Source organism: Astatotilapia calliptera, chromosome 20 (genome assembly GCF_900246225.1).
Source record: "Astatotilapia calliptera chromosome 20, fAstCal1.2, whole genome shotgun sequence".
Classification (NCBI taxonomy): domain Eukaryota; kingdom Metazoa; phylum Chordata; class Actinopteri; order Cichliformes; family Cichlidae; genus Astatotilapia; species Astatotilapia calliptera.
In genome coordinates, this window is record NC_039321.1 from 3,191,621 (window position 1) to 3,263,709 (window position 72,089).

The 72,089-nt window shown below is 41.7% G+C and overlaps 2 protein-coding genes across 6 annotated transcripts in view; one reads left to right on the forward strand and one right to left on the reverse strand.

The window, feature by feature from the left end:
• Positions 1-9,864: 9,864 nt before the first annotated feature.
• On the reverse strand, positions 9,865-51,766 carry gripap1 (GRIP1 associated protein 1). Of its 3 annotated transcripts, none has more exons than XM_026155329.1 (29): positions 51,500-51,766; positions 49,996-50,062; positions 49,538-49,599; positions 49,336-49,362; positions 48,516-48,623; positions 48,261-48,426; positions 46,898-47,064; positions 46,531-46,570; positions 44,611-44,777; positions 41,785-41,832; positions 41,618-41,649; positions 41,236-41,283; positions 40,986-41,085; positions 39,806-39,883; positions 38,959-39,051; positions 33,971-34,105; positions 33,752-33,847; positions 33,540-33,650; positions 33,177-33,278; positions 32,925-33,038; positions 32,608-32,685; positions 26,708-26,803; positions 24,330-24,386; positions 24,014-24,113; positions 20,403-20,533; positions 17,435-17,551; positions 16,912-17,005; positions 13,867-14,039; positions 9,865-10,669 (listed from the first exon to the last, which is right to left on the reverse strand). In XM_026155329.1, exons 1-29 carry the CDS (start codon positions 51,545-51,547, stop codon positions 10,589-10,591), a joined length of 2,736 nt encoding a protein of 911 aa, XP_026011114.1. In that variant the 5' UTR covers positions 51,548-51,766; the 3' UTR covers positions 9,865-10,588. The 3 variants fall into 3 exon arrangements, with proteins under 3 accessions (XP_026011114.1, XP_026011116.1, XP_026011115.1); XM_026155331.1 differs by having other exon boundaries at positions 44,611-44,681; positions 51,500-51,765; XM_026155330.1 differs by lacking the exon at positions 38,959-39,051.
• Positions 51,767-52,738: 972 nt separating this feature from the next.
• Positions 52,739-72,089, forward strand: part of ptpn18 (protein tyrosine phosphatase non-receptor type 18) — a 35,538-nt gene continuing 16,187 nt past the window's right edge. The window contains exons 1-11 of one of the 3 annotated variants that reach the window (XM_026155333.1): positions 52,739-53,246; positions 64,055-64,163; positions 64,666-64,742; positions 65,000-65,095; positions 66,424-66,462; positions 66,811-66,879; positions 67,050-67,109; positions 67,805-67,947; positions 68,340-68,406; positions 68,828-68,905; positions 70,793-70,882. In XM_026155333.1, the coding sequence (XP_026011118.1) occupies positions 53,175-53,246; positions 64,055-64,163; positions 64,666-64,742; positions 65,000-65,095; positions 66,424-66,462; positions 66,811-66,879; positions 67,050-67,109; positions 67,805-67,947; positions 68,340-68,406; positions 68,828-68,905; positions 70,793-70,882 (900 nt within the window). In that variant the 5' untranslated portion in view covers positions 52,739-53,174. Of the gene's footprint in view, positions 53,247-64,054; positions 64,164-64,665; positions 64,743-64,999; positions 65,096-66,423; positions 66,463-66,810; positions 66,880-67,046; positions 67,110-67,804; positions 67,948-68,339; positions 68,407-68,827; positions 68,906-70,792; positions 70,883-72,089 lie in introns of all 3 variants that reach the window. The other 2 variants (XM_026155334.1, XM_026155332.1) reach the window with 2 other exon arrangements.

A 72,089-nucleotide genomic window follows, 5' to 3' on the forward strand; every position in this document is an offset into this window, starting at 1 on the left:
ATGTGACCTGGTAGTTAGGTCAGTCTGGTTTGATGTCTGAACTACACACACACAACACACACCTGCACCAACAACAAATACTGAGTGAGCACGCAGCAGGCTTCACTCGTTAATCTTTCAAATGAACCAGCTGATACATAATAATTATAGAAACAGAATAATTATTTAACCTGCAGCCAAGTCACTGGGAAAATACAGAGTATGACAGTCCCGAAGGCTCGGGGGTTAAAACAGTCAGAGGTTTAAAATACTGTAACTAAGCATGCAGAGAATAAATGAATGAAATCAGATTTCGATCTATAGCAGGACATACATTCTATGTGTGTGACCCAGAGATGAACCTCAGATTTTATTATTCATCACGTCTGATTCATACATGCAGCTGGGTTCATGATCCTGTGCTCAGATCTGATGTATGGAATTATTCACTGATGTTTAAGACTTCATGAATTATGTGCAGCTCGGGTCACTTTCGGGGTCGATGCAGCTCTCTGGGTTATCATTTATTTACATATCTGTCTCTGCACACTTATATTGTTCTTACTTTAAATGAGGATCATAATGAGGTGAAAATAGTAGCTTGATCATCATCCTTTCTGAATTTAATAAATGAAGTTTTTTCACTACAGCCCTACAACAGATTGCCAACCTGTGCACAGTGTACCCCTCATTTTACATGTCCGCTGTGCGTGGGAAGAAAACTTCTTTTTACAGCGAAAAAAACCCCTAAACTTCCAAGCAAGCACCGAGTAGCTACGACGTAATGGGAAACTCACAGAGAAACTCGCGGATTCTTCAACTGACCGCGGCACACCTGCACCAGGGTAAACCTCCGCCTGCCCCACTCCTGCTTTACAGGTGAAAACAGAGCAACAGGACCGCTGAGTCTTTGACTTTATTTATTTTCTGCTGTGTTTTACTTGCATCTATTTGAAAGACTGAGTGTAAACACAAAAAATATTTTATTTTATGTGCTGGAATTTGCAGAAAATAGGTTTAAATGTTAAACAAATTTCTTCCAGTCAGAGAATGTTGCATATAATTACATTTTTGCTTGATGCATAAAGTTAAAAGATTAAAACTAATAAAACAAGTTTTAAAAAGAGACTTTTCCATTTGATTACATTTTGTATGATGGATTATGCAGAAAAAGTAGAATTGGGCTGAAAGATCTATCACTTTATCACCTCTTCAGGTTGTAAATCGGGTTTTTAAAAAGTAACTAAGTAACTAGGTAATTAATTACTTTTAAAAATAAGTAATCAGTAAAGTAACGGGATTACTTTTTGGGGGAAGTAATCAGTAATTAGTTACTGATTACTTTTTTCAAGTAACTTGACCAACACTGGTGGTCATTGTCACAGCAATGCTTCTAAGCAACTGTGCCGAGTCAGTCTGGGTACTAATGGAAATGGGGCTTTTCTGTTACGTAACGATCTCCAGTGAGGATGAGAAGTGACCAGGGTGCACCATCTGTGTAGTCATTCAAAAATAGCTACTGTATTGACAAATGCAACTTGAGACACAGCAGCTGTGATATTACACAGGAGGCTAATTTTGGCTAGTAAAGATCAAACAGCTAACTCCTTAGAAAGACTTTCAGTAAAACCAAGCACACCTGCCTGTCACTCAATGAGGCCACACCCTTAATGAAGCATAGCTTTGATATTGTTAAGCAATGCATGTGTCGTTAAAACTGTAAAGTGAAACCAAAACTGCAGTTTTGAGCACGTCTGAGGTTGCTTCCTATTCAGCCCTCTGAAGGTGCCGCTTGGCAGAGACCAAAACCTGAGCTAAAAGTTACTACAAAGAATTTTACAACACATTCAACTTTTCCCTTTGAAGGTAACCAAACACACTCACAAAGGTTCATCTCGGTTAAAAAGTCAAAATAAAGGAAATGTCAGAGAATCCCAAACGTATCTGAACTTCATGCTCAGGGGTAGAATGGATGAAATTTCATGGAAATCCACTTAGAGTTTATCCAGGTATTGGTTTGGAGGCTTAAAGGAGACCGGACAACAAATCAAAGAGAAACAAAGTGAATAGAAGATAAATTACATGAAGAAAGAAAGAAGTGAGGAAAGTGGAGAGCGGTGGTGTAATCAGACCTCAGGCTGTTTCCTCTCAATTACAGCCTCCCACACAGCTCACAGTGAGTCTATATAAAGACATGTACATCTCTGATACTGCATGTGTGTGTGTGTGTGTGTGTGTGTGTGTGTGTGTGTGTGTGTGTGTGTGTGTGTGTGTGTGTGTGTGTGTGTGTCTTGCCGCAGTGCCACATCTCTCTCCTCCCACTCTGAAGCTAAAAACAAACGCAGCGGCTTTCATTACACACGCTAAGAGTCCAATCAATACTCAGAGGCCTCTGAGGCCACAGTGCACTCTGAGTGTGTGTGTGTGTGTGTGTGTGTGTGTGTGTGTGTGTGTGTGTGTGTGTGTAGTTAAGTCCGTTTAACACAGCAAGTCTGAAGCTGATGTGAGTTCAGGTTGTTGTTGTTTGTCCTGCACTGCTTATTAAAGATGGATGTGGCCATGGCAGTGAGGCCTCAGACGTGATGACTGAGGGGTGCACGCCGATGTCTTAGCAACTTGCCAATCACAAGGTAGCCCCGCCTTAAAGCTGTGTTTGTCATCCTTCCGGAGACTAATGTGGACGTTTATTCACAAAACAAACATCGTGTTGCTTTCAGCAGAATGTAAAGCTTGTTACAGAGACCATGAACTCATCAGAAAAGTCTTTAGTGAAATCAAACATCAAGCGAGCAGTAAGGTCGTTTTCCTGTTGAGTTCAATCGGATTTCTATACAACCACAGAAATCGCCCCCTGCTGGCCATAAGAAAGAATGAAGAAGAATCATGTGTTAAACAAGACGTCATAGTTTGGTCCCGCCCACTAACAGGTGCCATGATGAAGAAATAATACGCGTCATTCACTGTCGGTGGTCTTTATTTACGCCTGATCGGTGTATTTGTGTTGCTCCGCGTCTGAGTTTTCCCGTCAGGGTGGTGTAGTGGAAGACCACAGTGCCTTCAGACTTCACAACTATGGACTCTCCCACTGTCCACTTTTTCAGTAACTCTGCACACCTCTGAGGTGAATCACAGAACACACAGGTGTAAAGATGCAGCTGGAAGCTGAACATCTCTGAGAAGATGACTGAATCTGAAATCAGCAGATTAGCAGATTATGGTTCAGTTCATTCATGGTTTATTTGTTTGAATTTGCCAATGATGCCTTCAATGTCCTCCACTGTGATGCAGCTAGCGTCTACTGTGGAGGACTACTGCATGTGTGTGCAGCTGATGCATTTACTTCTTTCCTCCTTATCTCTGATGATGACCTTAGTTTCATTTTCTTTTCCTTTCTCTCATATTTGACTTTATTGCTCTCCCTCGTGATGCCGATTTTCTGCTGATGCATTCATCAGCACGCAGTTCCTTCTTACGTCATGTTTGCAGTCTGTTGGTTGTGTCTGTGTTTCCTCTCATGATCATATGGTGATGTGTTCACAGACTTGTTGGTCTCTTGGCTGTGTGCTGTGGTGATGCGTTTACTGTTCATCCTCATGATGTCCACTGACTATTTATGGTGCATCATTTACCAACATCCTGTGATGCATTTAAGACCTCTCTGTTGTGGAGACGGATTCTGTATCGCACACACACACACACACACACACACAGTCTATATTTAGCAGTCTGCTGCAGGAGAAAACTCGTGAATTTTTTAAACTCTGTAAACCAACTTCCTCCTCCCTCTCCGTGTAACTGTCGCACCCTCATTCAGATATGAGGGGATCTCCACGGCAAGCCCCTGGTTTCCCGGGGCAAAAAGAGAGTCCAGTTACATAATCACCCCGACCTCACACACGTCTCTGCATCTGGATTTGTGAGGACGTTCCCCGACACCCTCAAACCAAAAGGAAACACGACAGCTTGTCTTTTCACCTGAGGAGCTTCAGCCTGTCCGCTTCCATCTCATCAAGTCTTCAGTCTGACTACTTATCAAACATCCACTAATAAGTTGATCCCACAGTCTGCAAATCTTTGTTCTGTGGCATTGTTATGAATGAAAGTCTGACTTTGGAAATGCCGGTGTGGACGACGTTTTACTCAGGAAACAGCAGTGATCTGAAAAAATGAAGCCAGTGCTCGAAAAACTGAAGTTCCCCAAATGGCCACTTGAGGCTGGCATCACTAGTTGAAATGTTCAACTTTAGAGCAGAATTAAAAGGTTTGCAGTCTGCTACAAGAATAGCTTTTGGTCTTCATAATTAATATTACTTTTCATAATAAAAGTGCAGTCATAACTCACCCGTGTGTCTGGAAAGAAAAAGGTCTTTGTGTCACAGCTGGGAGTAAAGACAAGCAGCCTGGATAAACGGGAAGCTTGAGTAAGGAGGCCGGTTTGTTGTGAAATCTCCACCAAATCCAGAATTAAAGTAAATCCATCTCCTGGTGACCCGTTGGGGAAAATGGTTTGAATTAAGTAAGCATCTAAGTAAGACGTCTGTGTGAGTAATAATTAAGTGCATTATTAGAGGCGTGGCCACTTTCCATTAGGTCTCATCTCTGCTATTCAGCTTTGTGTGTGGTCAGTTCGACAAATGTCTCTTCCACACTTGGTGAATGAAGTTCTAGTGTTTTAGTACTAAAATATTACCACTAATCAGCAGGTATCTGTATCTGAGTCTGTGAGACTTCCACCTTGCTAACCAAGATGAAACCCTCCATATTACACTCTTAAATATGGTCTCTTCTGTCTCCAACTCCAAACACTCAAATTGAGGCTTCAAACTTTATGATGTCACAGTGGCTACATCCAACTTTTGTGTAACGCATGAGCATGTCGAGGTTAAACGGTAGATTAACCCTGGCAGTGCACCTGGTTCATGTCTGTGAAGCAGTCTGCATGACTCCCACTCGCACTTTTACTCTGCATGGGGTCTTTTATTTTGAAATCTGAGCACATTCTTTATTCTGTTCCTCTGTCGGACTTCATGCCCTTGTCATCCGCTCTGTGCAGCCCTTCAATAAAAAATAAACCCAGCACTATATTATTTTTTCAGTGAGTAGCTGGGCACCGTTGGCGCTTGGTGCTGTGACGCATCTGATGAGATTGAGACCATAACGTTGACGTGTATTTCTAAAGTGAACCTCAAAGAAAGAAAATAAGAAGAGTGAGTTTGCACTTTTTACCCACATACTCAAGTCCTCAAATCTCTACAATGGAGACGGAGAGTGTAAAGTTCATGTAACCCATAGCAACAAAACAGACAGTTTATAGGACCCTTTTAAGGTTCTTTGAGCATCTTTATGAACAGAAATGAGTGAATTTGAGATTTTAATGCAAACGATCACCAGAAGATAACCTTCCTCTCCTCATCTCTCTGCTACTGTTTCACCTCCTCATCTTATCTCCTCCCCTCATCACTGTCATCTTCATCTCATCTCTTCTTTCACTTCCTGCCCTTTCATCCTTTTTCTCTCCTCCACTCATCTCCTCCTGTCATTTCTATTTTTTATTCCATCCTCTCTTCTTTCATTTCCCAGTGTCTCCTGCCTTTTTTGCAGTTTGTCCTTCTTTTGAAAAACATTTAGTTACAGTGATAATTACTACAAGGAAGAGTTTAGGAAACGTTACTAATAATGAGGCAGTGATTCACAAGATTAGGGAGCAAAGCATCAATAACACTGTTGGATCCAAATATAGGCCTAAATTTGACAACTGAACAAAATCAGAATATGATTAATATGTGAGAAAAGAAGGAAGCCAGAGTATCGGAGAGAACCCGTGAAAACTCAGAACCTTCTTGCTGTGAGGCAACAAAACCACAGCGTCACCGTGCTGCCTCTATAAAGTTAGAAATTCATGAAAATTTGAAGATTAAAGTCACAAAGTTAGTAGAAAACAAGTGTTTCTTATTGAAAAACTGCAGGTTCAGATCAGTGTCATCAAAAAACGAATAGTTAAAAAGTTTGAGAGTAAAGCTGGTGACGAATCAGAGAAATACAGCTCTCGGGCTGTCGGCCTCCCTCTGAGGTTTCCTTTTAATTAAAACTCATCACTTTCTCCCCTTCAATTAACCCACAGCCTGGCCAATCAGGCGCTATCTCGTTAAGGTGGACCCCGTCTGCGGTGAGCGGTCACCTCTTTAATCCGCCTCTCTCTGTGGGACAGGAAGCGCCCGAGAGCTAATTAGTGCTGAGCCAGGCGGCATCTCCCTGCAGAGAGCCGCGAAGCTCGACCTCCATCTCCAAACTTTACTGGGAACACAAAGAGTTGGATTCTGAAAAAAAGGAAACAGCGAGGATTGTGGGATGGCAGAGAGGGCGGAGTCTGCCCTCCTGTACGTTTGTCTGAAGAGTGAAACTTCAGAAGAAACCGAACTTCATTCAACTTTTAGAAGATTTTTAGGAGCTGATCCTCAAACACGTGGTGCCAGAACTCAGACTCCTTCCTAATCCAGGACTTAGACAGAGCCCTAAATCATTTCAAAATAATAATTCTTCAGTTATTTTGATCAGGACTGTCCAGCTAAAGAAAAAAAACTAACACTTCAACTTCATGCCGTGCCACTGATAGCAGAAATGTTTAAGAACTAAAACTCTGAAAAACACCTGTGTGTGATTTCCTACAGCGTCCTTCAAAGCCCGACTGCTCCCTTTCTCCTCTTCACTCCTCTGTTTCTTATTTTTCTGTCCATTTATCTTAATTTCAGGGCCTCCCAAACTGGTCAGACACTGCTGCTAAATTATGGGAGACTCCAAAATTAGGATTTTATTCAACATGATTCATATTATTCATAACAAGCGTCGGGCACTTTAAACTTTAAAAATATATGGATTTCATTGAATTTAAAAATTATTTCAAAAGGCAAACAGATAAAATATAAAGTCTGGGGTAACAGGGGAGACAGGGTTGTACTGGGGGTGATGATCATGGTAAACGAACCAGTCTTTCGTCACACACACACACACACACACACACACACACACACACACACACACACACACACACACACACTCCGATGTATATCAGGGGCAAATTGAGATTCAGCATCTTGCACAAGGATACTTTGACACATGCACAGGAGGACGGGATCCGTCCACTCACTTCTGATTGAAGTTTGGTAAACGACCTGGTCGACCACCTGAGCCGCCCGATGTCTGTGAGACAGATACCAATCCAGCACAGCGAGCTGCAGCCAACAACCAACCTTTGTCTCGCAGACGGGCAAAAACAACTGAGAAACAGACGGCTGCAGGCAACCAGATCATCCTCCACAGATTAACCTACAATATTTTACAATGTTTACTGTTTGCAACATCTCACTTTTAGATGGTAACAGCTGGTGACCCCTTGATGACCCCACAGAGAGTTTTTGTGCTGTTGTACAGTCTTTAAACTTCAGTCTGGTAGGACTTCTCAACACTGGATGAATTTAATAATATTAGAAAGGTTTAGTCTGGACTGACACAAAGAGCTGAAACTAAAGAGAAATAAGCCTTTGGTTTCTTTTTGAGCTGCTTTATCAAATGCCACCACTGAGCCCTGTTAGAAATGGGGCGCGCCTGATAAGATCCGCTTTCATATTCATTGGCAGGCAAAGTCGTAACTGAAACTAAAATCTGATAAAATGTCCAGGCCTAATCAGCACCACCATTCGTCCTGCATATTTGACGGCATGAAGGAGAATTCTGCGTTCAGATCCCCAAAATCAGGCTTTGATTTAAAGGCAGTAAAATGTTGGAAAAATTGAGCCGAAAAAACCCGAACACGTGATCATCATGTTCAGACAGTATTTTTTTTTTTAAATCACATTTCGTCATAGTTACAATAATTAGCGTCATGATCATTATCAGCTTCATAAATAGATCAGTTGATTTTTCATACAGTTAGAAGTCATATCGCAGCGTTTATGTACAGATTTAAACATTGCAAACAAAAAGCTCCAGCCGAGTCCCTGTCCAGCACATAGACCAATCCCAGTGGATCAGGTTAGTGCCATCTTTGAAGCAAAAGTGGAAAAAAAAAAAAAAGATCTGATTGTGGTGCAGCTCAACTGCTAAGTGATCATTTTGGGGGAATTTTCAGTTGCTTAACGTTTGGTTTAAACACCCTTGAGCTTAAGATTTGAAAATCCTTAAAGCTGCACCAGAAACAGCTCGAGTTTTCCTCCCACATGTTGACATTTTAAACTCCTAACATCAGACGGTGCTGGATATGTGCTGCAGTGTACCCAAAAAAAACAAAAAAAAGCAGTGATATACAGGCAGTTATAACATAAAACACAAAATCTGTTACAAGCATAATGTCCAGGATATAATCACAGCCCAGTTAGATGGAGCTAGCCTGGGGCAGAGTATAATCCAGGGCATAGTCAGGGCCCAGGGCCAGAGTCCAGAAGAAACAAAGGCAAAGCAAAAGGGAAGTGTCTGTCACTTCCTGTCAGATTTCACGAAACAGAAATAAATGCAACGATACAGTCAAAGTCAGTGAACATTATAGAGCAGGAAATAGACCCACCCTGCAGAAAAGCAAAAAAAACCCCTGAAAACTGTCTTTGTTGTGTGCCATTTGGTGACTCCGGTAAAGAGGGAAGTATTCACAAACTGATAATAGTGCAAGAAATGTTAGAGCTCTTTTCATCCAGGATATAGACACAGACCACACCAAGGCAGTCATTGAGCTTTTGTTGAACCATTGTGGATCCCAGGCTGCGTCACGCTAATTAAAGCTGTGCAGATTTTTCCTTGTCCAGCTATTACTGATTGCTGTTTGTCATCAATGATGTTTTTAAACCAGGTTTTATCCAGAGTAACCCGACTAAAACAAAGGGAAACATAATCACCAAATCTGCTGTTTTAATATTTTAGCGTTTCAGTTTTTATTTCTCGGAGATGTTATTTTGAATAAAAGCCATCGAAACACAGAAACACGGTCACACTAGGTTCGACAAAAGAAACTGTCTGAAAATCCAGCTAATAGTCTAAGCCTGGATCCCTTTGCCATCCCTGATGAATTTTAATGACTGTTCTGGTGGCAGGCGCTGAAACACACGGGAGACCATTTTGCATCCTAAAGTGTATAAAAAGCAATAAATAAAGGCCGGGACGCAAAATAGCTGCACAGAGAACCTGTGACGCCTAAGACATTTCACACTGTGAACTCCTGGACGTAGCCACAGCCCAACACAGACAGATAAAGCAACTCTTAATTAATCTAAGGACACAATCAGTTAACGTGTGACACCAGCTGACAGATTAACAGGAAGTTTAACGTGAACATTTGTAGGTAGTCTTTAAGGTACAGGCATTTATTTTTTCTGGTGGCTATGTTAAATCTGTTAAAGCAAACAAGCTTTCCTATGGAATGAAGTTCTTTTAGAAAAACACTTAATAAGAAGTGGGGTTTTTTTTTTTTAGTGTCATCACAGTTTCACTATAACGTGTAAAACTTGAGTTTCACCAAAGAAAAGGTGATTAAAGCTGCAACAGCTGGTGGATTATCGCTCATTCTCTGGTTGAAACTGCTTAAAAAGTCCAAAGTAAGTATTTTATTTTGAAAGCTCAGTTGCTGACAAACAGCTAGCCTCGTACTACTTTCCTGGCCTAGTTTCTGTGGTGTCTTTGACGTCATTCACCTCAGAGTCTACGGTCTGCTCTGGGGGTCTGTTGGTGGTTAGATGGTCGTAGCCACTGATATAAAAGTCAGAAGTGAACACATCTGGACGAGAGTTTGAACGACATAGAGGACACCACAACAGAGACCTGACCACCATGCAGGCAGGAAAGACAAGGCAGTGGCGAACTGAACTTTCAGAATAAAATATGCAAATACTGCATCTTTTAATTTGGGGGGGGGGGGGGGGGGGGTACTCAGGTGTCATGATGACCTCATAAAAATCTTACATTTGGTTCCCTAAGAAGATCAAAAAGGTCAGCTGACAGCATAGACATAGCCCACATACTCAGTAATGTGCGATTCGTTAGCAGACGGGACATAATCAGATCACAACAGAGTTACTGCATACAGGAACCAATGTCAGTCATTTAGGATAAGCGTCCTTCAGGATATAGCCAGGCCCTGACAGACAGACAGAGTGTTAAGACATAAAGTAGAAACCAGTGAAAGCAAAGATTTACAGACAACAGAAAGCACGAGTCTGTTATAATGTGACCACTGCAGGTCGTAGCCAGGACTCAGAGCAAACTGAGCAGTGCGCTCTAATGACAGTACATTCAACATAGACGTACATGAGTTGAGGCCAGCTTTTAATATCCTCAGTGTTTCCATTCAGTGTCTTCTTCTACGCCTTTAAAAAGTACTGCTTCCTCCAGGCTGAAAAGCATGACATGGACATTATTTCAGCATTTAGTCACAACCCAGGCTGAAATGGTGAAAACATAACAGCTTCAGGCAGTAGTCAGAGCCTACAGCAGGTCTTAGCGCAGAGATGGGGGTAAGGAAGAAAACTTGGTTCCAGGTGTTAGCCTGAGTCTGGCTGACACCTTCCAGCTGAGGTGAATGGTAGTGGTGAGATGGAAGTGACTGCATGGATTAATCCAGGTGATAGCCTCATCCTGACCCAGCAGCACTGCTACCGGGACTGCTCTCTTTACTGAGACGAACTAATTCCTGGGACAACAGCTCCAGGTCCTGCAGAAAACAGAAAGAAAATGTTTATATATCAACAGCTTTACAGCCCATCTCTGAAACAGCAGCACCCGTTTTTGGATAAAACCTTACTCTGAACATGAAGACCAGGAGATACGATGTAATCTTTTATCATTTAATTCATCTGCAGCTAAAAGAAAATAACAGCAGAGCCCAGACTATAGTCTGTATCACAAAAGTGAATTATTACAAACCTATAAGCTATAAATTTGTGAACTCAGTAATTGAAATGATTTCAAGCAAGTGCCTCAAGTAAAACATCATTTTGTAATTTACAACATCTGTTACTAACAGCTGCAGTACGCTCAGTGTGAAAAACACAAGTACTTAATAAGACACATTTCATGGAAAAAGGTTGTTCCATGATTAAAGCCACTGATCTGTGCTTGAAGGCTCTGAAAACTGAATTTTCTCTCAGCTGATTGATCAGATATGTAGCCATTTTATTTTGAATGGGATGTGGCTGCACTGGTCAGCAGAAAACGATTTTTCAAAATAAAATGTTGACAAATGGGACATTTAAAGTCAATTCTTTGAATTTCTCCCCCTAAACCAGTGGTTCCCAAACTTTTCTTTCGCTAGGCCCCTCTTTGTTTTACAAGAAAAATGCCCCTGTGGGATCCTGTTTGTCTGTGATTTGAACCGGGGGAACAAATTACGGCAGGATCAGCCTGATGTTATTTGTATCCCGCTGTAACTTTACTGTATAAAGAGCAAACATCTCTAAACTGTCAGGAGTAGGGATGGGTACCGGTGCCCGAAGAGTAGAGTCCTGGCCCCTAGCCCTGCCAGTATAGCAGAAATGATGAGGATGATGATGCAGCAGCAGCCGTTCTTCTCTGTGTGAGTAGCTTAATGTTGTTCGTGTGTAATTTACGTTGAGTAGGCTAACCACGTTATTACATTAATGCATGTAAGGTGAACTAGCAAACATCATCATAGTTACATGCGGCTGTCTTCTTGTTTGATGGCAGATGCTCCCTTCACCCTGGCCAAAAAGGCTAAAATGACCAAAGAAAAAGTGGAAAACAGCTAAACATGAGAGGTTTTTGGACAAAGTTTGTGTTTTTTCCATTGTTTAAGCACTGCTTCCAGCCAAGAGTGATACCATATATGCCCCATAGCTGCAGAAAAGGCTAACATTGTTATCTTTTTACAAAAAACAGCTGAACATGAGAGGTTTTTGGACCAATTTTGTGCTCCATTCTTTAAGCACCGGCACCGTTTCAAAAGTACCGGTTTGGCACCGGTATCGGATAAAACCTAAACGATACCCATCCCTAGTCCGGAGCAGTTAGTCATTACAACAAGTGTTTGTGAACTAAAAGCCAAGAATGTGGGATCCTGTTTGTCCGTGATTTGAAGAGCCCAGCGCTGCTCCCGATGAAGGGAAAACCAATTCTGCAGGGAGACCTACTTTGGCACTTGTGCAGGTGAAACCAAAGGGAAGATGCTTCACCATATTTTCTAGTCTTTGTCTTGGAAGGAAGCTGGTTTGGAAACATATTCAGCGATGCTTCATCTCCTGCTTTGCGTTCGTGTGGAGCCCCGTCAAAAACCTGTCCATTACGCTAGCAGTGTCCAAGCGTTTTTGTTTTTTTTCCCCTTTTCATGCCACGCCCCCCTTGCAATGGCTCTGCGCCCCCCCTAGGGGGCGGGCCCCACACTTTGGGAAGCTCTGCCCTAAACCAACTCGCTCTCTAAAAACTGATCTTAGATGCAGCAGACTTATGGGGGGTTGGGCTTCACCTGGCCGAATTTTTCGATTACTTTTTGAAGTCGTCCTTGGCTGTGCATCTTTCTCCTGTTTGTGCTCTCGTTTCTAATCCAACACACAACATCTGCTTCCTCCGTTTTTGTCGGAACTGTAAGCTGGCAAACAGCTGGCAGATAGATTACAGCCACCTTGTGGTGGTAGTGGTACACTACATGCACAAGACAGATCGGACAGATGTCCGTAAAAACGTAAATTTTTTTTATATTTTATGACAAACTTGTTTTTGCGTAAGGTTAAGCTTTGTAAGCTATTTTATTTTTATTCAAAAACCATGAACATCCCCATTTATGGCTGATTTAGACTTCTGAGCGAATCTTTGTACAACTTCACCTTCGCCGTGTGTGTGTGTGTGTGTGTGTGTGTGTGTGTGTGCGTGTTCCAGCCACGATAGAAAAAAATAATATGTCAGGACTTTTCCCCCCATTTTTTCTTGTAGTGTGTTTTTTGTTTCTTTTTCAAAGTCAAACGTGTTTGTCCCTGAAGTGTTTCCACATCTTTGGACTTTACCTCACGCCTGATGCTTTCAACGATCTCCCTCTAGGAAGATCTGACACTTGAAAGAGCGATGATTATTCCTTATGCTGAGACAATGATTGATATTCTCTCAGTGATTCATTCAAACCTGCGGTGAAATGCTATATGAGGAAAAAGCATAGGAGGAATCAATGTTACGGAACAGGCCAATCACAGCAGTTGCGTTGACGTGGCGTGCTGTTAGATTTTCATCAAAGCGCCCGTATGCACAGCACAGATTGCTACACTTGCTGTTACTGCGTGTGTGTAATTGTTTGTGTGAGATAAAAGCGAGTGGTAGACCATGGACATTCGCTGTTTTGGCGATGACCTCGCACTGGGGCAAAGTGGTTTGGATGAGAACCATCAACTCCAAGTCTGAGCTGATGGTTCTTAGCTGGAAAAGGGTGGAGTGACCACATAAAGAAACCCACAAGGCTGATGGTCTCCGTGTGTGTACATTACCTTAATGAAACTGTACATACATTGTTTACGTGTTTCATCTTCAGTCTTTTATTAAGTGTTTATTGATGTTTCTATCAGATTTCTTTCAGCTGTATTAATTAATCATTCTCAGTAATGAGATCAATGAAGATTTCCTGGACAAAGATGAATGCAGCAAACTGATGGATTAGCAGATTAAAAATTAATAATAAGACCTGTGGAAACACTTCAATCAGTCTCAGCCAATCTGAAAAAACATTGTTTAGCCACCTGTGAAACTTCCAGGCTGTTCTTTCTGCTGTTATTGGTCTAAACAGTCAAGTTGGTGAAGATGAAAATCATCCACCCTGTGTGTGTTTGAATCGGTAATTTAAAGGATATTTTATAGAACTAAACCCTCACCCCGTGGAAACTGTCCATGTAGCATGTTGGTGTGGACCGTTACCTTCTGCAGGTGCATGTTCTTGGTGAGCTGCTCCTCCAACATGTGCTGCAGCTTCTTGTTCATCTCCCTCAGATTCTCGTCTCCTGGTTTCACCAGCTCTCTTAGGACCGAACCCAGACCTCCCCGGTCTCCCTGAGAGCCTCCGTGACCTCCGACTGTGCTCCCCGACACATCTGAGCAGAAAAGCAAAGACGCGAGATTCAACAGAGATTCGTTTTAAAAGAAACATGCTGGTCAAACGGCCCGAAGAAAACACCAGAAGCAGTCACAACAGGGAAATAAGGAGATAAGAACAAGGAGATGAAGAGGAGGGTGAGGAGTGGAAACAGGAGGTTTGTTTGTTTTGGTGTTTTCCTTTATTTCTAACCAAACGTTGCACACAAAAACACAGAGGTGAAGCTCGCCACCAATCATGGAAACAGACATTAAAAACTGACTCTAACGGTAAGAAAACACAGCGTGGCTAACATTAGCAGTGCTAATAGTACCAGCAGGCTCACCTGCTTGGTTACACACCGCTTGAATAGTTACGTCTGTATTTACTCGAGCACAGCAGACACACAGCCATTTATGTTCTACATCAAAAATCTTCCCACGCTGCTAGTTTGCAACACAGATCATGGACATTATCTATGAGGTCTGTGGTGCAGGACACTCTGGGTAGTTACAGGTGGCTTTGAACATTTCGTTTTTGGTAGCCGAGTCAGCTAACCCCGTCATCAATCATCGGCAGCTCATCTATTCGATGTGTTTCCTATCATCACAATAAATCGTTTATACGGTTTACTGGGGTGACTCTGTCATCCCTCCAAAACTGTTTCACCCAGATTCTGGTGATCACAATATCAGTGAGTCATCATCTCGCCAGGAGCTGCCGAGAAGCCCTCAAGCAAGGCACCGCCCACTCAACTGCTCCTCGTATCATGCTGGAAACTCTGCAGCTGGTTAAACGGACTGCAGCGCGCTCAGTCAGCTTTTCAAGACAAGTTTTAAACAAATGTAAATGAACACTGAATGTAAAGCATATAACTGTGTGTGCGAGTGCTTTTCTAACGAGTGCAGTTTGAAATATTCACACACACACAGACAGTCCAGCCTTTAGAGAAGCAGCTCCGCTCTCAGTTTTACTGCCCATTAGATTTACCATCATTACTGCGTTAATGGGAGTGGAATGGAGAGACAGAGGAGGGCTGAAGCAGTCAAACATGAAATTGAAAACAGCAGGAGAGAAAGGACAGCGTGAGGCAGCGGGACGAGGGGGGGAGGGATGGAGGAAAGGTAACTATTTATACAGCACATTTCCCACAGAGTCGTTCAAAGAGTTTTACACTGAGGGGAGCGAGAGGATTAACATGAGAAGCTGCTTTTTGTTTACTTCTGTTTAAAATCCAAACCTGCCACGTTTCAGTCCATCTGCAGTTCACACTCAGACTGCACGATTGTTCAGATTGTTCTATTTTACGGCTTTAATTTGATTTTTTTACCACAGAAATCAAAGCCACAAAAATAAGGCACACAATATCTATCATATCCTTCTGCAGCAGCGACCAACTTTCTAATTCATTCTAAAGAGCCACATTTATTACAACACAAGCTGAAATCAGTCGCTTGAAGTGGACCTCTGCACCTCTCACACCTGTGCGGTGAACACTGGTGCTCCTCAGGTGAGTCAAAATCTGGCAAATGGTCCAGGTGTGACCAAACAAAGTGTATGTGAGGCCAGGAATGATGACCTTGAACATAACTTCAGCCAGACGAGGAGGACGATACTTAATTGAAAAATAAGTCTGCTGATAGCTGAACAAGTTATTAAAAACACTTCACACACGGCAGCGTCACCTTTTGAAGACGGACGAGCGGATAAATATAGCAGCGGTGAAACATCAGAGACGTACAAATGTATTTACAGAGACGTGGGAAAGTGAAAATCACTCAGACCAACGAGTTTCTCCGTCCTGACATCCGTCCAGCACGAACTTCTCTCCATCGTGTTGCAGTGGAAACGGCTCGGCACGAGCGGCACATGAAAGTGTTAAGCACGCCTGTTTTTTCCACCGCTTGTTCCTGTTTTCTCCAAACACAAAGAGTCCATGTAAACCTGAGCGCAGGTAAGTGAAGCGGCAGATTAAAGTGGTTCTAATTAAGTGTCACTGTCAGATAAACGACGTGCTGAGCTGGCTAGCTTTCTGCTGACTGACGCACTTTAAGTACCTCAGAGTTTGGATTAGCACTTTGCACCAGCGACTCTTCTCTCAGTTTTACCACTGAGACGAGGATTATTTCAAAGACATATTAAATAACCGTTTTGTACCTCGGTCTGTTAAATGTTCCAAAACACTAAAAATGAAGATAATCAGCATTTTAAAGAAAATCTTTTTCTTTTTTTCTTTGAACTACATCACACTCCTACCTGGTGCTTACTTTACAGATCATAAAGCAGAAAAAGAGCCCGGAGTCGTTTAGCAATGGTGATGTCATAAAGTTTGTGAGGACAGCATTTCCAGCTCCGGTGTTTACAAAACTGTAGCAGCAAACAGAGTATCGATAGATATCATATCCATTTCCAGCTCCATGTTTTTAGTCTTAGGCTCAACTAAAGTAGCTTTTCGTGACTCACAGTTAAAGATGAGATGACCATGTTAACGCTCAGCTCTCAGTGACAATATACAGACCCAAAATCACCACACCTCACACCTGTGAGCATCGAGCACGGCTCCACAGAAGAAAAAAGCTGAACTGTAGCTAGCTAGGTCAGGAGCTAACTATTATTAATAATGCTGAGTCACAGAGTGGATGTCCACAGCAGTCCTGACATGACATTCATGGCTGTTTCCCATGAATTGGGACTCGACACCACATCTCCACTTTCTGACCACTCCTGCCTGCACACACGTTCATGACGCCAACTTTGACATGTCTTTGCCTTTTTTGCTAAAAGAAATGTTCCTGGTCTGTGGTTGAAACAAAAACTGAATCACAGATGCTCCATAACTAACTACAGTTAAGTTCCAGATGTTTCTGTGAGGAGATGAAACGATTTCTCACCTCTGCGGCTGTCCATCACGTACGTCTCTATGATGGCGCTCTTTCTGCAGATGTCTTCAGCCATCGATGAACAGCTCACCTCCAGATGTTTCACCTGAAACAGGCAAAAAACACAATTAGTATTCACTGATGTCACAATGTGTTTATGTAACAACAAACTAAGTCCTTTCTTTAGCATCATTAAACCTGAAACAACTTATTAATATTTAAGTGATTAATAAAGTTCTGCTGAATTATCCACTGGCCTCACAGTGCTACTATACAAACTACCTAAATATTAAACAGACATTAATAATGCATCTAAAAATACAAACTTGCATCTAAAAACAGGACAGACGTTTTACTGTTGACTCGAATAACAAAGAGAAGCATTAAAGCCTCTAAAAGGCACAAGTGAGGCGTTAAATCAGGACGTGGAGAATGTTCTGCTTTCTCTGTTAGTTTTCCACTCCTGTGTCATGTGCTTAGGACTTCAGGAACAGGACATATAGTTTGCTTTCTGGTTTAGCCAAAGACTCCTCACCTTCTCCTCCAGCATCCATTTCTCCTGCTGAACCTCAGCGAGCCGCTGGAACAGCTCTCCGACCTCATCATCGGATAATTCGGCAGGGCGCTGAGACTGAGGGCTGCCTCCTCCGGACTGACAGACACACACAGAGGCTTCAGTTAATGTGAAAGCTCTGCTGCCTTGCTTTATAGCACTTCAGAGCTCATTCAAACCCAGAAGCTCATTATGCAACCAAGAGGGAATTCGTCACATTATTGGACACGTCACAGGGAAGAGTCCTAAAGAATCGGATGAGGTTGAGGCTGCCTTATCGTTAACAGTTTATTTGTAAAGAAAAAGTACTGAAGCTGTGTCTGATGTACTGCACATGTGTGGAACGCCAGGACTGAAATAACAACACTTTTATAACCACTCTTTTAAGTTGGGTTAAACACACTGGCCAGAATCATCAGGAAAACAGACACAATAATGTTTGGTAATAGACTCGTCGCTGTAACTGCTTTTTCTGTGTTTAATCAAACTCAAAAGCTGATCATTCGCTGTATCTCAGAGGTTACAGTGTCTGATGTGCAGCTTCCTGCTGGTACAGTCAGGTGCTAATGGCAGGACAGTGAAGCCAAACTACAGACGTCTTAAAAAAAAAAAAAACTTATGGTGCCACATGAGGAGACGCTCAAATGCAACTGTGAGAGTGTCGTATTTCCACCTGAGAAAAGGTTTCTAAGACAGAACTTCTCCTCTTCCATTATGGAGGCATGTGAGCTATTTGATAAGAGAGCTTATTAGCAGATTTACACGTTGGTCAATCAATAAAGTTGTTCCTCTTCTCTTAAGTGTTCCTGGAGTTCCTGCATTGTGAATCGTTTCATCCTCTCTATGCATCTTGGAAGCAGGTGAAGTTGTGCCAGAAGCTTTTGCTGCCTTTCACAGGCTTGCTAACATGAACATTACCTCAGTTGTGTGCGAGAGGATCAAACTGCTGCCACAGTCTGTTCTGCTTTTACACTTCGGTACAGCAGCTGCTATCACAGTTTGGGTTCAAGATAATAAGCAGACTTTGTAGTCTCGCGTGTTAAACTCTGCTGAGCCGAACTTTAAAGTCGGATGGAAACAAGCGAAAAAAGTCATCATCATCAGCCCACTGAGATCTATATGTCTGAATGCACACAAAAGCATTCAGTTTGTAGTTTCTCATTAAAATTTAAAGTGTGGACCAAAACGGGACCTTTGAAGCACGCTGAGGCTTTAATCATCACAGAGGTGTCTGATGGGAAACGTTGCAGCAGCAGGACATCATCAAACCCTCTTTTCTCTCATGTGATGCTGTTGCTAATAACAACCGCATCACCACAGTAAACTGAAGTGATGGAGGACTCTGCAGTGTCATGTTTTGACAGAAACACTCATCGACATACAGAGAGTCTGTCAGCTCTATTTACAGTGTTTCTATCAATAGAAACACACACACACACACACACACACACACACACACACACACACACCACTGACAGAGATAAATATGGCACCAGGAACTTTAAAGATAAATCAGTTGTAAAACGTAATAAAAGAACAAAAGAGAGGATGACGGGATGTTACAGTTAAATCTGTCTTTCAATACAACCTGGAGGTCAGAGGTCGTGATTTGACCTGACACAGAGCTAAGAGGTCAGGAGCAGAAGCTTGTTTAGCTTTCACTGAATACACTAAAAACACTAATTAATCCACTTTTAACATGACAGTTTTTATCTGTCGAGGTTTCAAACTGTGACTTTTTCTTACATTTAGTTTTAACACAGCTTTAATAAATACCACTGTTTACATTTTAATGTGATGAAAGCGCACAGCCGGTCAGAGCTATTCTCCATTATTCTGCCAAATTAATTTTCTGCTTCACTTTCCTAAAGCCTGAAGTATTCAAACAAAAAGGCAAAAGTTATCAGAAGGTTCTGAGAGCAGCTCCATAAAAACCTGTTTAAAATCCTACTCTTGGGCATATTCACACAGCTTCCAGCATGGCTGAAATTTTACATCACATTAACTGAACTTTGAGTTGAACCTGGGTCTTTGCAGGAAATGGTCCAGAGGTGAACAAGAAGATGGCCTTGAATGTGAACATATTTTAATCACACATTTTACTCAGTTTATTATTGTAGAAGGTTAAAAAAAACCCTCAGATGTTAACCTTTTATAGCTGTTGCTATGAAAACAATGTGTCCTTCCAACAGCATTAGTTTGTAGCTGCAGACACAAAGTAGCACTTCAATTAAACCTTCATCTGAAATTGAGATTTCTTCAACTTGCCTGAGGTTTTGTGTAAGCACTCAATGTGTGCTCCAGTAGCTGAACAGCAGAGAAGTCGTATCCAGTAAAGCCTTTAATGATGCGTAAATCTGTCACAAAGTAACATCAGCAAACTGCAGCTGGAGCATTAAAAGGCCCATCAGAAAATTTTCCTTTCACTGTTTCCTCAATCAGTCGATCTGTGATCTCGCTCACGGCTGAATCCAGAGCCGGCCGGAATCTCCACATCCTGAAGACGATCCAGCTGCTGTTGCTGGTCATGTATGAAGTACTGATGGAACGTTTTCAGCATTTTCAGGCGTTCAGCCAGAACGCCATTCTGGCTTAAGCAGCTGCTGACTCCAGGCTGACAGGACATATTCTCAGATGTTCATGTTTGTGTTTGGATTTTGAGATTCATGATGTTGATCACATTTCAGCCATAAACCACCATCAGTACAATGAAAAATAAATAAATAATAACGTGAGATATTGAACCAGACGAGGTCCAAACACCAGTCAACAGAGAGAACAGATGAGTGCATGGCAGCCATTCAAACGCACCATGATCAGGCAAACTGAAAAACACTGCCTGCTCTGTAAGTTGGAGCTGAGTGTGCTGGCTGGGATAATGTCCACACCAAAGCCTGAAGTGTCACAGACATCAAGCTCTGTGTTTAAGGTGGCGAGGAGCTCCACCCACCTTATTCTGATTGGTCGACTGAGACTCCTTCATCATGTCTTTGTAGGAGAAGGAGGACACGGAGGACGAGTCTCCGGTCTGCTGAGTTCGACTGGGACTGTTGATCTCTGACAGAACTAGCTCCTCCAAACCTGAAAGAACAACAATTTCACTCTATGCATCAGGACATATTCACCTCTTTAAAGCTGCAGTCCACCCCAGACAAACTCTAAATCCCCCAGCTGTTTGACAAAGACTTTTACTTCAACTGCCTTTAATACGTAGCCTTTTACTTTGAGTCTGTTCAGTCCTGTGAGAAATTAAGAACACTCCATGTTTCAGTAGCTCGTAGAAACACTTTTAGCAGCATCTATATGACTTCATCAGTCTCTCACATCACTGGGGAAGAATTTTGGCCCACTCAACCTTGCTTCAGTTCATTGAGGTTTGTGGGCGTTCATGTTCCCACAACTGTCTTAAGGTCCTGACAGAGCATTATAATCCGGCTGAGGTCTGGACATGGACTGGAGCATTGCAACATCTTGATTCTTTTCTTCTTCAGTGTGCTTAAAGCAGGACACTGTTCAAAGCACAGCAGTAACATAAGGTCTATTTATGGCAATAAATGATCCCTTTAAGCAGTGGATTGGTGAATATACCTTTTAAGAGAGCATACGTTCTTTGAAAGCAGAAAGCCGTCTCTTTAGAATTGCAAACATCCCTTAAAGGCAGTAAGTTGTCTATTAAAACGTACACTGCCCCTTTAAGACTGTTGTTTGAAAGTGGCAAGTTGCCGTTTATGGCAGAAAACTGTCTTTAAAAACACCACAGTGTTCCTGTAAGATACTGGACCACCATGTTAAGCATGTGGACAGTCCATTTAAAGACCAAGACTATTCCTTTTAGTATATGAACATCATTTTAAAGCCTCCTGTTCATATAAGACCTATTTATGGCAATAAAGGCTGTTATTGCTTTCAGAAAGCAAACTGCTCTGTTAAGCTGCTGGACTGTCAAACAATCTTTTTAAAAAAATGTGGACATCCTTTTAAAGCAGCAAGCCGTTTCTGTAGGAATGCAAACAGCCCTTTAAGGCAGTAAGCTGCCCATTTAAATGTGGGCTGTTCCTGTAAGAGTGTGATTGTTGCTTTGAGGTAGTAAGCTGTCTGTTTACGGCAGTGAAACTGTGTTTTTAAAGCAGCAAGTTGTCCAAGTAAGACAGCAGTGAGAGAACTGTCCCTTTAAAGGACAAAGTCACTCCTTTAAGGATGTCCTTTTAAGGCAACTGGCCGACCCTTCAGGCTGTCCCTTTATTGTCCAAGGCAATGAACTGTCTCTATAAGACATCCCACTTTACCATTAAGACCGTGGACTGTCACTTTTAAAGCAGCACGCTGTCCTGTTAAAACGACAAACTGCCCCTTTAAGGCACTGGGACGTCCCTATAAGGCAGGTACTGGGAGAGATGGATAAGTAGCTACTTTAAAATGTCTGATTCTCAGGTTTGTGCAGAAGAGGCTTTTAAACATTCAGCACTGCTCATAGATTATACATGAAGCTCAGAACTACCCTGCACCGCTCCAACTGAGAGTGTGTGTGTGTTTGTGTGTGACAACAGAGAGTCTGCTAAATAAGCACCAGAGAATAAGAAAATATGCAATAAAAGAATAACATTTAAATAATATTAAGTGGAAAAAGTTAAAACTTTCAAAATTCCATTTGATGCAGGTGTGGGCAAGAAGTGTTTTGGTTGTGTGTGTATTTGCTTGTGTTTTGCCAGCAGACGCCAGTGTGTCCAGCTCAGCTCTGGGAACCAGAGCGCTCCATTAAATATTAAGCAGGAGGTTCCGGACTGAGCCAGAACCTCCTGACGCAGGGCTAGCATGCCGCTTATTATCGGACTGGTCACGTTACAATCACATCTTGGCCTCACACACACACACACACACACACACACACACACACACACACACACACACACACACACCCAAAACTGCTGTCTCTCCTTCCTGGAGTATTTAAATGGGAGCACCATCCTGTTCGGGGATTTACGTCCTCTACCTCTAAGTTTCAGAGTCCCGTCAGGTTCAGCTTTATGGAGCTCTAAGTGTGCAGCAATCGATAACCTGCAGAAACATGCAGTGCTAATGTCTACAGATTACTCGAGAGAGGAACAGAGTTTCCCATCCAGAGCACATCACACCAGGTGTTTTACAGGACATGAAACTGGTTTTAAAATGCCCAGCTCTTCCAGGATAAGTGGGTCGCCTGCTTTAGACACCGACTGATTGCCATCCAGGGCTCCAGCCTCCAGCACAGATGCTGATGATCATGGATGAACTTGTGCTGCATGAGCACAAAGCTCTTGGCTCATTGGTTGGAGGCATGATTGTGACAAGTGTATCATCGAGCAAAAGCTTGGACCACTGTTACTGAAACGACACCTAATAACTGTGACATGACTTCAGGTATGGTGTCAACATGTTTCATGCTTCTCATATACCCTGTGTTTGTGAATGTTTCGTCAGCAGCAGACGTCAGCATAATCTTGTACATTGTGTCCTGAGGCATCTCTGTGATGACTTTTAGTTTTTTTACTGGAACGTTTTTAACAATTACAGGCATAAATCAGGACAAACCTACGTAGACTCATTTTTAAAAAGCTATTATTAGAATTTATCAAATCGTCATCAAAAACCTTATTTACACCAAGGGGGCAGTTTTTTCCTTTCAAAACATCCTGAGCCTGGAGGCATACAATAATGTTGAAGTCTCCATGTAATGTACATGTGTTACTCCACAGAAGACTCACCTTTTAAAACTACGGGCTGCTTACTTAACATCTGTTCTGTGAAAAAGGGCGATTCTGAGCATAATGTGCACATGAAAGAGAATCGGTAACGATAGACAGCAGTGCTATGAACAAAAAAAAATGTACGCACATATCAAGCTCCATAGTTTCCTTTTAAAGTGTACTACAAGGCAGCACAGGAGCACAGTGGTTAGCACGGTCACCTCCCTGTCAGCGAGATGCTCCTGGACTCAAATCCACAGCCACCTTCGGTCTTTCTGTGTGGAGCTTGCACTCTCTCCCTTGCGTGGTTGCAAGTGGACTGGCTCTTGTACAGCACATTTATACTAGGCACAAAGCTTTATACAACATGTCTCATTCACCCATTCACACATTCACATATCATTTTTCTATATCCAAGGCCTTTCTATTTAACTTCCACACTCCAACAAATGCATCAGGAGCAACTCAGCAACTACAGTATCTTTGGCACGCAGATCAGAGCAGCCATGGAGAGAACCACCAACCTTACGATTAACAGATGACCTGTTCTACTTCCTGAGCCACAGCCTCCCCGTCACACTGTTTAAGCCTCTAATTGGTTGCCCTGCTAACAGCAACTACCAGAGCAAATAGGTGGGGCTTCTTTCTGGTTTTGTAAATCCTGATGGGAAAATTGACCATTTCACCGAATGAGAGGAAACAGATTAAAGGTTTTCAGACTCTGAAGCTGATGTTGCGTCAGTGGGACTGAAGAATGAACAGACAATACCAGCATTTAACTAAACGTAGGGGCATGCAGACGTGAGGACAGCATCACAGTTCGGGGTGCGTACAGTACCTGTCCTGGTTTTGCTGTTGGTCAGAATCTCCTGGAGCCTCTCCTGCAGTTTGTCTGCTCGCTTCCTCTCCAGCTGCAGCTGCCGCTTCAAATCCTTCAGCTACACACACACACACACACACACACAGGTTTATTTTCTAATTATTATTTTCCATGCACCACTGCTCTCAAATTACTCTGCTAAATATTTTTCCTTTCTCATTGCTATTCAGATTCTCGTCTTGCAGTATCGGTTCATCAGTCTGCGTCTGTCACTCACACAGTCCATCCGTCTCTTTGTCTCTGGCAGCATCAGTCAGATAAACAGTAAACTTACCGCTGCGCTTCCCTTCTTCTCAAGAATCCTCTGACCGTCCACAGTGTCCTTTATCTCCTAAACAAAGAAAGCAGGTCAGAGACATCACTGTCAGTTACTCTGATCGTTCTAGTTCATTTCCAAAGTAAAAACGCCAGAAACATTTCCTGAACTGAGAATTTACTGCTTCTGTTTGTCAGACATTATATTTTCTGACTTTTTCAGGGCATTTTATACTATTAAAAAAAATGCACAATACCAAACATGAACACCTGGGTCCATACTGTAAACGTGCCAGATCTAGCTTAAAATGGACATTTTCATCTGCAGTCACGATTGATGAAATTATTAAACACGAAAAAAAACCCAAACCAGCAAAAACACAGACACCAGCCAGAACCATGTCAAAGTGAAAGCAAGCCTGTAGCTGATTTTAAATCTGCTCAGCAAATTATTTTGGTTCCTTAACATTTTGGCCCACAAATTCTGTGCTGTGATCTGCAGAGCATCGTGCAAACACCAAGCTAAACAGACGCTCGCACCTCCACACAGCATAAAGGGAGGGTGACGCTAAAGGCAGACACTAAAACACATAAGCTGGGTGAATAAACAAAGAGAAGAGTAAACAGATTTTGGTGCTTTTTAAACAGGTCCACAGTTCCTGGGTTCAAAGTGACACATTTGTAAAGGTTAAAAACCTCGGCCTCAAAGGGACCGTTTCCTTTTATCTCTAGCGTGGGCCGCTGCATCAACCATGTAAAGACCTTTCAGAGGACCTGCTCAAAGCTTTGCTGCAGTGCTGCAGACCACTTCAGCTCTGCTGGGAGAAATCCTAGTAAAGGTGATCGGCTTTTTCCATTAGGACTCCTAAACTGTGGAACCGTCTGCCCCTTCACACCAAAATACTCTTTTAAAATCTCGTCTTTAAATTTTCTCTTTTAAAAGGCTTTTGTGAATCTTTGGTGTGGCCATGTTTTCGATCCCGTTGTGTCTCCTCATTATTGTTTCTTTTTATCATGTTCTTTGCTTTGTTCTTGTAGAAGTGTTTCACCCTTTATCATCCAAGTATCATACAGTGATAGACTTGTTTTAGAATTCTGAATTTTCTCTCTAGCTCAAAAAAGATGAGCAGCAGCGCTAACGTTAAGCGTACCTACTCAAGTCTCGGCAGAACGGATTTTCCTGCCCGTGTTCAGACAGCAGTGCGTTGTGAATGCTTTGTGATCCCTGAAAAGCTCACCTTGGAATTTTGTCTGTAGCACAAAGGTTACCGGAGTTACAATGATTTAAAGAGCATTCGAAAGGCTAGAAATAAATAAGTAAATGTATTTGTGTATTATTAATTTCTTATTGTAAAATTCTTTGTCATTTATTAAGAAGTGTATGTAAGAAGGGGGAGGGGCGGGGCAGAGACTCATGATTGACAGCTCCTGTGTAGGGGTGGGTGTTGATAATCAATTTATTGATTAAAATCGATTCTAGCTTGGATAACGTGATATCGATTCATTAAAATCCTGACTCGATTTTTAAATATACCTCTGTAACTTTGCTCTGCTTCACTTCAGCAGCATCAGGTCACGTTCATATGTTGATTAATGGTTTTGCTCCGTTTTTGATCGACTGCAGAATATTTGTATAAAATCTCAGGCCAGGAAAATCTCCTTCATGTTTTTCTGTTTCATCCTCAGCTACTTTGACACAAAGGCCTCTGCTGTGATGCTCACACCTTTGATAAAGTCTCACAAGTCTCAGCTTTCTTTTTATAAATATAAAAATATGGAAATGTACTGATGCATGATCAGAATTATAATATTTCTGACTGTCTGAGGCAAAATTTCCCCGATTCAAATCTAATTGAATGGGCCGTTTAGAACCACCACTTCATCTAACCCCACTAACTGCATGTCTTTGGACTGTGAGAGGAAGCTGGAGAACCCAAAGGGACCAGTGCTAATCACCATCCCACCGTGCTACCTGCTTCTGACAAATTAAAAAACAAATTAATCAATTTAAATTTACGAGTATTAATTTCTGTTATGTTTGTTTCTCATAGCATTTTACTTGCATATGAAACAGCAGGTATTTGTGTCTGTTTATGTCCATCTTGTACATACAGTGTATGGTCTCAGCCCGCTGGTTCATACTGTAAACATCAACCTTTATTTACAAAAAAAACGAAAAATCACAAATGTAGTTCCATTTTTATAAAGCTCCTAAAAGCTGCTCTCTGTTCTATCATTATAAACAGTAGGAAAAGGACTATAAGGGACTATTTACAGCGGCGTATTAAACCACATTTGGTCTCGTAGACAGAACCGTGTGAGTGGGTCTGAATTAAAGTTTGCAGTCTTTGGACACTGGAGGAACGAGATATATCAGCTCTGATACAAAGCTATTACCTGTTTGAGTTTCCCGATGGTGTCCCCGTGCTCCTCCCTCTGCTTCTCCACCTCCACCAGCTGCTGCTTCAGTTTCTCCATCTCTGACTGCTTCTCCTGCAGGACACAAAGCGACACATCAGGATTTCGTTCAGCAGCTCAAACATCTGGAGGAGAAATGCGGCGAAAAACATTTAAACAAGCTACATTTGCACCTCCAGCGATGCCCCCATGCTCTTAATCCATCTGACACAGATTAATTTGAAAAAGGAAACTGCTTTTAATTCCCTTCTAATCTTCTGCCGCTAATTAATTAGACTAAAATCTACATTAAAAACATCTGCAGGCTGTAGCCGCTCACCTGACAGAGGGAGGGGGAAATGTCATTCTGGAGGAAAACAAGAGTCTGTTAATTCCCTGTAACGTCTTACACCTCTATCAACAGCTCACCACGTGGTGGGAGAGAAGCTCTGAGACTTTACTGAGATGTATGACATTATTTATTTAAAAAAAAAATCACAAATAATAATAAAAACTCTAAACTGCAGGTTTTAAACTCATTTTGTAAGAAAACTTGTTTATTCTTTGCTTTCTTACAGGATGCTACTGTAAATAAAAATATGCCATTGATGACCTGCCAGCTGTTCCCTCTTCATTGCAGCACACAGATGTTTTAGACATAAGGGCACTGACACAGTTTTTCATACTCGATTTAATTGCATTAGTTATTTTGGAAGATTGGAAATACAGAAATTTACAAGAAGTACAGCATGTGGACAAAAACCCTGAGCCACCTACACATTACACCTGCAGGAGCTGCTCGACCACAGAGACCCTTGGCATGAAGCTCCCGGTGCAAAGCTTTTGTGCTGATGTTAAAGCCAGAGGAGGCTTGGAGCTCTGCAGCTACTGAGTCAGCAGAGCGCTGGAGACTCTTCATCATTTTGGTTGATGGCTCCCCTTGGTAGCTTTCTGTGGTCGGCCACTTTTGAAATAACACCACTGACAGCTGATCGTGGAACATCTGGGACTGAAGAAACTTCACAAACTGTTTTGCAACAGTGGCATCCTGTTACGGTACCACTCCTAACTTCAGCAGGATCTTAAGAGTGACCCATTCTTTTACAAAAGAAAGCAGACTTCATGGCTAAGTGTTTGATTTTACACATCTGTAGCAATGGGAATTAAAACACCTGAATTCCAGGATTAAGCCTTGTGGAATAAGAGATAAGACTTGCATTTAAATACCTGCTTCTCCAGCCTCTATAATTTTGACTTAATTTCTTCCAAACTATCATTTTTTTTATTATAACTGTGTGCATCAGGTGAACATATTACAAGATATAATTTATAACATCGGAAAAAAAGTATTTTCATGCAGATGATTAGATATGGTGAACAGCGTTTACAAACAGAATGCTTCGAGCAGTTTGAGTGATTTAAATTTGTAAAATCAGGCTGCAGGACTCGTGTGCTTTAAGGTTTATGAACAATCAGCTATTTTTTTCAGCATGTTCTGATGTAACTGGAGAGAACAGGGTGAACTGATTATTTTTAATTTGCTATTTAACGTTCGGTTTAACAAACCTTAGCATTGATGTTCAGGAACGAAGACAGGAAACGACATGTGACGGCTGAAACTCAAACCCCCGACACGTGGAGCACCTGCCCGGGACCTGACCTGCCCTCTAATTAGACTTCTTCCATCATTAATTAACTTTTCCTATTAAGTTTCCTCACTCTGGTTTCAGTACCAGGCTGTTATCCAGCAGATAAAACACACACGCACACGCAGACAAACTAATCAGTGCAGCAGGTCTCTGAGGAGAGACTTTCTCACAGACGTATACACGATCACCGTGGTCATCTAATCTGCTGAAAGGGCTCGTTACTGATAACCAATAATTACGCTCATCAGTAATGAGAATTATTATTGGTTATGAGACTCGAATGGTAACCACATATGGAGCTTGTCGCGAAATCAATCAATGTAGAGCAGTGAGACAAACCACGGAAGCCCCAGAAGAGTGCAATCAAACGATGAGTTTATTAACAGCCCGGAGAAAACATCAGCCTATGTCTTCTGACCAAAATACATGTTGTGGACACTTATAAAGCAGTGGGGTACACGCCCCCCCATGGCGTCAATGACAGATTAAAATAGGTTCCAGACATTAGTCACAGTTAATCATACATCTTTAATGCCTATAAACAGACATAGAACTTCTCTTTTCTATAACACCTTCCATACAAGGTAATAAACTTCAAGCCCTCAGGGTCTCTGAGGCTGATTATTGACTCTGATCGTCTGTTACCAAGTAGAATAAAATATATTAAGACACCAAATGAGTTAAGGCCTCAGGCTGGACATATTCCTAGATTATATGTGTTATATGTACTGTGAGCATGCATTGCAGTTATCCTTCTATGTTCTGGTTTCCCTCAGCATGTATCACCTGGAGAGTCACGCCAGTGAAGCTTAAGACCCTTAATGAACCGAACATCAACTCGAAATAAGCACAAATATGCAATGTGTATAAAATACTTCTGACCGTACTTGTAATAAAAGTTAACATAATGGAAGGATCCTCAAATGAACATCTTCAATAAACAACTGTAATGCAGTATCAATACTGTGAGAAATATTATTAGATGAAATAATGCTGTAAAGAATGTTATTAATGAAATTATAATGATGCAGGTTATATGGCAGCATTTCTGTATCTCCACAAGCTGTAGCCACAATCAGACTGTGTTAATATTTGGGTCTTTACTCCTTTCAGTTAGTCTTTGTGGAGTTCTGTACACTAAGTGTGTTTATATCCACTGCAGGAATCAGAGCAGGTGGCAAGCGCTCTCCTTTCAGTCTTTGTTTTAGCTGCAAATTACATTTAGTGTTTATGTTTGGATTATTTGAACTTGTACGCAGCCTGGCGGCCCATCACATCACCTTACATCAATAACAACAAACATCTGCAACGTTTAAAAATCTCAGCATCTTTTGTCTGTTTAGTGGAGCCATTTCATTTACAAAACTCTTCTAGAAACAGTGTTGACAGAGCTAATCCAGTGCTTCTTAATACTGACAGTGTGTCACAGTGACCAATTACAGCAGCGCGATCCAAAAAGCGCCCTCCATCCATCCTCGTTTCACAACAGAGATGTCTGTAAACACTGCAAACAAAATCAATCAGCTTCAAGACTGGAAACAAACACCACCGCGTCGAGCGGTATCCACTCGTCGCACGCTGTAAACAAAGCCTCGTCTTTGTGCTGTGAGTGCACCACGACGACGGGTCAGTGTGGAAACGAGAATCACGGCGCTGAACAACAAGCTGAACTCCGTCCTGCTGACAGATGGCGTGAAGCGTTCAGGGTGTCTGCAGCAGACTGTCAGCGTTCACATGAGCCGCCTCCACTCTGATCGGCTGTTAACACAGCTTAACCTCTCCAAGTTACCATGGAGACAACTACGCTTTAATTAGAAACGTTTTCAATTAGAGCGCACACACAAACGTACATGCCTACACGCACTGTGTGCCTGTCTACACACACGCACACAAGTGTTGATATTTATAGAGGCGCCTTCTGAAACGTCTTGTTCTGGACGCGGATGCTCCGTCTTCACCTGAGCTGCAGTTTAACATTCAGAAATGATTTCAAGCCTCCGTAGAAGCTTCAAAAGTGCAACTGTTAAGAGGTCACAATTACTGAAAAAATTGTCTATGCATTTGATTTTTCTAGGCTGAAATACTACAATTCTTATCAGCAGGCCGTTCTAAAGCTCCCTGAAAGATTTCAGTTGATCAGAAAGGCCACAGTCTGAGTACTGACAGGAACCAGAAAGAGAGATCATATTTCTCCTGCATTAGCTCATCTTTATTGGCTTCCTGTTAGATCCAGAATTTAATTTACAACACTTCTTCTCACATACAAAGGCATGAATGATCAAGCGCCACCATCTCACATCACATCGCTCTCAGACTGCAGCCTTGCCTGTGCTCTGTGGATGGAGGCAGAGCCTTCAGTTGTTCCTGTACATTTGGGAGACGAGATTCTCTCAACTTTTCAGAAACAGGCGTCAAACTTTCCTTTTTGATAAAACTTTTAGGTAGGGCTGGATCAGCTGACCCTCAACCATCCCTTAGTCCTGCTCATGGCCCAAGAAACAGCACTTTTCTCCACATCCACTCTCCATGGATATTATATCCCACTACTGCAAGCCCTCATCTTGTGCCTTTTCTCTCCTGTAGTTTATATTTTGTTCTCAGCTTTCTATCCCTTTTGTTCCTGTTTTCCCCCTCACTGCTTGACTGATCATAGTACATGGCTGCCCAGCCCTGAGCCTGGTTCTGCTGGGGGTTGCTCATAGAGGTTGGTCTGACTGATGGGGTCTTCTCTCCTATATTGGAGTTCAGGCTTCTTAATCTAACTAAAGCACCTTGACATGACTGCTGTTGTGAATTGGAGCTTTACTATATAAATAAGACTGAACTAAAGTGAATTACTATTAAACCAGCTACAGATTCTGTATCATTTCATCTCATTCTGCACAGAAATGTAACCGATTCTCTGACAAATTAAATGTGTGCTGATTAGCACGAGTCATTAATTAAACTGCATATGTCTCACCAGATTATCAATGTTTCATGCAGTCATGGGGACCAAAAAAAAAAAATCACAGAGGAAAGCATCACTTGTGGAAACACTACAGAGCACACTAACACATGAAAAATTATGATAAATCCTCTGTCCCAGTGCATGCTGGGAAGCAATCACACAAATCATTGCACGGTTCTCTGATGCACCACTGCTGTGTGTCTCAGAGAGCAGGTTTAGCTGAGCCCGGCTCTGCAGTTGTATCTGCATTTCAAACCTCTGAAGCCCGTCAGATCTCCGTAACTGAACAGCAGGTTTGCGACATCGCTGTGAAGTGATTGAAGCGACTGTCTTACTACAGGCTGTGCACTAATGCAGGAGGCCAATCACTGCACGTATGCACACAGGAATCCAGTTTAAAACCGTTGCATACATGGTGTGTGTATTCTGGGTCCATGAGACCAACACGCTGGGATAAATAGCACAATATCTCCTAGAAGAAAATATCCATAATAACTACTAAGATGGGAAATTGTATTTTTATAGTTCACAGGTGTGCAGCAGGCAGTTTGGGTTTGATATCATCTCATCCACATTACTGCTCAGCAGTTTAGTCGAGGAGTTCAACTGATTAGATAAAATAAATGCAAATGGAGCAAAATGTTAAACACAGCTCACTGTATTCATTACTTTTCTTGTTACAAATCCTCCATTTGGAGTTTAGAGAGACATGATTATTCTACCAGACAGGCTACAGGAGGAAACGTAATGTTATGCAAAGGAACGGTTATGCAGTGGGTTATGATAAAACACAGTTTACTGATGATAAACAGAAAAACTGACACAGTGCCTGAAAATTGACCTAACGCCTGTCAAAGGTGTGACGGTTGGATATAAGGAGCTTTTCTTGTCCGTCATTTCAATCGAGTGACTTTTATACATGTTTGTAACTCCACCCCAAGATGATCTTCCTCAACTGTGCTGAACATAAAGAAGCGACATCTATAAAATGTTGAGTGAAGACAGTCTCGGCATCTTTTCAGCATCTTTTTCCTGAGGCGAAGTAGAGACGGAGGTGAAACTGTCAGAGCTGATTACTGCTGCTGAGTTTAAGTCACTTCTACAGGATCTGTTAATCAATGTTTCTGTGCTCGCTTTAATGTGTGTAATCTCATCAAGTGTGACAGTCATCGTCTGTTGTCTGCTTTTGTTCTTATAACACCGGCTTTCATTCTGTGCTCACAGAAAACACATTACTCTTCTCAGTGACACCTTTACCTGATTAAATAAAACAAAATGAAAGTGTGTGTGTGTGTGTGTACCTCCAGCTGAAGTTTGTGTTCTTTCCACAGCTGCTTGATTTCCTCCTGATGTTGCAGATTGTTCTTCTCTATATTCTCCTGCTCGCATCAGCAGACAGATAAAGTACAGTCAGTCACAGAGGAACACTTGGAATCAAAGGAACTCAGAATCTGCTCAGCCGAGAAGCTAAAAACTGTAAATGTTGGCATTTTCACTTTAAAATAATGATGCAAATGTGCAAACTCGACCTTTAAACTACGGAGGATTTGGAGGACGAATTGGCGGAAAAGTACCGCTGGTTTATAGGGTGACCAGCCAGCACTCAGCAGATACTGACCTCAGCCTCTTTGAGCCGTCTCTCGAACCATCCTTTGGCTCCCTCCATGGACTGGACCTGACTCAGCAGCTCCTCCACTCGGGGCTGTAAACCCTCCAGCTCCTTCGTCCGAGCCTGAAAACTCACAAAGCGTATCGTGAACTTGTGCGATAACGACTCTGCTGCTCGTGTTATACGAGACATCTGGAAGACACACATCAGGAGTTTTCTTTTGTCTCCTTACCCACTTTCACCTCCTGCGTGCCTCTTTACCTTTTCATCTCTAAGCTGCTGTCGGATTTCTTCCTCAGAGCGATTCTTGTCTTCATGAAGTCCTCTGAGCTCCTTCTCGTATCGAGCCCTCACTGCAAGAACCTGAAAGAGAGGAGGAGACAGAAGAAGAAAATGAGTCAGGGAATACAGAGAAGAGACAAAAGCAAAAAGAATTCACTAAATCTGATGAAAATTTGTGGCTTTTCTTTATTTTTGCACATTTTAAAAACTAAAAACCACACAAACAAAAACAGATCAGCGATAATTCAAAGCAAAGAAACTATATAGAGAAACCAAACAAAGAAGACATGAAAACTGTGATGGATAAAAGCCATTAAAAGCAGCAGATCCATGGCCACTCGCCTCTTTCTCGTGCTGCAGTTTGAGGTCTGACAGCGCCTCCTTGTGGTCAGACTTTTCCTGGTTCAGCTGCATGGCCATCTCATCCAGCATGGCCTTCCTCTTCTCTGCTGTCTGCTCACACACAAACAGGTGTAAGTGTGTTTACTGGTTCAGCTGGTTTGTGTACAGACACCATGTGGCACTCTGTGTGTTGTTGTTGTTTATGTGTGTACCTTCTTAGCCTCGTCCAGCTCTCTCAGCAGTCTATCCTTCTCTTGTCCTTCTTCGGTTAACTGCTCCAACAACTTCCTGTTGGCAAAACTCGACTCCTGAAGGACGTAAAGTGAGAGAAGCAGGAAGCCACGTGTAAACAAACAGCTGGAGAGTCGTTTATATCGGCAGAACGAGCTGAGATAAAACCCAAAGGTTAAACAAACCACTGTTTAATCTACCTGCAGCTGGGAGTTGAGGTCATCCCTCTGAGCCAGCAGATTCTCCTGTTCAGTTCGTCTCTGCTGCAGTTCGCCCGTCAGCGCCTCCTGCTGCTCTCGCAACAGGTTCATTTCCTGCGTCTTCACCGTTTGGATCTACAAACACATTTCAAACACTTTATTTCTCTTTACAGTGTTCACTTTAATTCCTGAACGACTCTTTGCAGTACCTGTCCAACTTAAACACGTACATGTACAAGAATGTCCTGGACAGATAACAACTGCCAGAAAATATTAGATAGAAAAGAATGATGACGACAGATGATAAAGATGAAGCAGAGAACAGTAAATGACCACAGGTTAAATAAGATGTAAGTTGTAGCATTAAATCATTTGGCCTTTTAGGTATAACAATGGCATGAACCCCCACACACAGATCATTTATCTACATATAGATCCATGTCGGAGGTCCATCTCTATAGGTCACCCACATCAGCTGACCCTCTTTTATATCCCTTCAGGCTGTAGGATTACACCCTTTGGAGCCACCACGGTGATGGCTGTCTAAGCAGACTCTAGAGTTTGTGCCACTGCACACTTCTGCAATTTTCAGCTACTAATTCTGATTAAACTGGTGGTGATTTCCAAAAATCCGTTTGCTTACTGTAAGGTATTTCAAAACATTCATTTCAGTTTTTTAAACATAACATTGTCCAGTTCAGAGAGCGAACTCGCCGGCATTAGTAAGACCCAAAGCAGTGAATCTGATAAATACATTTTAATTTCCAGTTTCTTTGACAGCAGTCATGCTCTCATGTTCTAAAGCAGCACAGCTCCACACGGCCAGGTTTGGTGTGAACATCAGTGTGTGTGTGTGTGTGTGTGTGTGTGTGTGTGTGTGTGTGTGTGTGTGTGTGTGTGTAGGTCTCAGAGGAAACACAAAAAACATTTTACTACCATCACAAAGTTCCTGGGAGAAAAATGTTTTTGTGTTATTTTGATTTCTAGTCAGAATATTCACGTGTACAGCACAGTGACTTTAAGTGAGAAGAGTGTAAATGTATACTTTGGCTTTACAAACCACACAAAGATTTGTGTAAGTCAGCACATGGATTGTTTCGTCTGAGAACAGAGGATGAAGCATTTGGAGCGTCTCCTGAGTCCAGGTTTCTAAGTTTAAGAACGTATTTAATCCTACAGTGCGTTTTGTATCGGACTTAATGATTTCACCGGCTTAACTGTTCTTTGCAATTTTCCGTTCTAAATCAATCTTCCAGTTTGAGGCTAACGTGGAACATCAGAGCACTTTAACTGTTGCTGGCTCATGAAACCATGCTCGTCAGTGTTCAGGACTGTCGTCAGCGACAGTGTTTGTTCACTGACGGTACGGACATCATAAATCCCGCCCCTTCTTATTTTTTTTAGTTAAAGTGGTGACACTGAGGAGTGCAGCGATTTTTTAAAGCTCAACTATTTTCAACTTGTTACTCGTTTATGAACAACAAGTGCACCAACTCAGTCCTGCAGTTTCTTATGGACGTGACGAAAAGTGCCAACGTAAACACCAATGATGATCATGAGACCTTTTCTTTAGTTTATGACGACACAAACAAGAGTCACAGGACACAAATTATACTTAAGTAAAAATTTTGTATTTGTATGAATAATCCGGTGAGGTCTATGTCATGGACAATGGCAAAAGGCCTAATCTTTACCTCTGAGGCCCAACAGTATGCAATCAGAATATGCAACTTTTACTTTGAAAAAGTATTTCTCCAAGTCTTGGGATTTGGGTGGAAAAAGTCTGACTGAAAAATCAAACACTATTTAGAGTTTTTCTTTCTAAAAAGCATTTAAGACATCAAAAGGTGAAGATGTTGCCCTCCAAGTAACCTGAAAACCTAACATATAACACAGTTGGTTCCTGATTTATTCTCCAAAATAAAGTGTTTCAGAATGACGACAAAGAACAACACGAACAGATCTAATCAGGCCAAAGGTCGTACATTTCATCAAATATATATCTTGCTAGACACAAACAAAGAAAGCAACATGGACCATGGATGTGAACCCTAATGAGCTACAGCTGAGGTTACTGACCTCCTCCAGCATCAACATTTTCATTACATAAATCAGAATTAAAGCAGGAACCTGCTGGAAAGCAGGAAAAACTGATCATCGTGATTACTTTGAGGAGCTCCAACCAACTAATCTCAGTCACTGTAACCAGTCACTCTACTTAGGCTTCTGGTTCAGGACATCAACACATTCTACTCAGGATACACAGTCATGTTATTTTATTTTTAAGGGGATCAATCTTTAAAAAAAGCCTCTAGAAAAGATTCTAGGAATCAAAGTTCATTTCAGGACCTCAATCTAATGCTAAACTCTACATGAGGAGTCAGGAAATAATTACCTGTTCAAGAGCGCACAGATTAGTCCTCAGAGCACTGTTCTCCTGCAACACGTGTTCCACACTGACATTAAAGACAGCTGCTACAATAAACAAACAGGTTCTAGATACTCTCTCTAAAAAAGCTATTCTAGATTAACTCCACCTACCATCATTAGTTGGGCAGCCCTCACAGATCTATCATCTAGTTTCCTGCAAGCGCTTTGAATTTTACACTTGCACAAAAGATTTAATGTAAGCCTCTCTAAAGTGTTCTGTTGTTAGCACTCGGTGCAGCAGTATGTAGTTTAGTTTTCAAGAGTCACATTAGTCCAGAAAAACAAGCTACGGTTAGGGTCCTAGATGAGGGCTCTACTCTAGGGTCAAGCGTGCACAGATCAGTCCCCAGAGCACTGTTCTCCTACAAGGTGAGTTACAGTTTGATAGTGTGTGAGTAAAGTGTTCTGGATGATCCTGTTCAGGGTCAGATTTACAAAACCTCACGTGAAATGACATCAATTACAAAAAACAGTAAGTGGTTCAAACCAGCGTTTTGAGGTCAGAATTATATAAAACATTAAACTTCTTTCTGATTGGGCTGTCTGTCTTTAACCTGTAACCAGTAAATGAAGCTATTAAGCAGCTGAAGCTGAATGCGCGGCGCATGACACGCTTTTCTTTGCATTAACACAGCGTGATCCAGTGTTCCATATTATACATATACACATATACACTGAACAAAAATATAAACGCAACACCTTTGTTACTGCTCCCATTCCCCATGGGATGGACGTAGAGACCTAAAATTCATTCCAGATACACAATATAACCATCCCTCCCAAACAGTGGTCACAAATCAGTCCAAATGTGTGGTAGTGGGCACATCTGCTATATTGAGATAATCCATCCCACCTCACAGGTGTGCCACATCAGGATGCTGATCTGACATCATGAGTAGTGCACAGGTGTACCTCAGACTGCCCACAACAAAAGGCCACCCTGGAATGTGCAGTTTTGTCTCACAGCAAAATGCCACAGATGCCACAAGCAATGAGGGAGCGTGCAATTGGCATGCTGACAGCAGGAATGTCAACCAGATCTGTCGCCCGTGCATTGAATGTTCATTTCTCAACCATAAGCCGTCTCCACAGGCGTGTCAGAGAATATGGCAGCACATCCAACCGGCCTCACAACCGCAGACCTCGTGTAACCACACCAGCCCAGGACCTCCACATCCAGCAGGTTCACCTCCAAGATCGTCTGAGACCAGCCACCCAGACAGCTGCTGGAACAATTGGTTTGCACAACCAAACAATTTCTGCACAAACTGTCAGAAACCGTCTCAGGGACGCTCAACTGGATGCCCGTCGTCCGCATCGGGGTCTTGACCTGACTCCAGCTCGTCGCCGTAACAGACTTGTGTGGGCAAATGCTCACATTCGATGGCGTCTGGCACGTTGGAGAGGTGTGCGCTTCACGGATGAATCATGGTTCACATTGTTCAGGGCAGATGGCAGCTGAGAATGTCCCAGTCCTTGCATGGCCAGCATACTCACCGGACGTGTCACCCATTGAGCATGTTCGGGATGTGCTTGACCGGCGTATACGACAGCGTGTACCAGTTCCCACGACTATCCAACAACCTCGCACAGCCATTGAAGTGGAGTGGAGCAACATTCCACAGGCCACAATTGACAATCTGATAGACTCCATGCGACGATGTGTTGCACTGCATGAGGCAAATGGTGGTCACACCAGATACTGACCGGTTCTGGGTCCCCAGACCCCCAATAGCGCAAAAAACTGCACATTCCAGGGTGGCCTTTTGTTGTGGGCAGTCTGAGGTACACCTGTGCACTACTCATGATGTCAGATCAGCATCCTGATGTGGCACACCTGTGAGGTGGGATGGATTATCTCAATATAGCAGATGTGCCCACTACCACACATTTGGACTGATTTGTGACCACTGTTTGGGAGGGATGGTTATATTGTGTATCTGGAATGAATTTTAGGTCTCTACGTCCATCCCATGGGGAATGGGAGCAGTAACAAAGGTGTTGCGTTTATATTTTTGTTGAGTGTATATATGGAACAAGTCGATTACAAGTAATTCTTGTAACAGCAGTTCATTCTAATAAGCAAAATTTCCTCTTTTTTGTAAGATGCTAATATTTTGTAGATTTTTCTTAACCTTTAAAAAGCTTCAGCTGCTTGGTTCGCACGGCTCTGATCTTTAACTACTTGCTTTGTGTTAGCATGGTCCAAGTCCAGGTGCTGCAGACAATCACAGTAATGTGAATTTATTTTTCCACTTGACACATTTTTGTCATTTCTTTCTAAAGCAACAACTGGGATCAGGTAACTGTTGTGTGATTAGCAGCAGCGTGATGGTCTTTGAGGTATTAATGACTTTTTCCTCATTGGTCAGTGTAACGTTCTTGTCAGTTTCTCTAGTACACAGAGATGATGTACTGTCAGGGTTATGGTACTGTTCATCAGTTTTATTACATGTTAAAAGTAGCTGGGTTAGTGCTCAGAGATGACGTCATGCTTATGAGGGGTTCTCCGGGTTTCATGGCCACTAACTCTCTCCATGCTGTGTAACGTTTATTACCTGTTCTAGAGCAGCTAGGTTTGTCCTCAGAGCATCGTTCTCCTGCAGGATGTTGTCCACCTGTTCCTGACTGACTGCACTCTGACTGGCTACCTGCAGTTGCACCAAACCACCAGCAGGGGGCGTCAGAGGGGAAAAGATAAGATGGGAAAGAAACCAGTAAAGAGCAAATAAAGAAAGCGAGAAAAACAAAGGCAATATAGGAGGTAAACAAAACAAAAAGAACACACACAAACGTAAGAGTGTACAGGTAAAGAAATTTTAAATGACAAAGATGACAGAAAGAACAGAGTCGAGGATTAGAGAAGGATAAAGCAGTTCAGAAACACACAGAAGTACCAGTTCCACTACCAGAGTGATATTCCAAAACATATTTGTACTTTATTAAGAAAAAATCATCTGTATTAAGGAGCTTTCTCCATCCCACCATCTCTCATTTCATTTCCTTCATTTTAAAAACCTGTTTTTGGTGAAAACGGATTCTTTTTAAACATTTATATCACTTTGGCAGAGAAGCAGCTTCACAGAGAAGTGAAAGAACCGAAAACAGTCAGCTTTAATCAAACTCCTACAACCTTCACACTGTTTCCTCCCTTGTCCCCTTTTCCCTCAACCTTATCCTCTTCAATTTAAAAAAAAGAAAAAGAAAACTATTCTAATATGTGTGTGCAGAATTTGGATGTGGACAAATATCTAAATAAGAGTGCCGTCACGTCTTTATATGTGTGTGTTTTACTGCACTCCTGCTGCGCCTGAGACATGGAAATATGTTCAGAAGTCTGCCTGTCTGTGGCAGGATTCACGATCTCTGACTCAGAGTGTGTGTGTGCGTGCACGCATGCATTACCTCGTCCTTCAGTGTGTGCAGAGCCACCTCATGTTCCTTCTCTTTGCTCTGTAGCTGCTCTCTCAGCTCTGACACCGTCTGAACAAGAAAACGCACAAACACAAATGATTAGTTTATAAAGTAAAAAGTCAAAGTTCATAACGAGGGTGAAATGATCGTTACAGAGGAGAAAACCGAACAGAAAGTGACTCTTTCACTATGTTCACAATGACATGTGAAGTGTGCAAACTTTGGAATTCAAAGTTTTTTTGTTTTTGGACTCGTACAGAAAATGTGACGTCACGTTTAAATGAAAAACAGCATGAATGTTTTATTAATGCATGTTTTAATTATTCAGTGTGTCCAATGGATTCAGTCTGATTCAGATTCTCCAATAACACCCAAAGGTGTTCAACAGACGTCAGCCACAGACATGAACTACTTTTCATGATACAAAGTCTGATTTTTAAGAGTTTCTGTCAATTAAAAAAAACATAAAGTCCAAACAATGAAGACATGGTGTGTTCTTAAACAAGTCCAAACTTTCATCACTGTGTAATTATCTCAGCAGCTCACTGATTCTTTTCTTTGTTAGATAAGACCCAAAAGTATTGTTCTGCTTTCACTTCAGACATAACTGAAGAAAACTAAACAGCAGCAATATCTGTGGTGTCATTAACGCTGGGCTAGTTGGTATCTAGCTACAGAGCTATAGCTAGGACAATATAAACACATTAACACAGCCAAGATGGAGGATGAACATTAAAGTTTCCCCCTCAATAAAAGCTATTGTGGTGGTCCCAGATGGACAGAGACAAATGAAATCATAAGACAGGAAAAAAGCACTAAAAGAGGACCCAACTTCAGTCAAGAGAACATCTGTGATGATCCATCCACAACACCAGGTTAGTCAATAATATGCTGCTGCGTGGTTTGGATTACTCGTTATGAACAATCTGCACATAAAAAATTCATTTCAGATAGAAAGTGCTTTGTTTGTTTTCAGTGGTTAAACTTACACCACACAACATCGAGCAAGACTTCCTGTGTTTAGTTTTTTGTAAACTTTTATCGTACATAAATAATTCCAACATGGTTACTTTTCCTTGTAGGACATTACCCTGACTGGGGAAAGAATCATAGAGGAGCTGGGGGAATGTACATAGTAATGGACTGGTGCGATTTCTTAGCGAGATCGAACCTGATTGGCTGCCATGAGGTCCGTCTGTAGTTTCTGGACACGGATATTCATGGCCTTCAGCTCTTCTTCTTTTCTTTGGTTGATCTCATCGATCTTTGTCCTGCAGAGAATCAAAACCACAAAAGGTCAACATTTCCACAACAAGCAGCACATTTAAAGGGGAAAAAAAAGCAGACACCCTGAACTGTGGACATTAGAGCCGTCAATACACTAGTGGGAGTAAGAGCAGCGGGGTGCCGGCAGTCCTGACCTGCTGTCGTTGTACAGAGCCTCCTTTTCTGTCTGCAGACGCTGGAAACTGCAGGAGAACAAAAACATAAGCTTTCGTTTAGTTGCCCAGAACAGATTAACATGATGGTGAATCTGTTTCCAGACCGGGATATATATTCTTTAAATCTTCACCTCTACTCAAGTAGCTTTGATTCAGTTTAAGACGATCCTTATTCATTTCTTACTTGGCTGGGGTTCTCTCTCTCTAGTACTGCAGGGTGTTCTACCTACAATATCCAGCTGCTGTGAAGGTTAAGTGAACTGAGCCACGCCTGAAGCAGTTTATACAGCACTGCTGCTACATTACTGGCCGATAACTGTGTCAAAAAGCTGTGAATGTGACTGCGGTTAGGTCATCTCACCTCTCCTGCTTCTTCTTTAGCTTGTCAGACAGCTGCAGGACAAAGAGACGGAAACAGCATTAAAAAGCTGCACCTTTAATAGCCAATATCAGTTCACTGGCATAGTTACTGCAAAATAAATCTCTATTACACAGTGGTTGTGTGTTGTCAGCCCTGAGAAGATTTACCTTTGTTATTTCTTCCTGCAGTTTGGTGATTTCAGCCTGTTTGGACGCCTGGAGGCAGACAGAAAGCAAACGTTCAGTCAACTGAGGAGAGAGACACTTACACTTACAGCATGCTCAGTGCTCACTTTATAGATCCCCCCCACTTTATTAAGTACACCGATGCAGGCTAATGTCCAAAGAGTCTAAAAAGTATTGCTCTGAATTACATTTCCTTAACTTTTATTAATCAAAGTGAACTTATTGCTCCTCTGAATGGATGTCTCGTCTGTTCCTAGACCAACGACGGTAACTGCAGTCAGAGTTTTGGTTCTTGGAAGTCCGAACACAAAGAAACTCAGTTTGCAGCATCACGATAAGTTTTTCCAAAAATCTTTGAGCCTTTTAGGATTACGTGCAGCTCTTTCAGATTCATTTGCTCCCATTAACAATTTTACCATCAAGGTGATATGAAAATAAGGCCCAGGTTTAAAACTTTAATAACTCTGGTTAAACAGATAATCCTGCAGCAAATATTCACAAATGACTTTCCAAAAGAAATACAGTTCACATATTAAAGTAATCTTAAATCGCATTTGGGTGATGAAAGTGGATTTTGACAGGTGTCATGTGACCAACAGATCCTTCTGTTATCAAAACCTTTAAGCTGAATATAAACCGTGAGAATCTGGAATCATGAAAGATCTGTGGTGATATAATGTGTGAAAAATCAGGAGTGTGTCAGAGATTAAATCAGAGCATCTCATAACGCACTTCTACCACGATGCGCTACAACTGAACAACCAATAGGAAAGCAGCATGACGATGACATGCTGATGAACTCGACACCAACACTTTTGGAAAAAGGAAAAAAAAAAAAAAAGAGCAAAACAAGTCAAACAGTCCAAACAAAGCTACATGTTTGGAAATCCAACAAAAAAGAAAATCTAGCTGAGCTGTGGCAGCAGAAACGTGTTTATATGATGTGGAAACAAAGGCTATGAGAAGTGCAGCCTTCTGTCCAAGCTCAGGGTTCACGTATCAATCACACAGTCATCATCCACCAAACAAAAATCATTTCTAGTGTGGGTGACCCTGACAGAGCTAGCAGCAGTTTTCAAAATCAAAAAGCAAAAACAGAAACCTAATTTAATGACACGTTAACAGCAGACTTGTGACTTTGGCTCAAATTGTCAGCTGTGCCTGCTGGCTCATTTGAAATGCACACTGTAGCTCTTCTGTTTAAATACTTTCAAGCATTCAAATTCAAAGCTGGACTCAAACAGGGGCAGCACACAGCGTTTTAGCTGTTTTGGTTTACAGCACGAACACTCTTGATCGTGGCTCAAGAGTTGGGCGTTCGTCTTGTAATCGGAAGGTTGCCGGTTCGAGCCCCGGCTCCAACAGTCTCGGTCGTTGTGTCCTTGGGCGAGACACTTCACCTGTTGCCTACTGGTGGTGGTCAGAGGGCCCGGTGGCGCCAGTGTCCGGCAGCCTCGCCTCTGTCAGTGCGCCCCAGGGTGGCTGTGGCTACACATCACCAGTGTGTGAATGTGTGGATGATTGTGTAAAGCGCTTTGGGTCCTTAGGACCAAGTAAAAGCGCTTTACAAATACAGACCATTTACCACTCGAGATGTTTTGTCCCCTCCTCCTTAGTACTCATTTGTCAAACCTGTAATGTTCAACCAATTTAAAGGTCAAGAAATCACAATCATCTTCAGGCATGTTTCCCATAAAAAGCCTCAGTGTTTCCATCAGCGGGTGAACGCTGAGGAAAGGACACAGTCGTCCGTTAGTCACGCTGACATTTCACCGCTGCTCTCCATCTGCCGTTTATGTTCCTGTCATGAATTAATTAGTTTCCTCTCTCACTCACGACATACAACTGTTTCATCTGCCAACATTTAGACTTTTTTTATTCTTTGGGCTTTTTGGATAAGTGGAAGTTAATTACACAACAGATCGAGCAACATTACACCACAAAGAAGCAGTATGAAAAAGAAGAAGTAGATGTTACTGTAATATTCTATAATGTTGTCTAATATTTAAACGTTATTCCTGTTCATATGCCGTTTACTGCAGAATGGAATCAATTTTAAAATTTGATCCGATGATCTGCTGTGATCGGCCTGGAAATACGATATGTTCCATACAATACGTCAATACGTTCATCTGTGAATATTCTCATTTGAGATTGCAGAACCAGAGAAAATACTGAACCAGTCCACACGTGGAGCTTATGGAGTCCAGCAGCAGACGTCCACAGACTGAGACGTCATATTTTTGTGTTGTTTCAAAGCCAAAAACTCAGGAGGAGAAATTTTAGGAGTTCACTCTCAGCTAAATCCATCAAAAACATGTTTGTTTGGCTCAGTGTGGGATGCTACCTAAAATTAGCTTGCTAAGGTATTATCGAACAATAATTATTGATTGTTACTTCAAAGTTATTTCTGGTAAACATGATCCAGTGTACTAATCGAGCCCGCAGTGTTGGAGCAGCCTCCTTGTGTAAGCATCCATGTACTTCTCAGAAGAAACACAAGTGAAGGTGAACTAACGCTGAGTTACACTTCTGCACATGTCCTACACAAACATTGGACAATAAAACAGGAAATTATGACCTGACTTTGGTTTGCTCATTTAGATTTTACAGAGTAAAACAGTTCATTTTAAGTAGTTTTAGTTGGAATTTTTTTTCTTGGGAATTTGAAAGCATTACTCTGGGGAAAGTTTTTTATCGCTTTAGACTTTTAGTGAAGTAAATATATAAAGGAAGTACTCGAGTAGAACTTACTCTGATATATGTGAGTGCAAATGTGTTTTTTGTGTTTGTTGTGTGCATGTGTACCTCCAGGGTGTGGATCTGCTCCTTCAGCAGCCTCTTCTCCTCCTGCTCGGTGTTCAGGGCCATCTCCAGCTCTGGTCCAAAGCAGTGAGTTATTGGACAGAGAGCAGCCGACCAGCCTAGCGCTGCCTGCTTAGCTACAATCTTCTCTACGCTCTTCTCTGACAGGCCTAAAGGGGGCGCCGCACACAGCAGGGGCAGTCCGTTAGGCCAGACACACACTACACCAGCTCCTCACTTTACACGCCGTCTGAGAGGTTGGGCTTTTCTTTTGTTTTGTTTTTAATCTCTGGAGGAGGCAGACAGAGTCGGAGCCCAGGATTTTCCGGGTGAGCTGCAAAGTCAAACATCAACTGCTGCATCTTGTGAGTTTGCGTTCACTGACAGCATGCTTATATGAACTCTGCAGGTTTTCACTTTCAGGTCCATTTGTTTGTAGAGAGGCGGTGTCATCCAACATTGATCAAAACAGAGAACAGCAGCGCAACATTTCTTCACTTCACTTATATGTTACCAGAAAAATAACCAGTGGTAACTTTGACTCACAGGCTGCTGCAAAATACAGCTATTTTTTTACCATTTTCAGTATGATTGTCTCACACTAATTATGTATTGAAATTAATAATCACTTGTTCATATTACAAGAAATTCTCTGAGCGTCTCCATAAAGTGCAGAGACTGCAGGAGTGACTGCCAAAAACAAAGATTTTATTTATAACGGGTGGAAATGAGTTTGGCTCTGCAGCTCTAACAGGGAATACCTGCTCAAGCAGCCTCAGCTGTTATATCCACATTAAAGCCTAATTAATCTGCGGCTTCCTAACAGATTTCGTTGTTTTTCCCTGCTTCAGCTTGTAGTGTGTGTCTGCCCTGAGCCAGCTAGCTGCTCTGCACCTATAAAGCCAGCTGTGGGTTCACCTTACAGAAGCCAAAAATTCAAACTAAAAGACGGCTGTTAAAACACAGCGTGCGTTTGTAAGCTTGACAGATTAAAGCTTTTCTTCAGACCAGCGTGGCGATCAGGTTTTAGACTGTTTTCCTTTCAGCTGCTGGCTTCAGGTGTAAGTCGGTTTATAAAGCTCGCTGCACGAAGATGACCTTATTGAAGTCTGAGCTGTCAGATCCATTCACACACAAAATAAAACCATTTTGATCATCTTCGTGCAGCATGTTGATACAGTTAGTTTGCATGTAATGTGGTAATGAGCACATAAATAAAAATAGCTCAAATGCTAAAGCCCACATGTTACACCTAAAATCTTGTGATATTCAGCATTATTCTTCTTGTCAACAAACCCCCTGTGCAGATAGAAAATAAATCTATCAACTCAGAGCTCACTGCTGCTTCAAAGACACATCAGTGAATCACACTGCTGTTCAGGCACCTTCATTACTACCAAGACAGGGAAAAAACACTCAAGTGTTTTTAGAGCCAGTGTGCTCAAAGCTGAGAGGCTCCAACAATTAGAACGTTCAGTAAAACAGATTAAGGTCCTGTTGCACAGGGGCTGCCAACTGCAAGAAAAACCCTGAATACCATCAGAAAATTCTCTCTGTAACTCAAAACTCCATTTGACATCAAAATCCAGTGTTTATGTTTCGAGGTTTATGTTAAGTGGAGGCAGAAAGCAAAGCTCAGTGTAACCCACTGTGGAGGATAAATCCTGTCTCTGCATGTGAAGCTCATACGGTTCATTGAGCTTCCTGTCTTCTATAAGTACGTCATGGTCATTTTTTCAGGGCAATAAAAGTACTTACAGTGAGACAGACACCATTTCAATACTTTAGTCTTTAATTATGTAATAAACAGCATATATTTTAAATGCTATTCTTCAGGAAGTTACTAATTACCACATGAAAGAACAGGAGTTATTCCTCTGAGTGGAAACACCGTGTGAGCAAAAGAGCGAACTGTAAACTCACCGTGTAGCTGTTTCTCCGTCTGCCGCAGCTCAGGCTCCGCCTGAAAAACAGACAAGGGAAAAAAAAAAACATACTTATTACAGTATAGTGTGCTATAACATGAGCACACGTGACGGGACAAAATATTAGAAGCACTCAGTAAACTCTAGTCCAGCAGCACTACATCAGGTGACTCGCACTAAAGTTGAAACAAGATTTCAACTTAAAAAGATTAAAGCACCTTCTTCATCATATCTAAACTGTAAACTTAATATTTGAGGATTTTGGATTTTTGGTCAAAGAATATATTTAATCTGAACGCATCATCTTCGATGGCTGAAAATATCACAAACATGCTGCATCGGCTGTGTCTTTGACTTCCAATCACCTGTTCCAGTCTCTCATTGGATCCTCCTGGCAATGACTCCTCCCCTGTCCCTGTGACATCAGAGACTCCATTGGTACCTGCTGATCCGTCAGTCTCTGTGGTCGCACTCTGGGTGCCCTGAACGGACGCCTGTCTCTGCAGCTCCTTGTCGAAGCGCTCCTGCAGGGCTGGAGGAGAATTGCAACTCACATCATTCATTCATTCAGTCAATCATTTCATGAAGGACTAACAGGAATCACAAGGTTTCCACAGCTGTACTACAAGCCCAGCGGTCACTGCACCCAGGTTAGCTTCATAACTTTTTACATGAAAATGTATTAAAACCTTCAAAAAGGGAAATAAATAACCAGGCACAAGTTATAACTCTAAACCAACTTTACTTGTTCATCTGTCCACTTGTCACAAATTATTTGTCACTGTATGTGAACGAGGTCAACCGTGAATGCCTGATGTTGCAAACATGCTGTGATCAACCAGATCAGTAAATGATGTCTGTCTGGCCAATAGGAGCTTCTACCTAAACTTCAATCTAAAGAGCATCTAAAAATCACACCCACGTACCGACAACGTTCCCCAACACACACAAGTTAACTCTCACAGTGAGAACATTAAGAATTCATGAGTATGATGACAATGTTTTTGTCCATACCTTCAGTCATCAGTACACAATACACCCAGCTAATTACACACTGCTAACACATGTGCCGTTTCTCCATCCGTACAGATTTATACAAGCTCGTCTCATCAGTCTAGTTTCTAGCATCCTTCTCTGAGTCCTGTTTGGGGTTTTGTTTCATACAACACTTCTCCTTTCAAAATTACCTAATTTCCTCAAAAATTACTGGTCAGTTAAAACTGAGGGCAGCAGACGAAAATGACTAATGTTTGCATATGTCAGCAAATGTTTAATGATAAAGGCCTTCTGTGGACGAAGAGTTGAGTTTATATTGTAATGTGTCAGGAAGGTTTATGATTACATTTTTTTAAATGATGAATTCTAAACCTGTGAAAATTAATACTTATATGCCGAAGAACAACAGTAGCCTCTGTCTGTCTCCTGAACTGCACAGAATACGACGCTGTGGGGAGTTAAAGGAGCTCTATCCACCCCCAACACTGCTTACTGCGTGTCAAAGTCTTTAAATACACTGCTGCTGATGCAGGAAGAGAGAGAGAGAGAGAACACAGGTGGGCGAATATCAGCTCGACACCTGAAGATAAACTATCAGATCGTGATATTTTTCCTTTACTTGTCTTTGGCTCTACACACCTTCAGGACGATTTTTATGTGAAAAAAAAATTAAAATATGAGCCTCTAAAACTGCAGAGATGATAGATCTACACCTTTTAAATGTCACCTCACCCTTCATTTTCTTCTGGAGGGTGGAGTTTTCTGCTTGGAGGCGGAGCAGTTCTCCATCCACGGGGCTGGATGCAGGGTTAGGTGGGGGGCTGGATGCAGAGGCTGCTCCTCCTTCCTTCTTCAGGCACTGATTCTCCTGCTCCAGCTGCTCGATCTGTGTACACAGCTGGAAAAATAAATGTTATAATGTTAAGATCACAATAATGATATGAAGCTTCTACAGTGCCTGAACTACACACAAACACTCAGACTCACCTTGGAGAGTTCAGCCATCAGTGTGCTGTTCTGTAGTCTGAAATCTTCCTCCTGACTGTGGAGTTTCCCCTGAAGCATCTCATTCTCACTCAGCAAAGCATCCACCTCCTACACACAGAGAAATAACACACAAAATAATACATTCAGAATAAAAAGCTGACTGCAGGTTACAGAAACTCCAACTGAGATCACTCACACAGACAGACTGACCAAACTTTCATGATGTAGTATTTTGACATATTGTTATATCTCTGTCATTTCTTTGCAACTAAACCATCCAAACAGTGGCGGGTGATTGGGTGTCTGTGCCAAACAATGCGACAGAAAGCTAGTGGAACATGTTGCAGTCAGAGTGAATTAACATTTTCGGTGAAAACACTACAGTGCCAAAAATAGAGAAGACGTCAGCACCAGGTGAGAATAAACACAAACTTTAAAACCACAGTTCAGTCGTACTTCAGGTTTTCTTCAGAACAGAGAAATGACACACGGCCAAAAACTAAACTCTTATTTTTCTGATGCACTTCCAGTTCACCTATTGCCTGAATGACCTTTAAACATTACAGCTTTCACCAGAGAAGCAGAGCTTAAACAGCTCCTGGGATGTGACGGTACAAGAAGACGCGATGTTTGCACTGCGGTTTGTCTCAGTTACAGAAATAACCTCCAATAAGCAGATTATTGGTGATTGTGTTAGCATAATAAGGAAGCCATAAAGCATTAACAATGACAAAATAAGGAACAATTAAAAGGACATAATTGAAAAATGTTTACTCTAGAAATTCACTGAGGTAACAATTATCATCAAACAACAGCTTACCTGAGCTTTCTTACTCTTAGTCAAGGCCTGAAAAGAAGAAAAGCGGAAAAACATTTAATGTAAATCAACAACATGAAGAGATGAGGAAAACTTTTCGCTCAGCTTTGTTAGAAAATAAACCCCCAAATTCAGGTCAGCAGGTTATTTTTTTCCCAATTACTCATCTACAAAAACAACTACATAGTAATAAAGTGTTCGTTACCTTCTGTGTTTTGACAAAATCTCTTTCCAAAACCACATTCTTCTGACGGACGGCATTCAGCTCTGAAATGCACCAGGACAACATTTAATTATAGAAAACACACGTTTCCTCTTCATTAAAGTTTTACTGCTAACATGGGCCAATCAAATATTTATCCGATGAATGATTTCATGTTCGTTAGCTGAAGCATTTGCACTTGTCCTCTAATGTCTCTTATAATGTCTGCTGCCCCGTTGGCAAGGTCGCTCTCGAAAAAGAAATTTAATAAAACTTTCACCTGGACAAAAACTGCTCAGGTGGAGCAGGAAAACTGGTTTTATGCTGTGGGTCTTCTAATCAGTGTTTTTAAAAAATCTGTTGCTTTAAAGAGCCTCTCGTGTGCTTGTGGTCATTTCAAGTGTTGATGAGATGAAACAGCAGGAACAAGAAGGACAAGGAACAAGAGTGAAAGGTTTTACCTGCCGTGTTCTTCCTGAGATCATCAGACAGCTGGTAGTTCTGCGTCCGCAGCTCCAACAGCTGGGCCTGCACAAGGATACACACACACACACACACACACACACACACACACACACACACACACACACACACACACCAGTATTAATTTATGACCGGCTTTACTTAGAAACTGCATGAATCATGTTGTGTTTTTGATTGGCCAGTAGGTCAACTGAAGATGAGCTTATTCATCTTTTTAAAAACAAATCTAACATGTAAATAAACTGATTACTGTAACAAGCAGCAGCATGGTGACCAGAGATCAATGAATGTCAGCAAGAGGCAAAATAACCGCTGGTGATGCACAGGTGGTCCCACCCCTCCCCAAAGAGTTAAATACCTGGGACCCCCTATCAGGTTTCAGAGCTGAAGATGCCCCTGAGATGAGAGATGAAATGTCTTCATGAACCAAGAAGTCCAGCTGCCTTCAACTGAAGCACTTAACACAAGTGGATTCATAGTCGGATCCATCCCAGATATCCAGTTTCAAGAGGGCGACATTAAACACCCTGATCTTGAAGCTTTGTAGCAGGACTTCGCAAACCAACGGGTGACATCATGGCAGCTACACCCACCCAAAATGCTGTTTATGCTCATTATAGAGCACTCTATTCACTTGCCTAAATACACTCACTGCTGACACCAAAAAACACAACAATGACAGTTATAAAAGTCCAAAACCAGCTGCTGACACCAGTGGCTACCTCCATCTTTTAGAAAGATCTTTCTTCCTAAATATTTCATAAACAGCATGACGTTCTGAGGGGACCCACCTTACTGCCCCAGAGGGGCCTTACAGCTGCATTTAAAGAAATTAAAAAATGCGTTTACTACAGTATAACAGCTGTATTAACGGCTTTTTTGTGGTAAATATATTTGAACTCTTCCCTACTGCTGTTTACCATGTGTGAAGACAGTCAAGATTCCTGTTCTTACACTTCGTGCAACAACAGAGAACAACAGTCCTATTAAAGTAGTCGGGGAGGTCAGTGGTTAGTATGTTAACAGGTGTTTGCGCTTCCCGGCCCTGTCTCCGATACAGAGGAGCCCACGGCAGCTTGCCTAGGACCCCGTGACTCTCAGCAGGGCGAGAGTCCCGTGAATGCTAACATGTTAGCCCGCTGTCAGATAGAAATAACGGTTAGCTACGCTGTGCTTTTCTTTACAGGGGGGGTGTAACCTAGGCTAAGTGTTGAACTGAGCTCTCTCTCATTGTGTCTGCTTCCTCCCCTTCTTAAGTATATCGCCCGGAGGCATGTCAAAGCTCTGGCTGCCCGTTACCTTCCTGCCAACGTTAAATGAATAATGTCAGCCGAGCTAGCCGTTCTAACCGCTCCCACCTAGCAACGGCTCACGATTAGCAGACTGGGCAAACGCCCCTGGCAGTGATGCTGCACCGCACAGGTGTTTTTCACCACACTGACACCTACACACCAAAAGAACAATCGCCGTAGTTTTTCTCACCTGCATCCGATGGAACTCCTCCTCGGACAGAGCCTGCGACATAGCCATGTTTACCTTCCCTGCTGCTGCGAGCTAGCAGGCTAAGCTAGCGGAGGAGGAGACGCAGCAGCTGACACAGAGGAAGAGACAGGATGGAGGTTTCACTCTGACGCAGTTTCTGAGAACCGAGCAGCTGACAGAGTAGCCGCCATGACAGAGCGCTCACTCTGATGCTGTTTCCGAGAACCTAAGAGAAACCTCGATCACTCAAATCACATTTACTCAAGACCTGCGAATATTAAGAGGTCAGATTTAAATATATGGCGATATGTCCATATAAATGTCATGAAAGATAACGAAATACGAACTTTTGTTTAACATTCAAAGGCCAAATGAGTGATGCTTTTACAAAATAATTCCAGTAAATAAATTTAAAAACCTTTCGCTCCCAGCTTCTCACATGTGAGGACGTGCTGTCCTTTTCTTTCTGAGGTTCTTCATTATAGATTAACTCTGGGTTTCCTTAAGGCTGTTGTTTGAATACTGAGCAAAACAAGCACTGTTGAGGTGTCATTTTAGGTTCTGGACAGCTGTAATAGATGTGCAATGGTGAGCCAGGGTCATTTCATTACTGAATTAATAAATGAATAAAGAAAATATCACATCCAGAGTAATGGGAATTAGTTGTGTATGTGGCTTTTAATGTATCCATATTTAATTATGTTAATATGGACAAAAATTGTTGAGGAGTGTTTCCAGCACTCACTGAAGAAGGTAAAAGGGAGTCAAACCTGTTTCTTGCAAGGTGTCTGAGTGTATTTGATGGTTTTTGCCTCTAGTGTTTTTAGGGGCTGTAGCTCAGGAGGTAGCGCAGGCCATAAGGTTGGTGGTTTGAGCCCTGGCATGCCAAATATCCTTGTTAGATAGAAAGCACTTAAGGACAGGAAAAGAAAAATGCTTATATGAGTGTGTGTGAATGAGGTGTGTTCAGGTAGAACAGAAAAGAGCTAGATAAGATTGCCTCCAATTTATGTGAGAGTGGTTATTCAACTTTTGAACTACATAAGATCTCTATCTAGTAACCTTTCCACGCCTGGTCGGCAAAAAGCAGAATTAATCACATGTCCATCACAGTTCAGTGTTTTTAAACACGTGCCTATATCTTTCAGCTTCAGACAAGGCAGTTGTTTTAAATTCCACGTCTGTCAACACTTCTCTATCAAGATTATCTATCTCTGCACGCTGTCTGGTGAACACACAGGTGAAACAGGTTGCCTGATTGCATACATGGGTATGCAGCCTGTACCAGATTACTCACTAGCTGTGTGCTTCAGGAAGGAAATATATTTCTGTAACACACGCTTTAAAATTCAGTGAAGTAACCAGTCATAAAGTTTTTGTATTTCCTTCAAACTGTCCACATACTTCCTTGTTCTTCAGACAGGGAGAGAGAGAGAGCAAGAGAGAGAGAGGCTCAATTAGCTGGTGTTAAATTATTAACTGACAGACAGAGGCAGAACTGAGACACAGAGAGGGAAAGAGACAACTAAGAGGTAGAGAGAGAGAGAGGGAGAGAGAGAGAGAGAGAGAGAGGCTTATTTCAATTTCAGTTTTGGCTGATCAGCCTGCAGCCAGGAGAGGAGAGTCAGTGAGGCGCACGAGCTCGGCTCAGGTGTTGGATGTTACTTGACTCGACATGGAGCTGCTGCCCTCGCTGCTGTCCAGACTGAAGACAGTCGATTCCAGGACTGTGGATCAGGAGTACAGTGTGAGTGTTTGTTTTCATTCCTCAGTTTATGGAAAAGCCGGCTTGAGAGCTTTCACATCCTCGACAATCTAGTCCAACGTCTTATTTGTCAGAAAAGTATTTATAGAAATAAAAGTGCAGTAATAACGCACTGTGAAGTTCAGATAACGATTGAGAACAGCTTGAGTAACTCTGAGGTCGTGCTTGAGGTTAGGTTTTCTCCTATACGCCACATTTATACGCAATGCACAAACTTCTGTATGTTGTGGACCTTTCGCTGCTTTTCATCTCTGTCAATGACTTCTTTTATGTGCTTTCCTGGAAAAACCTGCCCCTAGTTTCAACTCTGACCCATCTAATTAAATGAGCTGCAGCCAATAATCAGATAAACTCAGTCACGTGAGGCTGGTGTGTGTAAAACATGCAAAGCTAAATAGGTCGAGTCTAACATGCACACCATGTTAGGTTGTTTTCAGACTGGAGATATTCTTATTTTCATGAACCCCCATCAGCACTATACCCTGTTTTTAGTATTAAGCATTAACATTAAGACATTAAGAGGGTCCTGAATTCTCTAAGAGCTCCAGCTTTTCCTCCACCTATTCAAAAACCTGCTCTGTTAATCCTACCTGTCTTCATTCAACACAAAGATTCCTGCTTTCACTTCAGTTAATTCTCAATGACCTCAAACCAGATTTTGACAGGTTGCACGGGTGTTCCTCAGGGGTCCAATCTCGGTCCATTTCTCTTCAAAGTTTATTTTTAGAATAAACACCTGCGGTCCAGACCAATTCTTTACAAACCTCACACAGGTCCAATAGTCCTCTTCATTGTCAGAAAGGTTATGACTCGGTCCATCATACGTCAAACTCCTCTGTGTCACTTTCAATTACACGATACTCTTCGGCATGCCATTTAAAATGCAAAGGGTTAAGACTGTGAACATGCTTATCTGAACCCAAAATAAGGCCTTTTTCTAATCTGAACCGAGTCACACTGGTACCTTACCCGAACAGTGAGTGAAAACAAAAATAATGTCTCTTTTTAATTTTAGTATGTTATTAAGTGTATGTTCAGCCTCAGAGGTCAAAGCCACAGCAACTGTGAGCTATCGGAACATGACAAAGAGACGAGACTCACTTCTGTAGGCGTTTCCAGGTTGATGTTTTACCATGATCATACAAACAGACACACTTATGGTAATTTACCAGCAAAGCTGTAGATGGTCCAAATCATCATGTGCCAGATAGACACTGACAGAATATCCACTCGTGCTCCTGAAAAAGCTGCAGGAACTAGATTTATATGCAGGTGGCCAGTTTGCATAAAAATTCAATCATCAGCGTCTCCTGTGGAAGTCACTCCTGTTTCTGTGTCGTTACCCTTTCTCTCTCCCCGGTCACGTCCCCATGTCTGTCTGGTCTCCCAGAGTTGTGTCTCCATCATTGTCTGTTTTCCCTGTTTGTTCCATCAACTTTGTATAGCCTCTTTTCCATCACTACCTACTTGGATCAACTCGCCAGGGCGAGCTGGACTGACCAGTTTTCCATTGCAATCAAGTGCCACCTAATGCTCGTGGTCATTGTCACAGTAATGTGATGGTATGCAACACGAACGCTACAACAAAGGTGGATGTCAAGGTGTCGATATACGTGCTGGTGAGTCTTTGGCTTTTTGTCAGACTCGGGGATCAAGGCGTTGTTTTTTGGGGGGGGGGTTGTAGTAAATTCCCTCGTTTGTGGCTTTCAGAAATTTTAACTTGTCCTCCATCTGCATCTTCTGGGTCCACTTTGTGCTCTGTTCATGAATGAACCCGACCCCACTGCACAGTGTCCTTTATCCTGTTGTCTTTCCAAAATGGCTGCTTGGATAAGAGACTCTTTAAAAACGTTGTGTAATGAAGCTTCAAAGTCACATACAATTTATGTCCAGAAACAAATCCAGTGTAATTATAAATTTAAATATCAGGTAACTAATTTTCCATTTTACTGTTGAATCAAACAAGGAAGCCTGTTTTTGCTAAAACAAACTTTTGACATTGTCCAACTATCATGTTATTTCTCTGTGAAATTAAAACTACATCCTTATTTTATAACATAAAACAAGAAGGAAATGCATTTTATTTGAGAGGACTGGCTAATTTATTTTACAGCAGCAGGACGTACAATAACTCGGACTATAAATGCTTTAATGCTGTGGTCAGTCTGAAAGTCATGTATGTCGCGTGAGCGCTGACCTTAAACTGCTCAAACTGTTTTCCATTATTTAACATGTCAAACCCAACGTCCCTCTGTGGAGGAACAGCAGACGAGTGTCTGAAATATCAATGCTGAGAGATTTCCACCTTTGCTTTGTCTGCAGTGCAGCGCGGTACTCGCTAATTAAGATGAAATGTTCCTGACATCAAACTGATGCTGTCCTCTGCTCTCAGACTCACTGGTCAGAGAAACATCCAAACAATCCTTTCAGGACGGTGTTGTCCTCTAAATGTGTTATTTATCTTCATACATTTAAGTACACATTACAACTCTTAGTCGAAACGATGAAGCATGATGACATTGTGCAGCTGTTGCTGCTGAGCTGCAAGGAAACTGCAGCTTTCTGCAAATTTTCTTTAATTTTATTGATGTTAGGTTAATCTGTGTGCGGCATATTTCATAATCCAATATTTAAAATGGTCACCCTGCTATTGTTTTCCTGTCTCTTTATATCAGAGTACAGTTCACACCTTTTAGGGCCTTTTTTCTGCTACTTTTTAATCGGTGTGTGGCTGAGTCACATGGCCTGATCGGGCATTACATCCTATGTAATTGGATCGAGTGAATAGTGATGTGAACTTGCATGGCACTGCTAAATTAATTATTTTGGGGCACAAAACGTATTTGTGTTCAGGCCTGTCACTTTGCCGCTGCTGCTCTGCTCACATATTTCTGAGAGAAGATGAATTTAAACTCACGGTGAGGTTAGAAATGAGCAGAAACAACCTGCGGAGTTACTAAAAGCAGAGTTTAGTGTCAACATTACACTGAAACCATTCACCACAAAACATACGCACGCAAGCTGCTGTTTTTTCTTCAGGGGCCATGACGCTAACTCATGTACTCATGGACTACAATAAAAATCAATCACATTTTATTCAAACCAAACATGTGAAAATGAAAACTTAAATTAAGTTTAGGCGTTTTCTGTTGTTTCTGCCTTTGTAGCTCTATATTAGCGATGAAGTGCCAGTAATTAAATCTAAACACTGGTTCAAATTTATTTTGTCTTCCTTCTATTTTAGAACTTGGTTTCATTTTAGGTCAATATTCTTAAAATATCCAACATGAGCTGAGACTTACTTTGTGACATAAATTTAGCTTAACCCACAGGCCTAGGTTTCTGTTTTTGTAGCTTTTGTAGGTAAAGCTGTTATTTGTCTCAAATTTGTGTGGTTTTATTTTGGATAATGACATTTAATGATGCTATTTTTGTCTTTCGTGTAATTAAATGACAGCAGCAGAAAACATGAAGCTACAATTTACACACGTCTATACAGACTACAATCTTTTTATGAAAAAAAAAGTGTTCTTCATGTAATATAGCATTAAATGAGGTGAGCATGCTCTCAATGACAATTAAAATCATTTAAGATTAAATCTGCTTCCCTCTAGTAACCAAGACTGCTGTGTTTGAGTGACACGTTAAATGATCAAGGCTGAGTGATTCTTACAAAGCCATTTTCCAAGTATGTGAGCAAGGCTCAAAGGGTGAATATAAGAGCAGTACCGCAGCTGAGTCTCCAAAGCAGCATCCTCCGTGCCTCGTTATAATCTTAACATGTTGGAAAAACTATTTTGATTCTAAGAAATGTTGATTCATTTCTTCTGATTTTTCTTTCACCTAAAAAAAAACAACTTTTCATAGAACAGTGTGTAATACTCACCCACAGAACACCAGAAATAATCTTTACCCCAAAGAGAAGGAAGTGGGATGCACCGAGTGCTCCAGCGAGCATGACGACACATTCAACTAGACAAATGTGTTGGTTCTTTAATCAGAACAGAGCAGTGCAAACATCATCATCAACACGTCTACTCCAGTCTGGGATCAGGCCTGTCTGTCTGCAGAGGGCTCTGCTGCCAGATGGAGGCGCTGTACAAAGTCTGTACAACCGCTCACTCTTGCTTGTGACTGGTGTTTTAAAAACAATGAAAAGTGTCCACTGAAGCTACTGTCTGTGCTTTTTGCACGTTCTCGGTGAACTTCTGTTGCTCTACGCCCTATTCTGGACTACGTGTTAACCAATCAGCATTCGGCAGACGCATACATCATCTGTTTCTAGCAACACGCAGTCAAGATCTTGAAGGACTGCACAGGAGTGCAACTCTGGTGTGTGAAACCCCCTCTCGGAACCGAAACATGTATGCAGATGGATATATGCTGGCCTATAAATTCCACTTCAGACACAGAAGCTCCACCCACCTGTAGTTCACAACTTCTGTTGAGAGGGGCAACCAACCAGAAGAAGGCTGACTCACAGGAGTTCAAACTGCTCATTTGAGACATGTTTCCAGACTTGTGACATCTGGTTTCAAAACACTAAGAAAGGTACAGTCTCATCGTGGTTGCCATGGTGACACTGTCCATCTTTTATATACAGTCTATGTGCATAACCATGTGGCTTTAAAACATCATCACTTCAATATCTTTTTATTATTATGTCTCCTTGAGCTGTTCAGGAAACATCACGTTAATAAGACCTGGTTTTCCCAAACTTCCTGTGATTTGGAGCGACTCCCAAACACTATGATTGAAAACATCGCCAAGATTTCTCTGGAAAAAGGAGAGAACTTGTTGTTTATTTGAAGGGAGCTAATGAGATCGAAACGGAGAGGAAATGTCCTGAGTTTCAGTTTGGCTACGGCAGCAGCCTTTTTTGGTTTCAGCATCTAACTGAAAACAACCTGCTTCTAAAATAAAACCACCTTCACGTGACAAAAAGCCTCGAGCTCATTTGAAATGCTGAGTAGCCTACTATTTTTCACGCATTACAAGATTTTAATTTCCTGCTCTAAAAACCTGTCGGAGCATATGAAACCCTGAGGGACTTTCTAATTCGACAGAGACACACCCTTGTTTTAGCCGTGCACACAGAGGCTGCTTTGCATTTCTTGAGCTTTTTTCTGGCTGTCTGTTTTAAGGTGAGCTGCTAGGTTGGTTTTTTGTTCCTGTGTGGCAGCAGAAGTTGGTTAGTCAATAATCCTGCTTCCTCATTCTGTCCCTCAGGTTGGTTTATGATTAACCCACCACAGCAGCTTCCTTGTTGTTGTTCCTGAAATGACTCATCCAGTGAAAGTGCTGAGGGACACACCACTGTTCCTCACACTGGTCTCAGCTTTAGATTGCAGTAAGTGTGTGGTGTTTGCTTACTGGTGCAGGACATGTCGATGCAAGGTTTAATAAGGCAACAAGTGAGATTTGGAACGAGGGGAACAGGGACCTGTTTGTGGTGCCTTTGCACTTCTGTTTCACTGCAGTTCAACATAACTACATGATTATTATGGTTTAATCATTTATATAGCACATTTAATTACAACAGGAGCGTTGACCAAAGTGCTGTACAAGAATACAACATACCTAATAAAATAACAAATAACTCTGTATTAAAACCAGCCTCGACCTTGGTACGGCTGAAATGACTGAAAGATTAATTGGCTCTGTTTTGAGTTTTGTTCAAAAAAGAATGACTTCATATAGGGAAAAATATATATCACATATGCAAAGTCGGGGCTGTATCAAGACACGAGGACTAAACCCCAATTCAACCAGACCCAGAACTGATCCGGAATTAAAACAGGACTACAAGAGTTCAAAATCAGGACTACTGAGGACTTAACCAAGACAGAACCAGAATCAGAACTAGATGATAGCAGCACTAAAAATCATCATAGACCTGCACTACACTTATTTTTTAATTCTACCAAAGTCCACTATTTAGATTGAGAAAAGTTTATATAATTATTTATCCTTGTTGTGCAAACAAGCTGCATAACTTAATAAATGTAGAATTTGAAAAATAACAAACCTAAAAAGAAACACTAGGTACGAGATACATGAGGACCTATGATACTTTTGGTAAACAACCATTTGACTAACATGTGTGTCTCACCTGCTCTTGTTCATCTCTGTTCTGTCCTCATTCTCCATCTCCCTCTCTGTTCCTCTCTCTCTCTTTGTGCTGACAATCATCAAATATACAGATATTTACAAACTCTTCAGATCAAAACACTTTTTTAATTATAACATCAAATCAGACTAAATGTTGTTTTTTTTAGATTGATAAATATATTATTTATCAATAACATATTTGTTAACTTTAAGAGTAAAGAGAGAAACTATCTGTATTTCTTAATTGTAAATGGCACCAAATTGTATTCAAATTGAGCCACACTTATGGAGCTCCACAGTTCTTTTCCTGGTGTTTTGGTTGACATCTCTTGATTTTCCCATGTCACAGAAACAGCCTCTGTGTTTTGCCTTATATGCATCCACAGCTGTGCCACCAGTTTACTCACATGGACTCTACTAACCTATCAGAAGCTTCTTCAGCTCAGAATGGAATCGTCTGGAGTTTCTTATTAATTAACAATAAACTTAGTGTATATGTGCTCCTAAATTTGATGAAAGTGATAAAAAAATAGACAGCTGTCTCTCTTTATTCTGACATTTAACTAATTCAAAATATATTTCAATATTTATTTAACCAAAACAAACAAGTTTACTCTAAATTGATGTTGTACAGTAAAAAAATGTTCTTGTGTTTTCCATAAAGTGTAAGTAAATATCTGGTTTCAACTGTGAATATCCTGCTGTGTATTGAAGTTCCTCTTGTTTTGCATAGAAATATATATATACAAAATATATACAAAGCATAATATATCAAATACTACCAGAGTTTTTTCTTTGAAAGAAGCCCCTTATGTCCATTCTTGTATATCAGTACATAACTGAAACCGATTTATTTAGCCATGGAGGGAAACAACTGAAAATATGAAATAAACACATGTAAGCTAAGACTCTAAAAAAACAGCATTGTTGTTGTTCGGCTTTTCATTTCGCCATTTGTTGATTCACTTGAAGAGCGAGTAACGTAATATGGGTCAAGCGATCAGTTTGATATCAATCTTTCGTGATTCACCGTCATATTTACATTATTTGTACAGTACGAATGGTTTGCTTTGGTACCTGGTCGAACTTAAGCTCTCCTTAGTATGGCTGGCTCCGTCTCTCCAACAGCGCACTCACAGGTAGCAGTTGCCCCGCCCTCTGCTCAGTCCTCAGTGCCTGAGCTCGGATCATACCAATATCAGGGGGGATTCACGCACAGTCGTAAATTCCCACAGTGTGCACTATGTGCTTCGAATATTGTGTGTACTTTTGTTGTCAGCCAGACATCTAACTATGAAAAAATTACACTCCAAAAGACCCCGGGCTTCTGACAAAACAACCCGGGCTTAAGCCCAGTAAGCCACCCCCACGCTCCGCCCCTGCATGCATGCATACATGCATACATACAATAAGTGCAACACAGACATGACAGCATCGTGCAGAAGACGCACACATCACAAAAATAATAATAATAATAATGTAACTACAGGGGTCCAACAAACAATGGCCACGCATCAAATTTATTTTTCTCTCTCTCACTCTTGTCTTCAGACACCGTGAAAACTGAAGAAACACAAAGTTTACATTTATGTTTACAACATAAATGTCCTCTTATTACCAGTGTAGAACACGTATGCAACATTATGCAAACAATATACATGAAAGCATACCGTGTGCGCCTCTTGGACCACATGCAGAATGACATTAACGTTGAGGCTGTAGATGCATCTGTAGCCATGTATCCATGCTAGCTTCACCGTGCCATGGTTGTGCTCTCAACCAAACCTGGTCATGTGACCATTACAAACATTACAGCACTTTACATATTTAACAAACCCATATTTTGTAATCACATATTTTAGACATGTTTTTTAATCAGTGTTACACTTTTATCATCGTATCTTATAAATAAATGAACTAAATTAAGCATGAATCTATTACAGCAACATGAAATAAACAACTTTATTTTAACTGTCTCAGGGACAGTTACTACTACTACTACTACTACTAATAATAATAATAATAATAATAATCCACACTGCTCACAGACACCGGGTCCGTGACCTGTATATAAAAGGCTGAAGCAACTGTGACATCACTGTTTGATGTCCTTATTATTTAAAGATAGGAAGCCATAAACGATAAACATGCAGAAACACCTACAATAAAGCAATACATTATATAAACTGTGCAAAATGACATGTGAAAAATAATTTTCACAATACATAAGTTATCATTAGTCTTTCATATCGCTGTGGGGAACCTGAGACCTGTTTATTCACAGGTGTCTGAAGGTCCCACCACAGCCTTTCACTCATGTCGGGGTCTGGACGTAGAGATTTGCAGCTGACCTCAGGATCATTGTCCGAGCACAGCTAAGTAACCCAAAGTTTTAGTAATTAGACAAACGTCCTCACTTTTATCAATGAAATTATCCGAAACAGAGTTCAAGGTCGATGACTGCAGGGTGCCGAGAATCCTGTGGCTGCCAAACTAAACCAAATCACCCATCTACTGCTGTGGTTAACAGCTGGTCCGAGGTGTTTGTGCCGATACGCTGTGTTTGGTTTTCTCTACTTGTGGCATTTTGCATGACAGCCAGAAAACTCCACTTTGGTCTCGTCTGTCCACAGGACATTCTACCAGAAGACTTGTGGTTTGTTGAGATGTTACTTTGCAAACCTAATCCATCACGTAGATTTCTGTAGCAAATGAGTAACTTACAACATAATCAGAAACCCCTTTTTCATCTTACGCCACAACCTTTCACATAATCTGATGTCATTGTGCGTCAGGTGGACGCAGCCCGCAAAGACGGAGGGGAAAGTTGCGGTCTAGGGTTGAGAGGTTTCTAGGTGAACTGTAAGTTTGGAACTAGATTTCCTGCAGAAGTCTAAATCAAGCTTAAACTTTACTGCCATGTTCTTTTTAGAGATAAGAGGCATTGTGCTAGCAACCCTCCTTTGTTCAGTCTTTTTCTGATTAGCGTCATCGTGTCATTAACACAGCTGAACGCTCCGGACCAGCAAACTGCCAAAGCGTCTGCTTTTGCAGAGGTGCTGACATGCTGAACCTTGCTGCTACTGAGCCTCTTATTTTCCATTGAGGCAGTGAGGCTTGATTTCTCACAGGACAGTTAAAGATGTGGTCACTTGAGGTAAAACGCCTGCAGTCAGATTGGTCCATGTCTGCTTCAGAATTTAAATGGATTTAAATGAATGCTTGTTTGTCCCACCGGTGTAGGTTATACTAATGAAACTAATTAAAACATGTTTACAATTTAGTTTGACTGTGAAACTGACATGTATCCCCAAGAAGGACTTTATTTAAATGGTAAATAAAATTCCAATGATTCAATCTGAGGCTGCTTTTCCAAACATTTAAGATTCAAAGTGTTTATTGTCATGTGTGCAAAGAAAAAGTATTTCTCTGTATAATGAAATTCTTTCTCTGCTGTCCACACACAGATGCCAGTTAATATGTACAATAAAAAATACAATACAAATAGCATGAATAAATAAATGGAGACAAAAAAATTGAAGTATTAAATAGATTTATGTGCAAAAGATCAATGAGCTTAATATGCTGGTTTGATATGTGAGATTACCTGATGTGCAAAAATTATTATTACTGTTAAAATAGGTCAGCTGTTCAAGAGTCTGATAGCAGTGGGGAAGAAGGAGTTGTTGAGTCAAGATGTTCTGGGTTTCACACTCCTGAACCTTCGTCCGCGAACTTCAGTATGCTGTTATCACTGTTGGAGGCGACACAGTCGTGGGTGTACAGGGTGTAGATGGGACTGAGGACGCAACCCTGTGGAACGCCAGTGTTAGTGATAATGCTGGCTGAGGTCCTGTTGCTGATCCTGACGGACTGAGGCCTGCCAGTCAAAAAGTCCTGCAGTCATAGAGGATGGGGGTGCAGGCCGAGTGTTGCCAGCTTGTGTGGGATGACGGTACTGAAGGCGGAGCTGTAATCAACAAAAAAGTACCCTGATGTATGAGTCTTTGGTCTCATCAAACATGCAACAGAAAACTGATACTGAGCAATTTAACACTTTAAGTCTGCTTCACTCCTTTCGTTCACCTCGTGATATTTTCCAGGTCAAAGAAAAATTATGGGAATAAGAGGAGGGAACTTTGTGGACTATTAGACTGGACTCAATTTACAAACCTTTTTTGTAACCATTTCAAACACTGAGAATAGTTTTCAACATTTTTTTTCAAATGCTATAATGTGTGTGTGTGTGTGTGTGTGTGTGTGTGTGTGTGTGTGTGTGTGTGTGTGTGTGTGTGTGTGTGTGTGTGTGAGCGTGCGCGCGCGCACATAATTTATTTTATGTTATTTTTTTAACAGCACCGTGTAATAAGTTTACAAAATGTTCAGTTCATGATGTGAACACAGTCCTGACTCACTGCTGACACCTGTCTCTTATACATGAATGTGCTGCACTGCATTCATACACAAGGAGTAAATTCTCACATCACATTTACACAATTACAACATGCACGTGCGAATAGACCTCTAACTACATACTCTGGAGCAAAAAGGATCAACTTTGTCCCTGAAATAAACATGAATGAATTGGAAAAGTTCATTTCTTTGTGACTTGGACTTGGTGTGCATTAGACCTGCACACACACTAACCTGTGTGTTGTTGTTGTTGTGTCTTGTGACAGATGGTGCGTTCACGGTCTTTGGGGTATAAGAAAGAGCTGGGCTTGACCTCTGAGGCTGGAGCTCTGAAGGAAAACATCAAGAAGAACAGATATAAAGACATCCTGCCATGTATGTCCTCACTCTTCTCAGCCTTTCTCTCATTCATACCTCCATCCTCTTTCCTTTGTTTCCCTCTCCTGTAAGGATTAGCTTATTTTCAAGTTGCAAACAAGCTGAACAGCGAAGGAGGAAAACATTTTATCAAGAGACACAAAGCTTTGTTTTGCATCTCTGGAAACTTTCATGAAATCTTTCAATTGCCGTGCATTTTTTTCTGGTTGTTGTGGGTCCCTGTGGCTGTTCTGTAGCTCGACTGCTTGTAGTGAACACGGATCCTAACAAAGTGCTTTACGAAATCAGTTTGGGCTCAGCAGAGACTGATCGAATATTTATGAAGAACAGTTATAGTGAAACCTGCTTTAATGGTCTCAAATACGTGTCCTTTAAGAGTGTGTGTGTGTGTGTGTGTGTGTGTGTGTGTGTGTGTGTGTGTGTGTGTGTGTGTGTGTGTGTGTGTGTGTGTGTGTGTGTGTGTGTGTGTGTGTGTGTGTGTCTGTCTGTCTGTCTGTAGATGACCAGTCTCGGGTGGAGCTCTCTCTGCCGACCACAGACTCCAACTCTGATTACATCAACGCCAGCTTCATCAAGGTAAACGCTGTCTGCCTTCACACAAATCATTCAAAGCTGTTCCTCTAAATGTGAAAACATCACCTGGTTCACACGTGCAGCACGGTTTGAGGCCCCTTACATGTTTCTGTATTCTATTAGGCATGCTCTTTAGATCATTTTAACTCCACACCTGTCAAACAATCAGATTTATGTCACACTGCGTTCAGTTTGCTGTGTTTAACGATTCGTGCTTGGCTGTTTCTGATGGGGTTGTAATGCTGCCGTCTGTCCTGCAGGGGGCGACAGGAGACTGCAAATACATTGGCTGTCAGGGGCCCCTCAGCTCCACTGTGACTGATTTCTGGAGGATGATCTGGCAGTACAACGTCAAGGTCAAACGCACAACGCAAACCATTAGCATTCAGTTAATATCCACGAATTAGTCTGAGCTACAAATGGTGTTTATAAACTTTAGTTTAATCATTAAAGCGGACTCTTCTTTTTCTTGTTATTCTTCCTGAAACTTAGGCTTCAGGTTTTGGTATGACGTCACAAAGAGCAGGTCTTATACTGTTCAGCCCTGCTGCTTATGGGGGGCAGCCAATCAGAGCAAAAGCTGGCTTAAAAGGAAGCTGCTTCAAGATGCATGATGAGACAAACAAGGCTTGTACTGAAATGTAAATCAACCAAAGCCACTCTGGCAGAAACACTAGATTTTTATTTTATCTTATTTTTTTAGGGCTTCCACTCTGTTGCATTTAAAGGGAAAAATTTTAAGTGTTTTCTGTGCTCAGATTTTTGGATTCCAAACAGATGAAGCATGATGTTTTGGCTCACGCTAAACTTCACATTAGTAAGCAGCGCTGTAACAGTCTGCCAGTTCTTTCAGATCCAGCATCCCAAATGTGTCGCGATGTGATTGGCTGCTTCTAATCCAACCAGACGGTGCAATAAAATGCTGCCTACACACGAATGGACGACTAGTAACCAGTTAAACTCTCTCCGTCTTATTTAATGTTCTTCTGATGGTGGCTGATGGTGGCTGAATATGTGACTGCAAGCATCCAAAATATGGATCCAGAAAGGCCCAAAGAAATGTATTTCTGATGATAACAAATACAGTGACTGATAGGGTCTGCTAGTTTAAACTAAGGATTGTCTGGACCATGTGAGCTGTGTGTAGAAGTCTAGACTTGAAAATGGGAAATCAGAAGCTGTCTTTGTTGTTCATACCCTGAAGGTAGCCTGGATTTCCAGGTTTAGCACACAAAGCATAAATTTACACCTTTTTGTTTGCATGCCTCTACATTTCTAAGTAAATAATTATTGTAGCTGCATTTCTTTTTCTTTGTTGTCCTGTTCATCATATTTGCTGAAATCTGGAGAACTTGAGATTTGCAGTGTCCTGAAATTTGCCACCTGAACTCAGCCCACGATTACAGCCTTCCCTGTTTTTCACAGGCGCTGAATAAAAGCCAGATTTTAGAAATGTGTCCCAAAATGTGTAGCAGGGGAACAAAGCGTACACACACACACACACACACACACACACACACACACACACACACACAGCTGTGCTCTTTTCAGCTTCTGAGGTTGTTCATGTCAGACGCACTGTTAAGCCGAAGTCGGTGATCGCTGAGGCACAGGGACGTTTTCTTCATCAGATCAGCAGCTTCTCCTCAGGAGGCTCTGACTAACATCTGACTCTGTGTTTCAGGTGATAGTCATGGCCTGCAGAGAGATAGAGATGGGAAAGGTAAACTCCTTTTTGCCCTTTGATCTCTTTCTTGGCTCAGACCTTTGACTTCAGATTTTAAAAACTCTTCTCTTTTACTTTATTTTCTTTAACCTCTCGAACCTCAAAGCTTTTTCAAGTTTACTCAAATAGAGCAAATATGCAAATCTATAACTACCAAAATATCATTGCATTAGTGAGTGAAGTATGGCATAGTCTTACCTGAATAATGAAAGGGAATCTCACACTTCATATGCATGTATTTCATCACTGATTGTACATGTGGAACAGCTGCGTGCAACCAGAAATAATAAAAACAGAATTAAAGGTTCGTGTTCTTAACTAACAAGTCTGTATTTTCCTTTGCAGAGAAAGTGTGAGTGTTACTGGGCTGCAGCTCAGCAGTCGGCTTCATTTGGACCGTTTACTGTCAGCAACGTAAGAACAAACAGGCTGCTAATAAATCTGATTAACACAGAACATACAGCACAGTTCACCTCCTCATTAACGATGTTAACTGTTCAGACTGTATTGAGTCCTTTTATTTAATACAAATCCAGAATAATCTGGAGTGATTCTGACGTGTTGTTCCTGTGTGTCTCCAGCAGGAGGAGACACATCCCAATGAAGATATAGTGGTGAGAAATCTGACCGTCACATTCCAGCAGGTAGGAAGTTTTCACATGAGTGAGTGGTTTCAAAAAGCTTAACAAGAAGTTTGGACCTTACAAAGCAGAATGCTTTCATTGGCTATAGTTCAAAGACAACGTTTTTCATCACGCCTTCTTTTGTGTGTTTGGAAACTGTTCTTTAAAATCCAAACTTCTCCTTTCTGTTTCATAATCTGTGCTTTCAATGGGCGGGATATCTGGAAAGGCCACTTAAGCTCCCAAATTTTTCAATACAGAGCCATCCTGTTGGAATAAACCAGTTTAGACGCACAGCCTCCAGAGGACACAGTGGCAGCGATTTCTAGGAGACGTTTTCCTTTTGACGAGATGTTTCTGCTTTAGTCTTAATTAGGAGGCAGCAGTGTTTCGAGTTTATGGGTTAATGCACTCAAAACTTTCTTCTCCTTTTAGTTTTACAAACATTTTACAGGATTTTCTGGGCCATCAAAACCTTTTTTGAAAGAACTGCTGGCATCACATCCAACAATGATCTCAATTTCAGTTTTTTTTTTCAGTTTGTACCATTTTCAGTTAAACGGAGAATGATTTCATTTTCGTTGCATTTTGTTTTTAATTCCGAAGTTTCTTTGGAAACGGACCTTTTGAATAACTTAAAGCATCATTATGAATGCTAATATTAATGACTTGACCTTTTCAGTTTTAAAATAATTTGTTTTCTCCTCCTCCTCCAGGCCAGCCGGTCAGTGATTCAGTATCAGTTCCTTTCATGGCCGGATCATGACGTTCCCTACGAGACTGCTGGAGTCCTGGACATGCTGGAGAGAGCCAGGAGCAGCCGTGGAGCCAACGTCTCACCTCTGCTGATACATTGCAGGTACACACGCACACACACACACACACACACACACACACACACACACACACACACACACACACACACACACACACACACACAAACGGCTGGTAATGCCTCATCATTACTGCAGCTTGTTTGTGAAATTGGTGCAGATCGCAGGTCAGATGGTCATTAACATTCAGCAGGATAGATCACACATATGGCAGCTTATCTCACACACACACACGTGCACAAACAGACACGCACTCACACACACACATGCAAACACATGCCCACACATCGAAAGCAGGAGGCTGTGAATATGCAGCAGGTAACACCTGCTAACGATGGCACAGTTAACATGCATGCTGCATCTGTTGCTGAGTGTGTGTGTGTGTGTGTGTGTATGTTTGTGTGTGTGTGTGTTACAGCGCAGGCTGTGGGAGGACAGGAGTCATCTGTGCACTAGACTACATCCATGACCTGCTGGTTACCAAGGTAACACATGATAACACATCACATGGCCTCAGTGCTGGTCCGCCGTGTGGCTGCTGAATGTCTGAATCTGACATGTCCTGAATCTTTGTTCTCTTTTCATGTTTTCACTTTTTTAAATACACATTTCACCCTTTTTAAAGATTTTAAATGGTTTTCTTTTAGTGACCTAAGAGTAATAAATGGAGTTTGATCAGAAGATACAAACGTCTCAGATTGAGAAGCCTGAGTTGAGCTAATATCAGTGTGTTTAAAAGCTTCCTAATGTGACGAGTAAACCTTTTAATGAAACCAGAAGATGAGGCCGGATAAAAGCACGTAGTCTGTCTTCCAGGAGATCAGGCATGTCAGATGTAACGTGTGAATGTTGCAGCCTCTCTGTGTTTTGGGGCGGCTCTTCAGTGTTTGTTTGCTCGCTCTGCAGAAGATCACACCAGAGTTCAGCATCCTGAACATCGTCCTGGAGCTCAGGAGGCAGAGACCCTCAACAGTGCAAACTAAAGTAAGTGCTTCATCGAGCAAGTGTGAGAGTTTAGGAGTTATTTAATCCCCAGGAACAGCACTTAAAGAACATCAGCTGCTTTTTAACAGCAAGGGAGTCAATTTCACATTATAATGGTATTCGGTTAAAATGTTGTGAAATCACTTTATCTCATAACGCAACAGCAGCCATGACACACAACATCTTTCTCTTTGTAACTCTTTAGCTTAAAAAGTTAAAGTTTAAAATTTTTATTCTTTTTCAGTTCATGAATTCGTTCTCTCCGGGTGCTCCAGCTTCCCCCCACAGTCCAAAGACAGGTGCTTAGTGGGGTTGGGTTAATTGGGGATTCTAAATTGTGGATAGGTGTGAATGTTTCTGGTGTCCTTGTGTTAGCCCTGTGTGGCGACCTGTCCAGGCTTTACCTCGCCTTCCGCCCAATGGTAGCTGGGATAGGAATGCATGGATGGATGTACATTGATCAGGCATAGCATCATGCCATAATGCCCCCCTGAAGCATAGACTCCTGAAGGTTTGCTGTGGTGTCCACACAAAAATGTTAGCAACACAGCCTTTAAGTCCTGTACGCTGGGATGTGGATCTTTGTCCAGCACATCATACAGATGCTTGATTGGATTTGGTCTGTGGAATTTGGAGACAAGTCACCATCACAATCTTGTAGCTGTGCTCCTCAAACCATTCCTCAACCATTTTTACCCTTCACCCGTAAAAGGCTGATGGGGTATTGTCAGCGGCATGCAGCATGGTCATCTTAGTTTGTGAACCTCAAGGTCGGCTTCAGGTTCTCTGAAAACCTCGTGAATGCAACAACTTGAAAACAAAGCAATGGTTTTTGAAATTGATACCATAATTGTATCTGCTGACAGGCTGAGGGGCAGCACTGCGACAGGGCACACTGTCCTGCTGAAAGAGGCCACAGCCATCAGCGAGCACGGTTTCTGCAACAATGCTTGGGTAGTTGGTACATGTCAAAGTAACATCCACGTGGATGGCAGGACCCAAGGTTTCCCAGCAGAACACCGTCCAAACCAACACACTGCTTCCACCAGCTGGCTGCCTCCCAGATAAGCGATGTAGGCAGCCAGCCATCCACCAGGATGTGAAAGCATGTTCATAAGACCGGGCCGCCTTCTTCCATTGCTCCATGGTCTACTTCTGATGTTCATGTTCCCATTCTTGAACACGGGTCAGCGCGGGCACCCTGACGGGTCTCTTGCTATACAGAACCAGCATTAGCTTCTTTAGCAGTCTGAGCTACAGTAGCTCATCTGTCAGATCAAACCACACGGGCCAGCCTTTGTTACCCACGTGCATCAGTGAGCCTTGGCCGTCCACGACCCTGTCACCGGTTCAGCACTGTTCCTTCCTTGGACCACTTTGGATTGACCACTGCAGCCCGGGAACACCCCACGAGAGCTGCATTTTTGGAGATGTTCTGACCCAGTCGTCTAACCATCACACCGTCTTACACTGGCCCATCTTTCCTCCTCCTAACATGTCAACTTTGAGGATAAAATGTTAGGTTGAGTCCGCCCAGTAACAGGTGCCATGATGAAGAGATAATCAGTGTTATTCCCTTCACCTGTCAGTGGTCAGAATGTTACGTCTGGTTGGTGTATATTTATGGAGAAAGTTTGTCTCTTTTCCTCGTACTTTAGATTTCTGTAATGGAAACATTTCATTCCCTACTTTGTGACTTTTAGATTAAAATGTATTGTGTTGCACAGCGTCAGAATAACAGTGGCTTTCTTTCTTTCTTTTTCTTTTTTTTTTGTTAGTGGCTTTATTTCTGCATTTATGACTCGTCTTGTTTTCCGACCCCAGCGCGGTCAGCTTCCATCAGTCTTCCACGCTGAGAGGAAACTTTTCTTCCTTTGTTCTTCGCAGGATCAGTTCCAGTTCATCTACACAGCTGCCATCTCTATGTTTGAACAATTCCTGCAGACATCTAAGGAGCAGGTCTACAGCACCCTACAGGTAAAACACGAATATCTATTTGTGTTACAGTAACAACAAAATGAGTATGCTGGAGTCAGAGGAAGTAGACTGAGAGCAGCTGCAGAAAGAGGAAATGTTCTTTAACTCCGAGTTCCTCTTTGCAAATCCTCTGCTGCACGCAGTTTGACAGCAGAGTGCTCGGAGCACAGAGGCGGAAGGTAGGTCCACTCCAACAAACATGGCTTATTTTTGTTGTGCTTTTCTTCTGTGCTACATCAGTTTTGTAGAGTTTTCTGAGGTGATCTGAGTTTAACCTTGTTGTTTATGTCACTGCTTCAGTGGTATCTCTGCTTTCACCTCGCGAGCTGAGAGCCATGGCTCGCTTTTCTATTGCTGAACAAAAAAGGGAATTGGTGATATTTAGAAACACTGGCACGTTCCTTCTTTTATTTTTATCTTGGACTTGAATTTAAACTGAGAGCCGCCTTTTAAGTTAGAATTGTACTTTATTTGTGCAAGAATGGTTTTTAATGTATTTGTGTTTAAGCTGACATAATAAAAATGAGTACAAATGGAACAAAAATCCAGCAGTGGGTCACACAATAGAGAGAAACTCTGATAGGAAGTAGCACACAGATGGTTCTGTTTATAGTAGCATAAATACAATTATTAATAATTGACATTTAATTTTATTAAATGTAAATGTAGTTCCAAATTTTCTCAAATGCCTTTATTTATTTATTTATTTATTTATTTATTTATTTATTTCTACGTTTAAGGCTGATGGGGTGATTTCCAGTGGATCATATTGGCATTAATAAAGTAAATATTTTTCTTTACCTGGTACTACAGCTTCATTCTCGAAGCTCTTCTGGGCATCAAACTTTTGTCGACATTGCCACAAAATAGCATTCATGATCTTTATCCTTTTATTTCACCACCTTCAGCTACAAATGTGCGCCGTTTTGTGACGTTACAGATTCATTAACCTTCGATCCAGAGCGCCGACACGAACAGCAGCTCTCATAAATACTGTGAGAGTTCACTTTAAGGACACAGGACCCCGAGGAAAAATGACAGCTGTACACTTATCTGTGTCTTTACTGTGATAAGTAAAGTAATATATGTACACAGTATTTGCATTAAAGAAATTTAACTGGCTTCTCTTCCAAAAGCTCGCTTTCTGGAAGCCTGTCCGGGGACAGGACCCAGTATTAGTGCTGCGTGAGCGTGTAAAGAAATTCAG

Coding starts and splice junctions, on each gene's coding strand:
- gripap1 (XM_026155329.1), bottom strand. CDS start 51,547: ATGGCTATGTCGCAGGCTCTGTCCGAGGAGGAGTTCCATCGGATGCAG. Junction 33,279..33,539: donor AACTGCAGCACGAGAAAGAG/GCGAGTGGCCAT, acceptor CCTCTCTTTCAG/GTTCTTGCAGTGAGGGCTCG. Junction 10,670..13,866: donor AGAACATGCACCTGCAGAAG/GTAACGGTCCAC, acceptor TGTTTTCTGCAG/GACCTGGAGCTGTTGTCCCA.